Source organism: Malus domestica, chromosome 15 (assembly GCF_042453785.1).
Source record: "Malus domestica chromosome 15, GDT2T_hap1".
In the NCBI taxonomy this organism is placed as follows: Eukaryota; Viridiplantae; Streptophyta; class Magnoliopsida; order Rosales; family Rosaceae; genus Malus; species Malus domestica.
In genome coordinates, this window is record NC_091675.1 from 35,854,455 (window position 1) to 35,910,676 (window position 56,222).

Sequence of the window (56,222 nt, forward strand, 5' to 3'; positions counted from 1 at the left end):
AATATTTTTGGAGATCAGAAAAATAGAACATGGTGCAAAGGAGGCGTGCAAGAAACAAGGGAACAAGTGGAGAGGATCCTAGCTACACAGATCCTAGCAACATAGATCCTAGCACCACATATCCTAGCACCACAAATTGGTGTAGTGACTACATAATTTCTTATTTATTTTTAGTACTTTTGTAATTTCTTATTTACTTTCAGTACTTTATGTAATTTTGTATTTATTTTTAGTACTTTATGTAATTTCGTATTAATTAAATCTGGTACTTTATTTAAACTAAGAGTATGTTTATTCAAACAAAATAAAATTACAAAAGCACACCAAGCAAACTTAAAAAAAAAACACCAAATAAACGTAAAAATACACCAAATAAAATTACAAAAACACACTAAATAAACTTAAAAAAAAAACAAAAACCAAATAAATTAAGAACTTTATTCTTCCACCACAAGCTTGTTTTAAGTTTCTTCACCTTGTTTCAATCCCCATAAGTGCTCAATCAAGTCACTGTGATGGCTTAATTGCATGTATGGAGCTTGCTTTGAAGTATACCGTTCAATGACCCTTTGATTGTAATGTCCATCCCCTTCCAATGGCTCGTGTTGCATGGGGTCTTTGGTGCCATCATGAGTAGAATATACGTGTTCTGGAATTGTTGAGCTTGTCCGGTTCAAAATCATCGATGACATCATAATCATACTCATCTTCCACAACCATGTTTTGGAAAATGTGATGAGCACAAATTGTATACTTATTTAATCCGAAAATTACATTTACTTGTGATATATTGAATTTAAATGTAAAGAATTACATGTCATTTGTATTTTTATGGCTAAAATAACATGGAGAAATATATCATAACTCTTTGATCCTTAAAGCTAGTCAAGTGAATCTGGTACTTATTTTAAAGGTAAAACTAATGAAAAGCGCTTGAAAACTTTGAGTTTTAACGATAAGGACAAAATAAAGGGTAAAGTGAATAGTAACAAGATTGACTTTTTAGCGTAAAACTGTGGTTTTTCATTCAAATAAATAGTATCGAGAGTTTTTCATTAAGGTTCCCTATTTTAAACGACCATTTATCTAGTGCTATAACTATTTAACCATTTGTGTATTTGAAATATTAAAAGCCAAGACCACCATGTGCTAATTGATTTCAATGTGAATTGGATGCATGATGAGAAATATAGAAGAACATGTGGCTACAATGCTTACGAAGGGTTGCTCTTATCGTTTCATCTGCTTAGAAGAGAGAGAAAAAATGCTGCTATCTTATTAATTTCTAAGGAGCAATCAACATCAAGTAAACCCAAAAGACACAAGAGTATGTATATCTTCATTGAGAAATAAATGAAGGTGTGTAAATGCACAAAGTGGCTATCAAGGAAGGCATTTTATATTAGCACCCCACATTAAAATTTAGTATTAAATAACTTATTTACCCTACTATGCAATGACAATTTTAACCTTATTAGGTTAAAAAAAATATTATATGCACTCCAAATCATTTTTAACGTATTATTTATCTTCTTCAACTATCAAAACCCCTCCAACCCTCCATTGTTGAACAACACCCTAACCAATGAAACTATAAACATGTTGATTGAAAAAAATTATTTTTGATGAATGAAACACAAAATTGATGTTTCGGAAGTTTTACATGAGGTAAAACTTCATATTTTTTATTGTTTTAATGATTTTGATGACATCGATAATTATGTAATCTTACTTTTGATGCGTTATTCAAACTCCTATGTTCATATTCATCAGGGATTACATGATGAATTAAACACCTAAAATTACCTCCAAATATTAAAAATTGATGACATGGGTTTTAATGGTGGAATTGAAAACAACCCACATATGCTTTAAATCTCAGGCAGCATCTTTTGTCAAAATTCCAGTCAGCATTTTTTGTCCAAATTAAAAGCTTTATAAGATTTGAGAAATGTGGGGTGTATAGAAAATATGGGGTGCATGTAGAAAATGTAAGGTGTATATTAAGAATGTGGGGTGTGAGGGTATTATGGGGAAGTATGTGGGGTGTATTAAGATCATTTTTATTTGAAAAAGCAAATGTGAGCTGTATTAAGTATGTGGGGTTTATTCAATAATTTGTGGGGTGTTAATATAATAAGCCATCAAGGAATTCAATTGTCATCTCTTCCTTTTTTTTTTGGACAAACAAAGTAAATTTCATTTAAAGAGAAAGCTAATACAAGGTAAGGACAACTCCAAAAGAAAGTCTTAAATAGCCAAGCAAAAGCCCAACTCCATAATTGAAAACTACAATGAGAAGGGCCCAAAGTGAGCAGCCCATAGTAGCAACCAAACCGAAAGACCTAGACAACCACCTCCACCAAAACAACCGCACCACCACTGCAAATCCGTCACCACCACCGGGAAGAAAGGCCAAAGAACCAAATGGATGAATGGAAAATGGGGGTAGGCAAGCTACCTGCGCTGGGAGTGCTCCCATAATCCTACCAAATAGTGCAAAATGTTCTTTAAAAGGGTAGGTGGTAGAAGATTCATGATGAGGAGGGATGTTTGGAGAGGAACAATGCAAAGAAAACAGATCTGAGATAAACTCAGGGAGGACTGAGACCAAGCTCAAAGCAACTTGAGACACAAAATGCTCAGACAAAAAAAAAAAAACTAAATACAAATACAGATAATCTAAATCTCCAACCATGGTGGATTGGAGAGGGAAAAACTATGATGGAGTTGTAGGAAAAGGGAGAGATGGGGACATCGGGAGGAAATAGAAGGAGAGAATGGGAGAAAGTTAGGGAATAAGTGTGGGAAAAGGAGAAGAGGAAGAAGGGCAAAAAACAGGGAGATAGTGATGAAATAGAGGGTGGACAAATGAGTAAAAGAGAGGAGGGTGAGGAGGGAAGGGCTAGGTTACCGCCGACCTCAAGCCGGAGCAAGAGGCCGATGGTAGAGAAGGTTTTAGAGGTTTAGGCACTTTACTTTGGGGGAGGGAGATGGCACAGAGTCATAGGCAAAAAGACAGGCAAAAAGACTATCATCTCTTCCTTTACTATCAGCAATAAATTGATGTTAAGTATTTGTTGGTTATGGAGAAGGAAAGAAAGGTAAAGAAGGGGAAAAACAAAGAACAAAAAGACACGGTTGGTTTTGGTTTAATATATCAATAATGAGGTTAATCGTTAATGATGATTCAAGAGGGAGAAAAGGGGGAAGCAATCAGATCATTAAGGAGAATAAAAAAAAAAAAAGTGGTACGGCAACAGAAAAGCTAGGAGTTTTAGAGGGTTTTTTTTTTTTTTTTTTTTTTTTGGAAAACTTAGTTTTTTATAATATTTCGAAACTAATTTCTTTGCACTAGGGCTACAATGTAGCATACTATGAATTATTAATTTCTCAGTTTAATTATTTATGAATTTTCATTCACTTTGAGTATCATTTTGTTGTGCTTACGAGCTTGATTTTAATCTTGGTGATTGGCCACCACTTTAGGTTGAGTTGAGTGTATGTAATGCGAGTTAACGCAAATGTCATGTTGTTAATTTGGTTTTAGCGTCTTGCAAATGGTACCATGAATTCTTTGATGTAGATGTCATCGACTAGGTTTCATGCTGTCTTTTAGTTATTTCCAAAATCGTTAATGAATTCGTATATATTTAGTAATCTAGATGTCATAGATTGTTTGCACATATGAGTATATATAGTAATCTAAATGCTATAGATACTATATGAATTAGAGGAACTAGATCGTCAATTTGGATGATTACTCTTTAATAATTAACTGTTGAAATTGAGTTGGATTGGTTATGGTAAATCAGATGCTTTAGTGTCTTTCGCAATTGATTGATAATTTGATTTCTTTGTTGTTCTCGTCACTTATTTAATCTCATTTTATTTTTATTTACATTCACAATTTCGAAGTTCTTTCTCAAATTGTCAATCTTACAATTCCAATTCAAGTGCAATTTAAATTTAAGTTAGATAATTAGAATTATATCATTCTTAGTTGGAACGATCTTGTGCTTGCCTACTATACTACTTTACGATTTGTACACTTGCAAGCATTAAAATTTGAACTTAATTGGGTTGATTTTGGTTAATTTTGGCAACAGAATGATACACGTCATCATGATGAATCGAAGCACCTCTACATTAAACAATTTGACAGCACCTCTTACAATCGCCCAACGAGCTTGGAGGATACCAAAACAATGCTCCACACCCTTCCTACACCCCTCTTGACATCTTGCAAAGTGTTTTTTTTTTTTTTTTTTGTGTGGATGTGGTACTGTTTTGACAAACGATGTCCACCTTGGGTAAATGTCATCTGCTAGGTAATATGCTCCCTCGTACTTAGTTCCATTGATCCAATATGCGGCTTTCAGTGCTTTTCCTTGCCGCACCTCGTTGAACATTGGAGATTGGGTAAGGACATTGGGGTCATTTTGAGCTCCTAGAACACTGAAAAAAAAACATGTCAAATCCACGTGTCAAATGATGTCATTGCTTCCAAAAAGATACTTTTGGTTCTTTTTTCTGTCGCCATAAGCTCCTTGCCAAGAAAGCCTCGCATCTCAATCTTCTTCAAAAGCGTTCACAGGTCTGTTGGCGTGGGTTTCTGGAGGTACTCATTGATGTATATAGCTTCGATTGCAGAGCAAAGCCTCATCAGGGGCTCTAGAACAGTTGATTTTCCCATTCTCATGATCTCATCCACTTGGTCTGTAGATGCTCCATATGCAAGCATACACAAAGGCATAAGTAATTTTGTGCTCAAGAATGAGACCTATAACATGAAAATCATCCTCTTTTTTTTTTTTTTTGTTTTGCACAAAGTATAGATTATAGTTGCATAAAGCAATCACAAGTTTTTTAAACAAACTTCGTTGTATTTTAAAATGACGTCTAAAAACATCAACAGAGAATACACTATTGGGATAAAATAATATTCCAAGAGATCCTTACCTCGTTTTTCCATCTTTCTATCCAAGTTTGCGGAATGCATGGGTTTGGAGATCTCATCCACATCTTTCATAACACGACGGGAATGTGAGGCTCTCTCCCTTCTAAGTTCATCATCCTCTTCCTCTTCTATTATAAACACCTCATCTGCACCATCCTCGAGATTGAACAATTCTTCATCTTCCTCAAACAATTTTTTCTTTTACTCATCGATTTCTAAAGATGTCCTTGAAGAAGGCATTGTAAGAACTCAAGATTTATGAACTATGGAGAAGGATTATGAGCTAGTTTGAGTTTGGTGTATGACTTATGATGGATGTAGGGTTTATATGAACAAAAAAGAAAGGATGATGTTGTAGATAATGTCATGTGGCACCACGTGATTGGTTAAAAATCTTGTCAATATCTATTCCAAAGGATTCTAAACAGATAGTGACACGTGGTGCAACATGATTGACTAAAAAACTTATCGGAAATCTATCTATAAAATTCTTACAGAATCATGACATGTGGCACTACAAAATTGGTTGAAATTCTACTTAAAATCTATCCACAAAAATTGTACTTTTGGATAATGACACGTGACGTGACAAAATTGGTTAAAAATCCTATCAGAAATTAAAAATAAAATTATTATTTTTATTTTATAAAAAAATAGTAATAATATTTTAATACGAATTGACTATGTTATTCAATTTAGGAGTGGAGATGCACTTGGGCAGTTACTATTCATTGTAGTCAATTACTATTCATTTGGGTTGATTGAATTGACTATTGCCTAGGGGGTTTTTAGGGGTGGACTTGCTCTAAGTGCTATCAGTGTTCACTTCTATACCAAAGAAAAGAATCGAGTTGTTCACCTAACTCAAGTATTGCGATTGTATACTTAAGAAGGTAATATGTTGTTGTATCCTAGAGAGTATGACACCATAATCTACTACACTAAGACATTATCTCTGAGGGATGAAATCTACTCCTAAGGACAATGAACTTACACGCTTCAACCTAAAATCTTGTTCTAATCGATACATAAGATAATTATTTTGTTGTTGTTTTATTACTTTATATGATTTACCAAGTTAGCGTAAACTATGTTTACTAATATTCATCTTGTGAATTTTTGTAAGAGAACTACTTCTCTTACAAAAATTCAACAATTCATATATATATGTCATGAGCAGAAGCCAACGAACAACAACAATCAACTCTTGCTTTCCACTAAATTGTAAATCCACAGATACAACTATTAAACTTGAAGCCCATTAGTATGTTTGTGGTTAATTTGTTTCTTTAACTTTTTTCTTGTTGTTGATCGTGTACTTCCTCTAATTTTGTTCACTAAACTTTTGCTTTCTATTTTCATGCAGGACAAAGATCATTCTACAAATACCTGTTCGAAAATACTCTGGTATTCGCTTCCCACTTCACAATTTTATTCGCAATTTCTCAACCCCCTTTCGGTTTTTAGATTCTTCGGTCATTCATGTATTGTGTTCGATTCCAATTCCAACAACCTAAAGTATTTATGTGGATGGTCACAATATGTTCAAGAAAGAATACGAAAATACTAAATATTGAATAAAGTTTTTGTTAAATTTCAGGTAGACAGGCCATGAGCATACTCCAATAACACTGATATTGTTCCCATTTGGCCACCTGGTGTGAGGTTTTAATACAAAAGGTCTCGGCATTAGTTAAAGTGGGGTAATTCTATTTAAAGAGCTTGTTCTCAAGTCTTTTGGCCGATGTGGGACAGATGAATTCTAACAGTTTCGACCTACATAAAACATTTTTAAGAATGCGTAGCGTCCCTGAAGACCAAAATAAAAAAGTTAAACATAAAGAAAAGGAGAAAAAAAGAAGTTAAAAACATAAAAACTGTGTATGACCGAAATAAATTTGACTTTAAAAAAAGTAACAAATTTTAATTTCAGAAATTACAATACTTACATATACATTTAATAAAATAAAATCACTATTTGTCGGTTATAATATATATTAATTAAGAGTCAATTTCTATCTATTGAGATGATAAATAGATTAGGGTGGTGGTATATGTTGAAAAATACAGGGTCTAATTGCTATCACATAGAAAATTAAGAAATAATTCATGCAATTATATATCAAAACAATGCATCCACATGAGTAGTGTTTAAAATCACGGAATCGGTGGAAATATCAATTGGCAAACTTGTGGAAATATCGATGGATATATCGAATATCGATATCGATATCCATTGCCTTCGGGGGAAATGATGGAAATTTGCTCAAAAACATGGAAATTTAAAATTATTTTTTAGGGAATGTCATATAAAGTTACAACACACGTATGAATCAATAACTAATAATTAGATATTGTGTAAACAGTAAGTATGTGATATGTGAGAAGAAAAACTTCTTTCTAATGACATGTAATAAAATAAAGCATTTCACTAGAATGAATAAATTATACATAACTTAATTGAAATTTTCGTCATGAAAGCAGCAAAAGTTTTATTTAAGTACATTAATACCATAATGAAAGAAATTAAATAATAAAGAATGCATAGGCTCATGGATATTTCCTACAAATTGTCTACAAACATTGGATATTTCTTAAAAATATCAAGGAAATTGACTGAGTTTCGGAAATATTTCAGGAAATTGACTAATTTCCGGAAATATCGCAGATATGGGTAAAGTTGAATTTTTGGACATTTCCATAGAAATATCGAGACATATCCATGATATTTAAATTGCTGCACATGAGTAACCAATACTAAATGAACATAACATAATGGATTATAAAAACCTGGAAAATACAGTCGAGGCAAGTGTTGGACACTATGTCCTTAAGACAAGTTTACACCCCACTAAGGTACTTACGATTGATCATCGCTTGTCTCCCAAGATATAAAGACCATATCCTTGTAATAGTAGCACTCCAAATCACAAGATTCCATGAACCACGATTGTGTTGAAAACTCTCTCATATGTACTCAATGAGATTATCTAATATTTATTCCACTCTATGTATAAATATATGCATGATTAAAAGTTGTTTTATGTTTATAGGGACTTCCCTATTTATAGATTTTGAGATACATCTTTGGAAAGCATGCGTGACACATCCCGACCCGGAATGTCCACTAGGGCCCCACCACATCCCAGGCAGGGATGTGACAATGCGACTATTCATGAAAAGTCAAAAGTTGCAACTATTCATTTGAATAGACACGTATTTTTACCAAAAGGTTTCACTTCTAATTTTCATTCAATTAATACATTTAATAATATAAAAATATTATTATTAATTTTCCAACAGTATCCACACACTTATTTTTACCTTTAAAATACCTTATCAATTTTTGACAATCGAATCAAATGAAGTAAACAAGATAAATTGATAAAAATTAATAGAAGTTTGAATACACACTTATTTTTACCTCTAAAATACCCTATCAATTCCCATCTACCAATTCGCACTGATACAATCGCAACTTGCAAATCCGCACACGTAACACATTTTTACCTAAAAACCCAACCTAACTTGCAGACTCAACACTCAATCCCCAATTCCGTCAGTTTTCCCACCAACCCCCGCTCATCGGTCTCCTTCGCTCTTCCTTTCCATATTTTAAAAAAAAAATGCAATTTTCCAATTCACCAAACCCAATTGGAGGAGGAATCCAATTCCAACAACACCACCTCCTCCCCCAGCCCCCATGGCCGCCTTTTCCCTCCAAACCTCCTCCTCCTCCTCCGGTATTGCCCGTCTCAGTTTCGAAACCCGCATCCCCGGATCCGATTTGGGTGCAGACCCGAAATCCGTTTATTTTCCTTGTCAGCCTCGTGTGCTTCCTCTTAAGCATCGCTGCAACGGTAAGAGTAAATCAAGAGGAGGAGTGGTGTTGGCAGTGGCAGTGAGTGGGAATGACCAAACCCATGTGGAAGTTGACGTTTCTCTTAGCCCACGAGTCAACTCCGTCAAGCCTTCCAAGACTGTTGCCATTACTGACCAGGCCACGGCTCTCGTGCAAGCCGGAGTGCCCGTCATTCGATTGGCTGCCGGCGAACCTGATTTCGATACCCCTTCCGTCATAGCTGAGGTACCTTCTTCTTCCACCTTTTCATTCCATATCTTTCTTTGTGTCAATTCCCAGTTGCGAATGATGGGTTGTTTTCAATATATTTACTTATATTTTTGTTTTCAAAGGCCGGTATTAATGCGATTCGTGAAGGATTCACGAGGTACACACCAAATGCAGGCACTTTGGAGCTGCGCCAAGCAATTTGTCATAAGCTCAAAGGTTCGGCTTTTTCGGTTTTTCTTTCTTGTTCTCGTTCTTGAATGTTGAGATATATGTTATATGTTATATGGTTTGAGAACCGGAGTTGTAAGTAATGATTTATATTTTCTTAGAGGAGAATGGGATCACTTACACACCGGATCAGATTGTAGTTAGCAATGGAGCCAAGCAGAGCATTGTTCAAGCTGTGCTTGCAGTTTGTTCCCCAGGAGACGAGGTTACTTTCTCTATATCTATTACTCATGAAATCAACATTAGGCTAGGTATCTTAATATGAATTCATTATATCATTTTCTATGATGTCCTTGAATTTCGATTTGGAAGTATGTTAGTGCAGAGAAACCAAGTTGGCCCGATGATTAAGGAATGGTCTTTATCTTCGTTTTTCATTTTTGGTGTATATGCTAGTGGTTATGGTTTCATTCCAGTGAATACTTGTGAAGCTGACACACATTTACGGATAAACATGTATCTCACAGGTTATAATTCCGGCTCCATTTTGGGTGAGTTACCCTGAAATGGCAAGGATGGCCGATGCAACTCCTGTGATTCTTCCAACGAGCATCTCCAATGATTTTCTCTTGGATCCAAAACTTCTCGAATCCAAACTCACGGAGAAGTCAAGACTGTTGATTCTTTGTTCTCCATCCAACCCCACAGGGTCTGTTTACCCTAAGAGTTTGCTTCAAGAGATTGCTAAGATTGTAGCAAAGCATCCCAGGCTTCTGGTACCCTCACTCTACCTGAACTGAAAGACCTGTACTTTATTACCTGCACCTTAACATTTGAAACCTGAAGTTTCCACTACTGTTTCATTCAGGTTATTTCTGATGAAATATATGAACACATAATTTACGCACCGGCAACTCACACAAGCTTTGCATCCTTGCCAGGCATGTGGGAGAGGACTCTGACAATCAATGGGTTTTCCAAGGTAACCATATTGTTAACACCGCGTTGATTTTATGCTCCTTTTCTGCAAAGGTGGTGTTTCCATGCTAAATCTAGATAACTGGTGAAAAACAAAACCCTGAGTGGTAGGTTTGATGCTGAAGGTTGACATTCATAAGGTGGTACTTTTGTAGGCTTTTGCAATGACTGGTTGGCGACTTGGATATATTGCCGGGCCTAAACACTTTGTTACGGCATGTGGAAAGCTCCAGAGTCAGGTATTTTGTACCATATTCATCTTCCAAATAAATCTTCGTGTCATTTAACATGTGATGATGGCACGTTTCTTACTAGCTGTGTTATTCAAAATTTCTTCTTTTCTTGTTAGATTTTTGCATTCGTTATCAGTCATGGGGTTGGATAAATCGTAAAACACTTTGAATACACACTGAAAGGGGGAAAAAAATCTATGATCCTTTTCACACACAGAAAAATTGATCATATCTGAGCTATACATTCAGAAAAAATATTGAGGGTAATGATAATTTTTCGAACTGATTTCATGTTTGATGTGGTTGACATTGTGGGTGCTCATCGCTGCTATGGTAATAATTCTTGTCATCGGGACTTTCTTTTCAAACTGATTTCATAGTCAACCACATCAAAGTAACTAAACGCCACTATAGTTGAGAGACAGTTCTTAAGAAGCAAAGAACAACATGGATATGTGGGTGCTCATCGCTGCTATGGTAATAATTCTTGTCATCGGGACTTTCTTGTCAACTTCCTGCCCAACAATTTGTTTTTCTCTGTTTCAGTGGTGGTATAGTCAATAAAAGTTCTTTTATCTGAAAAAACCACTGATCATTATGGGCATTGTGCTGAAAAATGTCCAAAGTCTTTACAATTCGAATGTTGCCGCTCAGTTCTAGTTTCAGAACAAGAGCCACCACTAGCTCGTGCACTCTTCGAAATAGGACTCACCAAATGGTTGGCAGAAGTGGATCTACCATAGGATTTTTTGAATTCACTTTCCTTTCTATGCATTTACAACTGATTTATTTATTTTCATATTCAAATATTCTTTAACAGAACTCTGTTAGGTGTTCCCTTTTGTACTCTCAGCCATTTGACTAGTTCATTTCTTCTCAAGTTCCTACTGCAAATGAGTTTTTGGTTTCTCTTCCATTTAGATTACCACCTAAATAATAAATCCAAGCCCTCAGCAAATTGAGATATACTTTAAATTGTTGTCTGTTTGGTAATCATCAATATCTAATATCAAATCTGTTTTTGCCCCCAATAATCTAGGTTCTTGCAAAGCGGCTGAAGATGAGAAATCAGCGTTCCTTTTTCCTACCTTCATTGTTGCTTTCTCAACATAGTAGAATTTGAAAGCTATTTTCCATCTCATTTTTCAATCAACTGATTTCCTTCTTGTTGCCTGCATGGGCTTGGTCAAAACCTAACTCTTGACAAAAGTTATGCATTTGTAACCATTCTGCTTGAAGAAATACGAGGACTTATGAGAAAAGAAAGAATGTATAATTGCGAGTGAGTTCTAATTCGTCCTAACGCCTCCTTTGCCACCCCTAATTTTAACTATGGCATAGTTAATTTGTATTTACAGTTTATTACTCGTGGGACAGGGTTCTTGTTTCCAAGTTCCAACCCAAGTTAAGGTGATGGACGAGTAATTTTATCATTGTTGTAGGAAAGAGGTCGTTGGAAGAAATCAGGGATAATATGATTTCACCTACTTTGGAGGTTTATATTTGGACATCCCTAGTACTTGAATAAGCTTTTAGAGGTCAATATATATGTACATATGCATATATGTTTTTGTTTTTGCAGTTTGCCACACAGCTAATCCCAGTGTAATATGGCATATAGTTCACCTCAGGTGCCAGTAGTATATCACAGAAAGCAGGAGTTGCTGCCTTAGGTCTCGGTTATGCTGGTGGAGAGGCAGTTGCTACTATGGTTAAAGCGTTCAGGGAGCGACGGGATTTCTTGGTCAAAAGCTTTGGCAAACTTTCAGGTGTCAGGATTTCAGAACCCAGGGTACCAACTTAATGATCTGTTTCTTTCCCCAATGTTTTTCTCTGTTTCTTTTTACCCCCTTGTCTTGGAATGTACAAGTCCCTTGACGGATAAATTTTGTGCATCTGTTAATTTCTCTTTTTATTTTACTTGCTATCCTTATTTCTTCATTGTCTCGCTTCTCACTTTCAGGGAGCTTTCTATCTCTTCATAGATTTCAGCGCTTACTATGGAACGGAGGCTGAAGGATTTGGTAAAATTGAGAATTCAGAGTCCTTATGCCGTTACCTACTTGACAAGGGCCAGGTATGCATCACTTCTGCTTGTCGATTGCTATTTTGGAAAATCCATATTCTAATAGCTACGCTAGTTTGAAATGTCGGTGGTGTAATAAAATGCTGACATGGGTTGTTCATTTACAGGTTGCACTAGTACCAGGAGATGCGTTTGGAGATGATACGTGCATACGAATCTCCTATGCAGCATCCCTTCCCACCCTACAGGCAGCTGTGGAGAGAATTAAGAAAGCACTTGTTGAACTAAAGCCCTCAGTTGGTGTTTAACGAAAACTAAAATGTTTCCGGTATTGCCACTGTTCCTACTTGTCGTAACTCTGTATTCTAGTATCTGTTTCGAAGTTATGCATAAGTTGGTCACGTCGGGGACGCCTAAAATAATTCTTCCGGAGTTGTGTTTGATAGTAATGTAAACACAGGCGTGTTTGTTTCGTTGAATCGAATTTCAAGAATTTGAAACTCATTTTTTGACTGGGTTTTTCTTACTGGAAAAACTAATGAAATCCGACATTTTCAGCGGAATATCTCGAAATATTGGAAATAAAATGGCCACGGTTTGAGAACTTTATCAACTTGTATTCTATATGCTTAAGTTATGCGTTTTCTTTCTTCTTTTTTTTCCTTCTCCACATGTTGGTCGTATGCAATAGTAAAAAAGGAAAAACAAAGCTTTTATTGTTATCAAATTTGAGGATATGCGTGCAGTAAAATATAAAGTAAATAAAATACTATTTTTGAGGGTCGGCAAGTGTGCCTATGTCCCAGGGCAGCAGTAGGACATTCTTTCATTATTGGAAATAATAGGATTAAAATATAACTCTCACTATTTTCTCTTATCTCTAGCTTGATTCACTGGTATTTTCTTCTGCATCTCTTCTTTCTTTTCTCTCTTTGTTTCCTTTCTTCCATATATTTTTCTCTTCTTTTGAGTTGTTTTCTTCAACGCAAATACCTCTTTATACAGAGGTTTTCATTCTTCCTTGGTCATATTTAGTTGACTATGTTATCAACTTAACAATCTTACCAATACTTTATTTTTGACAACATTGTAAAGCTACGATCATATTTGTTTGCCTATTACCATGGGCATACAAACCTTCATTTACAACATTTGTTTATTCTTTCATCCTAACGTTCGCACAACTTGATGACCTATTCCTAGCATTAGGATGAAGGAACCATTCTTCCTTTAATGTTGACGTGGCATCAATTTACTATACAAATCTCATGGCGGAACTATTCCCTTATTTATTTATTTATTTTTAATCACAATCTAAAGATCATTACTAAAAAAGTTTAATCAATTTGAAGACTGTTTAGACATATATCAATTTGAAGATTGTTTAGACATCTATATGAGTTAAACAAATTGACTTTCCTTCTTGAGGATGATACTTGTTATTATTAGCTATAGTCTCCAAATTGCATGAATTTTTTTAAAGGCAATCTTTATATGATAAATACTTTGAATATGACGTTTGTAAAATGAAATGATGTCATGCCGTCATGGAATGAGAAGTGGCTCCAAGCATTGTTCACTATTATAAACTATTTTTGTTTACTAGAGGTGGATTATAACTTGAGTGCAAAGAACAGACAATGCTTTGATCACCTCACCTAATCACGTTTGCGTAAACTAGAACTTTTCTTATTCACATTCACAGCATGCAACTTGTAGAAAAGTTAAGTACAATGTGAATCTAATAAAAAAAAAAGGTGCAATGTGAATATGTGGAGAGAGAGAGAGAGAGAGAGAGAGAGAGAGAGAGAGAGAGAGAGAGAGAGAGAGAGGGAAGAGAGCCTATTATGCAGGGAATAAACATATTCCTGTCCTCCTAGTAGACTTTGCTTCAAATACTCCAACATAATCAGCAAGGCCTTCAATTGTAATGGGTTAAGATTACTTGTCCAAAGGAAGGCTCCCCCAAAAGGTTTCCGTTTCAAAAGCAATACAATAACAGGAGGAAAAGCAATTCCCCGGAAGTGCTTTTGTGCATGACATCTTCAGGAAGCTAAGGACTAAAGGACCCCCTCATCCAAAGCCAAAGCCAAAGCCAAAGCCTAAGCTCTTGACTTACACCACAAGTAAATCAATCTCAAATAGGAGGAATACCCTTTCTTCAACTCTGTCCTTTCTCATTTCTTTTCGTTATATATAACCTGCACATACGATGACAAAAATTACCAAAATCCGGAAACCCGAAAGACAGAAAAAACTAGCTATACCCTGATCAAAATGGATGCTTCTACGTCATCATCCAAACAAGGCACAACAGAGATTGTGTTCTTTGACATAGAAACAAATGTACCCAATAGAGCCGGACAAAGGTTCTGGGTTTTAGAGTTTGGTGCAATTGTAGTTTGCCCTCAGAAGCTTGTTGAGCTGGAAAGCTATAGCACGCTCATTAGGCCGGGAGACTTGTCTGCTGTGGCATTGAGGTCTGGCCGGTCCGAGGGGATCACACAGGAAACTGTTGTAGATGCACCCTTGTTTGAGGAAGTTGCCGATAAGATATTCAGCATTTTGAATGGCAGGGTGTGGGCAGGCCACAACATTCGAAGATTCGATTGTGTTAGGATTAAGGAGGCCTTTACAGAGATCGGTAGGCCTGCACCTCAGCCAGTTGGGATGATTGACTCCTTAAGTGTGTTAACTGGTAAGTTTGGAAGAAGAGCTGGAAATATGAAGGTAAACGTAAATGTTAATTACAAATTGGGACCGTGAAAATTACTTACTTTTAATTTTTATAACGTTTGGCTGCAAAGCCAATCTTACTAGATCTATGTATATATGTTTAGATGGCAACATTGGCATCATACTTCAATCTTGGGCAGCAAAAGCACAGGTTGGCATGCAATACATTTTAATTTGTCGGGTGCTAAATTTTATTAATATTAAGTCAATAATGTTATGTCAGAAATTCATGTTTAATTTTATGTTTATGTAATTCTTCAAACATATATAGGAGCCTTGAAGACGTAAGGATGAACCTGGAGGTCCTCAAGAACTGTGCAACCGTGCTCTTTTTGGTACTACCACAAGAACATACACATATATGTATCCTTTTAATTTCATCTAATTTTCAGTTAATGGAATGAAAATTAACCTTTAACTTGATTAGTAGCCTTGTGATTGATGTTTCTGTATGTTTGTATGGTGTTGTGGAAATAGGAAGCGAGCCTCCCCGGTGTATTAAATGGAAACTGGCCGGGCTCTTCAACGATCACAACGCGGAGTAGAAGTAGCGGGAAATTGCCATGCAGAGAAGAAACTAGCCGCAAGTCTCCAACAACTACTGCTTCTATTGGTTCTCATAGAGCTGTTCCATATGCCTCAAGGGGGAGCTTGGCAAAGGTTTTAATTACTATAATCTAATATCTTTAACTAATATTCTTAATAAAAGTGAGATTAATTGATCATTAATTATTGAATTTTGAAAGCAGATGACAGAAAGGGTAAAGAATCTGTTGTGTAGAGCCCAAGGAAATCAGCCTCTTAATAACATCCTCAAGCATTCTCATTCCCTACTACGGTGAGACCAAGGACGTCCATTTCAACAAGTTGCAGACGACCTCTTGGTAAACTGCCTGCCATCAAAATCACAGAAAGGAGAATTAAAAAGCTTTTGTTAAAGATGTTTGCCTTTCAGAACTTAGGGAGGAAAATAAATTAGCAAACAAAAGCAACAGCTTACCTTCGATTAATTGATTCAACCTTTATTTTATTTTATTTTATTTTTATTTTTTTTAAATAAAGACCATAGTCACCCTATTCTGCCCTTTTAAGGCTGTTCTTCTTTTTGCCTCTTTCCGTCTTATTTCTTTGTACAAAACTTGATTCGACTTAGTGGGTTGTAGTTTACATTAGTTAAAACAAACACGAATATTGAAGGAAGTTAATGTTGCACCATAAAAGTAATTGGTAATAAAAGAGAGTAACCCAAATTTTCGATATGATGAGATAATTCTTCACATCACATCATCGACTAGCTCACACAAATTATAAATGAGCAATGAGTTTTCATCATGTAACTCGGTTCTAGCACATACTATACATAAAACCAGTTTAAGAAGTATTATGTGAAGAAAACTAGACCCGGCAGTTTCTGATACGACACGGTGACACGATACGAAAATAACAGGTTTTGAATCAACATGATAACTTATCGGATCATTATCGGTGACCCGTTAAGAACCCATTAATAACAGGTTCTTAACGGGTAAGTAATCCGTTTCGACCCGTTAAGAAAAAATTTATTTTGATAATTTTAAAGTTTAATTACTAAAAGATTTATTATAAAATACAATAGCGATATTAATATATACAATATATTCTATATTAAATATATAGTTTTGTATTATTATTCTATATAAGTTTTTAAAAAAAAAGTTGTAGTCATTATTTATTTTTATTATGAGAGTTCCTTATTATCATTACTAGGATAAGTTTTACTTAACATGTTGTTGTCCACAATTAAAATAAACTAATATAGTATTTGTATAGGCAAGAACTAAGAAGACATACATACAAGTATGAAAAATATGAAAGAATATATAAACACTCGTGATTCATCATTATTCCTCCACAAGTAAATAATGGTTGCACTTACATTATCGTTTAGATTTTTAAAATCCTCCAAACCTTCACGAATAATGTTTTTTATTTGAGGGAAAAATTAATAAAATTTATAATAATTATTGTAGAAGTGTAAAAAAAGTAAAAAAAAATATACAATCACTCATAGTGACAAATATTACAACTTTCATGAAGGGGTCAGCTTCGAAATCCAACACTATAATTCATAAACCTTAAATTTATATTTAACCATTGATTCCCATTTACGCTTTATTCTTCTTATTGAATTTCATTTTTAAAATTTTCTTTTTTGAAAACATGATCATCTGGCGGATGTAAGAAGATGAACAATTTAGATCTTTGATATCACGTTTTGATATTTACAGTTAATTGAAATATGAGTTGATGTAATATAGTTTGTAGAAACTTTATAAACATCAAGCAATATTTTCACTAACCGTAAAACTCTGAATATAATATCAATGATCCAAACTGTTCATCTTCCTGCATTCTCTAATAGATAAAGTTTTCAAAAAACAAAATCTGAAAAAACAAAATTTGATGAGAACAATGAAGCGTAAATGTAAACAACAATCAACAGTTAAATTTCGATCTATGATTTATATGAGTATAGTTGCGAATTTCAAAGTTAAGCTCTTCATGAAAGTTGTAAAGCTTGTCATTACGAGCGTTTATATATTTTTTTACAACTTCTACATTAATTAAAAAACTATTAAAGACTTTAGGTAAGTGAAATATACTTAAAAGAAAAATGTGTTTTTATGTTTTGGATGTGACAATATGATATGTATATACTGATTTAGTATTATGTTTTTCATTTGATTATTTATTGGTTTAAAATATATTTTTCTTAACGGGTAACGGGTCGGGTCATATTACCTGCTAATATTATCGGGTCGATTTTGGATCGGGTCATTTTCCCCGTTTATTTTAACGGGTATTACACGACACGACCCGTTAAGATATCGGGTATGACATGAACACGGAAAACACGACACGAATGACAAGTCTAAAGAAAACAATGAAGTTCATTTGTGTTTGATCCATTTTGACACAGATGGTTAACTAGTATTTATATATAGAAGCACAAATTGATACAAAGGGGGACACAACGTGTTAACTACGTACCATATGTAGGAGCCTCCCAATTATATTATCCCTTGAGTTGGGCACTTGTACGGTTGCAGTAGTTTCAATGATTGACGATATTTCGATGGTGGTTTGAGCCAACCAATCATAGTGGCAGGGACACAAATAATATATGGAAATTAACTTTACCCAGTCTTCACTGGTGGTCCTCTCAATATAACTACCCATCATTACATCCACAGATTTAGCGCAATACATATGATTCGAAACACAGATCACTGCATTACAAGTACGAAACATTACTTAGAACAAAGTTTTTATTGCATTAATATATTACACCCATCCCTTACAATTGTATCACAAACCCACAACAATATAACCTAGCGCCAGTGGCAGATCAAGTTGCAACAATAAAGCCAAACATTTTATTGTCTAGCTATTTGTGAACGAGGAGAGAGCGAGAAGATTGAAACCATCTTCTAATTATTCATACGTGTCCCATCTACACATCTATGTACATAAGTGGGATGGGAGCTAGCAAACATGACAAGCGACAAACAAGAGACCTAAATGAGAAAGTTGCGATCGAGCGTTTTATCCAAGAGCTATAGGTATAGCTACTTGCATTAGCAAGTGGTGGCCATTTTTTCACTGGATCTCGCGTCCACTGCTTCTCCGACCGTCACGAAGACCCTTCCTCCAATTTTTTCCACAAAGTTGGACAGCTTTAATTTGTGAATGACTTGCCACCTAGGGTTTGCAACGGCTAACTGAGATACAGAGCGACAGGTCACAAGTTTAAAAACACAAAGGACACTGTAAACTCAAAGAATATAAACATGTAGGGCGTGTGCGCGCGCTTATACCAGAAGGGGGAAAAATCGATGTCTTACCTCAATTCCTTCGGAGATCAAATTCTCATGCAGCTCCTCTGGAGTAGCTATTCCCGATGTATCAATGTTAATCATATAAGTCATATAGAAAGGGGGAAAATCAAAGGAGAGGAGGTTATAAATCTCTTGAACTGCACAATTATGTGCATGTTTATATATGTGTGTGCGTGTATACACACACACATATATACATATATGCATATACACTGTATACGTACAGTCAGTGGCTCATATATGCTAAATGGAATAGCTGTCCTTATACTGAAATTTGTAATGACTAATGATAGTGCATTAAAGAAAATAATGTCATAGGCCTACATACAAATTTTAAATAATTGTGTTTTCAAAATTGAAATTTGTACTTTCCTAATAGAAATCCATTCGTCCGAATGAGGATCCTCTCTGGATCCTCCAATCACGTCCGTTCATTGTATATCGTGTGACCAGTTTTCGTCAGGTACTATTTATATTCAATTTTAAATAAAAAAATTTACAATAATTTTTTACCGTACGATATACAATGAACGAACGTAATTGGAGGATTCCTGGATCCTCCGGAGAGGATCCTCTTGGCATTCGTCCATTCTTATGTCAGCCAAATACTTTGTATTCATGCTCTTTGACCATTGGACACAACTATATATGGGACCGAGCACTTATGTACGGATGTCTATGAGCAAATAGTATAAACATTTGTGTCCATACTAATCCATACATTTTAGGATGAGTAATGTTAGGTAGACTAAATTTGCAAACTAAATTATGTGTCACCAATAAGAAATAAACATGTTAATCAACACGTAAATAACAATCCAATCATCAACTTTCATGTAATTTAGCTTAGCAAATTTAGTCTTTTGAGATATGTATAAGGGTTAATCATTTTGGTGAATTGGAAAATGCTATTTATACACTCATTTTTATCTTTCATACACCGTTGTTAATTTTTTACCATTGATCCTTTATAATTCATTCAATCTGACGACCGAAAATTAAGAGCGAATGAGTGTGTGAATAACACTACTCTTAGAATTTAGTAAGATTAGAGTTTTTTTTTCCTTCTAAAAGAATAAATATAATTAAATGGACATCGAGAATGACTATAGTTTTAGTATCCAAGATTCTAAAGACATTGTCTCTAATTTTTTCGTTTAGCCACTTACTAGACATATGTCAAGAATTACGAGTTGAATGGGCTCTTTCGTATGTCCTTTGGTGTCCTCCCCTTTCTTTGCAGTTATCCACCTTACAATCCTTGCGTTTACAATACAATACAAACACATATTAATCTTCAGATATATGTTTTTAAGATTTATTAAATCTTATTGACAAAAAAAAAAAAAAAAAAAAGAGAAAGAGAGAAGATTCATATATTATATATATATATATATATATATATTTCTACAATTAAATAAATACCTTTCTCTAACCAAATTGGCATTTGCAAAACAAAACATGGCAGACTTGACACATATTATTATGACTCCAGGAATTTTAACAGCCATGGGATACCGTGCAGTGTCGCAAAACATTTTAGTTCCAGGAAGTTTTCCAAGAGTTTCTGTGCCTGGTCGAATTGAGATGATAATAATCTTTGTGAATGATATGGTCACCTGATCAAAACATACAATTAACTGTTAGAGACATCTTTTGTGCATAAACATCGTTAAAGATATGCCTACCAAACATATATAGATGCATATATATTTGTCAGTGGTAAAAAGTATCAGAATCAGATAGCAAGAGTATGTTTAGCATTACTTCTATGAGATTAAATAGCTTAAAATGATTCTCATGATGTTTAACATAAAAAATGTTTTAAAATATTAAAAGTTATATACAATTTTTCGAAGAAATTAAGGTCACCATAAAACCAATTGGCAATATGGAGAGTAGCCTGATACTTATAAGCACATGCAATGCCTCTTCTTTCCTGGATGTAGGATTTATACTCTCAACACTTTAGTGCTATTCCAAGAAACATGTCATTTTTTTTTGATAAAATTTTCAATGTTCTCCCGAGTAATGAAAATGTTTATAAAAAAAAGTGCTTTTGGAGATTGTTGTAATTGAATAAAAGAGATTATCAATTGAAATATTCTTTTGGTCACCTGGACCTATGAATGTTCCCTATTAGGAATTGATTATATTGAGAATAAGAATAATGAATCTACTTTTAAATGTTTTAATCTCAATTTTTGATATTAAATTTAGCGATAAGTGACTATATATGTATCCTTGATTAGTAGGTGACAAAAAAAGGATGAAATTCTAGAATTGATATGTAAAACACGGTTCATGGAAGAGATGCCTAGAAATATTTACCAAAATAAGAGATGCCTTCAATTCAATTAATTTAATCATATGCTTCTATCTCCTAGGAACAAGATAAATTATTCTGTGTATGGCAATATGAAATCATATCGTACCAAACTGGCTACGTGATAAAAGAATTTATAGTTTGCGTTCCACCTCAAAATTATTTGCTCGTTCCTCGTATCCCACTCATCTACTTTTTAGTTATTTTTGGGCATTGTTATTATTATTTTTTACTTATTTTACACAAGTAATGTTGCACAAAATGATACATTTGACACTATTATTTGGTGTGAGATTCACTTACGTAGATATCTATCTTATGTGTTTTTTTTTTTTTTTGGTCGAAAATGAAGCTTCATTACTGAAAGGAAGATACAATTTGTGATAGAAATGTCTAAACCTAAACAGAGCACAAAGCCCTACACAAAAAAGCAAACATAAGATAGAGGACAAGTCCAAACAAGGAGAGTTACAACTCCAGCTACAAAGAGAGGTCCACACTAATTTAGGCCCGTAGGCTACAAAAGAAACAATAAACAGTAAAACCCTCAAATCCTGAAGCCAAAAACCGGTCACCACCACCACAACCGCCGTTACCTCCGTGAAGAAAGACATTACACCAAACAGAAAAATGCACCTGAACCAAAACCTAGATTTGAGAGTATTGCACAGAATCAATCCACCAAGAGCCAAAGCCACCATAGCCACACTTGCAAGAAAAGTCACCAAACAAAACAGGGGGAGGGGGAGGGCAAAGGGGTGTGTAAAACACCCTTGTTCCAACGTGAATCGTTCCACACTTTGCCCAATTTTTCCGGTAAGCCGGATCGACAGTGGGCTGTGTAGGTTGGGTCTTGATTCAAGATAGAGCTCAATACTCGTACATCTAAATCATGGTTCAAAGTTGGGAAAGATGAAGGGCAGCAGGAGGGAGGTAGGAGAACAATGTGATGGGGAGGGATGGGGGAGGTGATGGTGAGCGACCGATGATTGAGGAGAGGGAACAAAACGATACTTTGTGAGATGGAGAGAAAGTCATCAAGCGCTATACAAGCCAGGAAAGTCTACCCTATCAACCTTCCAAAGTAGTGGTGCTTTTTTTTTTTTCTTTTTTTCTGGAAAGTTGGTAAACATATGGTTAAGGGTTGTGATTAATTAAAATGTGTTCTATTTGCTGACCCAAAAAATAATAATTAAAAATAACTGGGTCCTGTTTATACATGGATTATATATGCAAACATATGCATCGATCTACTGTTGCACACATAAACTAATTAAGAGCTATATGTTACCGCAACTAGAAGGCCAATCTCCACGGACGCAAATAGGACCCCAAAGAAGGCTCCAATGCAAGCCAAGAAGTCTAGCTGATCAACCTTCCAAATTTTGTAGACTTCACTGAGGTTAATAAGTCCGGGCAGTGAAGAGAGAATAATTGAAGCAAGGATTGCTGTTGGTGTGTAATACAAGAGCTTTGTCAAAAACTGCAGTGATATGATCACAATAATGGCCATGACCACGTTTGACACTGGAGTTTCACAACCGGCACTGAAGTTTACGGCAGTACACGAGAATGAACCTGTTCATGATCATGATATACACGAAAAGGAACTGAATTATTATTGATGAAGTATCATTCTTATTGATGAAGCTATTTGTACCATCATGTGGGACTGTCTGACAGTGCAATTAAAAATCGTTTTAAGATAAGCAAAAATGCTTTTTGCAGTTTTGCGAAAAAATTGTTTTACTAAGAATAAAAGTGCTTCTAGCAAAAACACTGATAATTAAGTTAAGTGTGTCCTGGTGAAGCATTGTCAAATGAGCTGTAAATAGAAGCAATTTGTGTTAGAAGGATGGTACAACTGTTAGTTCGGTGAGAATATTGCACATAGTCGGTACTCTTCTATCCATGCTTACCGGCTGCAACATAGCAAGAAGTACAGGATCCCACTATGTTCATGAATCCCATTGCCATCATTTCTTTGTTACCATCTATGTGGTACCCTTTCATGGATGAGAAAGATCTTCCAACTGCAATTGCTTCCTGTATTTTGACAAAATATAAAAATTAGTAAACCATTCATTAATTTGTTGTTCAGTAAGATATATGATACAAACCGTGAGTGCAATATGGGCGACTATGAGCCCAACTTTAGCCACATCCCCAACATGGGGGCGGTTCAGCTGTATCAGATTCATCGAGCTAGGGTTCAAGCCATCTTTGATGTGTTTAACAATTTTAATTCCATGTTTATCTCCTCGTGTTAGATAAACAATCAGAGTCGATAGTATAACGGATAGGAGAGGAGCAACGGCTGGCAACCAGAAAAGTGTCTTCTTCCTTTTACCCTGCAAGTGTACGTTCATTGAAATTTGGTGCGTAAAATGAATAAATAGTTACCCCATTAATTAATTAGAGCAACAGCTTGCAAAACAATAATAACTAACACGTTCGAAGTGTTACTCACCAGAAATCTAGAGATTAGGATGAAACACAGGAATGAGCAGCCAATGATAAAATCATGAGGACTCCACTGCAATTGAAGTTAAAAGAAAATGAATGATTGGATAACTTTTATATGATTATCATTTTAATATATGAGGAATCATTTCTTTTCCTTGGAGAAAAGTAAAAGATACGGGGTGATGGAAAGATGCCCAAACAGCTTCCATAACAGATATAATATCAGTAGTGGTTGGAAAGTGAGTGATCCCAAGTAATCCTTTTAGTTGTTGAAGACCGATTATGATGGCTGCTCCGGCCACGAACCCTACTATTGCAGCGTGAGAAAGAAAATCCACAAGAAACCCCAATCTGACAAAAGAGGGGTAAGTTTAAGTTTAAGAAATATCCGAAAAAATATTTGGACAACTTCGCGCATATGTACAATATACGATGCTTAAGTCATTGCTAAAGAGCCCTAATACTCCGCATAGTCTAATCCAATATGGTCGAATATCTCAGAAATTGTAATAAACTTCATTGTTATTTGTTTACAAGAGGGAAGTCCTCTCTTATAGAGGGCGAAAAACTACACAAGTAGTCCTAACAAGTGGACAAGCCAAATGATGATAACATGAGGAAAACACCGAAGAGGAAAATAAGGAGAAAATGAAAGCAAAGCAAAGTAATGATGGCTAGCTATAAAGTAAAGTAATGATGGCTAGCTAGATGAATAATTACAAGTCTATTATCTATACCAATAATGTCTAGCAGCTATTGTTGACACTCCCCCTCAAGTTGGTGCATAGATGTCATGAATGCCCAACTTGCTTAGTAAGTTGTGAAATACTAAACTAGTAACTGCTTTGGTAAGCATGTCTGCTAATTGATCTTCAGATTTAATGAATGGAACTTCAATAAGTCTTGCCTCAATTTTTTCTTTAATAAAATGTCTATCCACCTCCACATGTTTGGTTCGATCATGTTGAACCGGATTGTGAGCAATGTCAATTGCAGCCTTATTGTCACAATGTAGATGCATAGCATGCTTGGGCCTAAATCCCAAATCTCTCAGTAAATTCTTCACCCAAAGCAGTTCACATACTCCATGTGCCATGCTCCGATATTCTGCTTCATCACTTGATCTAGCAACAACCTTTTGCTTTTTACTACGCCAAGAGACTAGATTTCCTCCAACAATAACAAAGTATCCTGATGTTGATCGTCTGTTAGTTACATCACCATCCCAATCAGCATCAGTGTAGCCTTTAACGTCTAGATGATCATGTTTTGAAAACATTAATCCTTTCCCACGAGCTAACTTTAAATACCTCAAGATACGGTTTACAGCATCCATGTGTGTTTCACTTGGTGCATGCATAAACTGGCTTATCATGCTGACTGCATATGCTATATCTGGTCTAGTATGTGCAAGATTTATTAGCTTACCAACAATTCATTGATATCTCTCTTTGTTGGTAGGTATCTGATCAGGATATTCACCAAGTTTGTAATTCAGCTCAATTGGGGTATCTACTGGTTTGCATGCTAGCATCCCAGTTTCCGTCAAAATATCAAGAACATATTTTCGTTGTGATAAAAATATTCCTTGTTGTGAGCGGGCCACCTCAATGCCCAAGAAATACTTTAAAGCACCGAGATCTTTCATCTCAAATTCACTTGTTAGATATTTTTCCAGTGCTGCCTTCTCTTCTGGATCATTTCCTGTAACCACCATGTCATCCACATATACAATAAGAGCAGTGATTTTACCTTTCTTATGCTTTAAGAAAAGAGTATGATCCAAGTTGCTTTGCTTGTATCCGAAAAATTTCATCGATTTGGTAAATCTCTCAAATCAAGCTCTCGGTGATTGCTTTAAACCATACAACGACTTTTTTAGTTTACAAACGTTGTTGGTCTGATTGGGATCCAGCTTGCATCCTGGGGGAAGCTTCATATAAACTTCTTCTTCTAAATCTCCATGCAGGAAAGCATTTTTGACATCGAATTGTTGCAAAGGCTAGTCAAGGTTTGCTGCTAGGGATAAGAGTACACGAATATTGCTTATCTTAGCTACAGGGGAAAAAGTCTCTCCGTAGTCAATGCCATATGTCTGCGTGTAGCCTTTTGCCACTAATCTAGCTTTGTATCGCTCAATAGTGCCATCTGCATTGAATTTTATTGTGTATATCCACCGACAACCAACTGATTTCTTCTCCTTGGGTAGGTTAGTTAACTCCCAAGTGGAATTTTTCTGGAGTGCCTCCATTTTTTCATTCATTGCACGAGTCCTAGGATCTTTCATAGCATCCTTTACACTACAAGGAATAGATACAGTGGATAATTGATTTACAAATACTGATGTAGATAGCCAATGGAAGGACACATGGATAGCAATTGGGTATTTAACCTTGGCTCTAGGATCAGGATCATATAATAGTTTAGGAATCCCTCGAGATTTTCGAGGGGGAAGTTGATAATTAGTGGACTCAATTTGACTTGACTCAGGTACGATCTCAATAGAATTAGATTGATCAGTTACCTGTTGATTGTGTTCAGGGGCTAATTGATCATGTGGTACTGTCGAAGAAGGTAATCCCAAGCCATCTGGACTTAACGTTGCTGGATGTACTTCTGTGTCTGATGTTGGAGTCGATGATTCTGTTTCTGCATGCAATGTTTGATTACAGTTGTCTGCCGACTTATCAACATTTATCTCAGTTTCCAAAATTTCTGCAACAATTTTAATGTTGCTAATGTCTTGGGTATCCTCTTCAAACATACTATTCTCCTCTTGAAGGGGATACTCAATGTCTCCCTTTGAAAAATATGTTTCTCCTTCTTGAAACTGGACATCTGCAGTGATGTATAGAGTTTGGGTAGGAGGATGAAAACATTTGTATCCCTTTTTTGTATCAGAATAACCCAAGAATACACACCGGAGGGCACATGGATCAAACTTCCCCCGTTGATGTGAATAAACCTGTACATAAGCCACACACCCAAAGACACGTGGTTCTAAATTTGGGATAGATGGAATGGTGAGAGGTGGTTAAGTGTTTGGAATGGTGTTTGATATTGGAGAGTACTGGATGGTGTTCGATTTATAAGATATGTTGCAGAACACAGTGCCTCCCCCCAAAACTTATGATGCATGTTGACACCATATAAAGATGCACGAACCACTTCTAAGAGATGTCGATTCTTCCTCTCTGCTACACCATTTTGTTGAGGTGTATAGGCACATATGGTTTGATGAACAATACCATGCTCTTGCAAATAGTTATGTAGAGCATGATTGACATATTCTCCTCCATTATCAGACCTGAGTGTCTGAATTTTCTTGTCAAACTGAGTTGCAACATATTGATGAAAAATATTGAACTTGGTAGGAACTTCACTCATGTGCTTCATTGGAAACACCCAGGTCATTCTAGTACAGTCATCTATAAATGTCACAAACCATCTAAATCCAGAAGTGGTAAGAATTCTGGCAGGACCCCAAACGTCAGAATGAACGACCATGAATGGCACAAAACTTTTATTTAATCTTAATGGATAGGAAACACGATAACTTTTGGCCAAAATACTCACAATGGAAATCGGATTCTTTGAATTGGGGAAAAAGTTCAGGGAATAAAGTTTAAGATAACCAAATGATGGATGTCCTAATCGCCTGTGCCATAACCAAATCTTCTTCATTCAGGTTGATTCATCTCTGCTTACATGATGCACTTGACCCAATCTATTGCTGCATTCTTCCGTTAAGTCCAAATAATATAGTTTGTCCCTTCTAGTACCACAACCAATCACGGCCCTGGTGAGCAGATCCTGGAAAAGACAATATAGTGGCAAAAAAGAAACAGAACAATTAAGGGAGTCAATTATTTGAGAAACAGATAAAAGATCGTAATCTAGGGATGGTACAACTAGGACACGATCAAGATTGAGTGAGAAAGTTAGTCTAAGAGAGCCTTTTCCGGTAACCGAAGAGATTGAACCATTGGCATTGGTAATGAATGTCTAGTTGGCTGTTTTTAGTGAGTGAAGAATGTTAACATCAGATGTCATGTGATCTGTGGCACCTGTATCAATAATCCACGATCTATTACAAGTATTAGCAGATGTAGAATTAGATATACCTGAGGTGTTCAAGGCTTTTGGGACCTGGTCAGATGAGCTAACATCTTGAGAAGACTCAGAGGTGGTGAATGATGCTCTGCTGGATTCCTTCTTTCGTTCGTTGTGAACCCATCCTTCTGGATACCCAATAATCTCATAACAGCCTTGAATAGTATGATTTTTCAATCCGCATTTAGTGCACTGCATAGGTGGTTGATTACGAAATCGATCAGCTGTTGAGGAGTTTATGTTTTGAAGTTGAGGTCCTTGTGGAGATCGAGATTTTGTGGTAAAGAGCATAGTAGCTTCAGGCATGGTGGCACTTTCTGACATGGTTCCTTGTCGATTGCTTTCATGTTTGACATGAGAGTATGCTCCTTCAAGACTAGGTTTGGGCTCCATCCTCAAAATCTCACCACGAATTTGATCAAACTTGTTGTCTAATCTTGCAAGAAAAATATAAACTCGAAGTCGCTCAATTTCTTGCTACCTTGATAAGATATCATCTGGGTCCTTCATGTTAGTATGACTAAGTTGATCAAGTTCTTGAAAAATCTCGGTGAGATTGCTGTAATAGTTAGCAATAGGAGCTCCATTTTGCTTCATGGTAAATGACCTTTTATGAAGATCATAAATTTTGGCTTCATCAGAGCCATCTGAGTAAGTCTTTTTAATGGCATCCCATACTTGCATGGTTGTGTCGTAACGGATGAACCGCTTCATCTGATTGGGTGTCATAGCATCAAATAACCAACTTTTGACTTGGCAATTTTCAGCTCGCCACTTGTTATACAGTGGGTCTGTGACTGCGGGCTGCTTGGTATCACCAGAAAGATGCCCATGTTTTTCTCGACCAACAATTTTCATCTCTATGACTTGATGCCACAGAGAATAGTTGTTCTCATTAAGTTTAATTCCTGCAGAGAAATTGGAATTATCATTTTGAATGGTGACCACTTGTGTGGTGGAGTTTGATTCACTTGGTGTGAAGGACTGAATTGGTGGGTCTGATACTTCATCATCACTAGCCATTGTATAGGCTTAAGATCAATGAAGTTGAAATAAAAATAAAATTGATATGATGATTGAGAGATGATATGGCAGAAGCTTTTTTTTTGTTTTTGAGGTTCAAGAGTCAGTCATGATCGATTGCTCTGATACCATCTCAGAAATTGTAATAAACTTCATTGTTATTTGTTTACAAGAGGGAAGTCCTCTCTTATAGAGGCCCAAAAACTACACAACAAGTCCTAACAAGTGGACAAACCAAATGATGATTACATGAGGAAAACACCGAAGAGGAAAATAAGGAGAAAATGAAAGCAAAGTAAAGTAATGATGACTAGCTATAAAGTAAAGTAATGATGACTAGTTAGAGGAATAATTACAAGTCTATTATCTATACCAATAATGTCTAGCAGCTATTGTTGACAAAATACTACCTGATGAGTCCGAACGCAGCTTGAAAAACACCGGTGAAGAAAGTTGCAGTGAGGACGAGCTTGGTGTAAGCAATAGGATCACCCCCGGGGTCTTGTAACTTCTGAATCATTGAGGGCAAAAGAAGTGAAACAACAGCCACAGGTCCAATTGCTATCTCTCTTGAAGTCCCCATTACAGCATAAATAAGAGGTGGCACAACACTTAATTAATTAATGTATATATCGAACCAGAAAATTAATTACAGGCTAGAACATAATTAATTCCATTGCCATCTATATAAATCCATGCAACTAAATGCTACAGAAACATTATATTCCCAAATATTGGGAAAAAAGAAAATAAGAAATACTAGAACACCAGTATATAAGTTAACTAGTTGACTTACAAAGGCCGAACTGAGGGTTAAGCTTTGCTAAGGTTGCATATCCAATACTCTGCATTAAACTCATATTAAGCTCGTAACATGGCAAAATAAATATTAAGTTTATAGTAATTATGCTGTACTAATTATAATAGTAATTAGGGTTGTTTCATGAATGCATGTTCGATAACTTTTTTCGTTACCTGAGGAACGCAGAGACTTGCTATAGTTAGACCTGCCATTAAATCATTCTTGAATTTTGAAATGTTGTAGCTTCTACCCCATACAAGAGTAGGAAATATCTCCTGCAGGACAGAGACTACACTTTTGAGTGTTGGCTGATTCTTGAGAGATGCGTACTTTTTTCGACAAAACGAAACGGTTTCCCTCACAGAATCCATGAGCTCATGCCATAGACCTGGGGGTTCAGGACCATTCAGCACCCACTGAGACCTCTCAACTGGGCCGCTGGTTTTCTCAAGGTCAAGGTCGACGTCAAGCCTTTCCTCAACAATATCTGAGGCAGTGCTTGAATTTTGAAGTGTTTGGGGGAACCTGGAACTGGATGGGTATCTTTGGGACTAATTTCTTCACCTGAAACCTCTCTTAACTCGCGCCATGGCCCCGACGGCCGAGGCTCATGAGCATCCAATTAGCCTCTTCAGAATGCTCTGAAGAGCCCATTGTTGGGTGACCTAGTTTTCAGAGGAGGCTACTTATCAGAAGATGGAAGATTTAGGCACCGAAGTATACAAAGTTTTACGCTTAAGTGCATGTCCAATCTTGATTGAAGGATCCTATAAACCCATCAAAAAGGTGAATTTAATGGTTGAGAGAACTTTTTTAGGCAAAAAACTATTACAGGTTTGTGGAGCCAAAAATAATCACAAGGCAACACGTGGATTTTTAGGTAAAGATGACAAATTTACTCTCGAGGCACACCGGGTCTCCTACACGCGAACAGTGGAGAATCATCTATCAACCAAATCAGGAGTACCCAAAATAGGTAACAATTCAAAACCTATTTCATTCCATATATTTTTTACCTCATTTTTTCCTTATTCAATTAGCCATTTATTTCAAACATTCCAAAACCTTCAAAAACATTCCATAACATCCCTTTTTATTATGATTAATCAGCCAATTAATATATTTATACCTAATCAATATATTAAAGGCTAATTACATCACCAAATTAAGCCCAAAAATTACCCTAAAGGCCGGTTATCCCTTCTCCAAAGGGAGCCGGCCATTTCTTTCTTTTTTCCACCATAATTTTCCTTTTTTGTGACATTGATTAGCCAATTATACATAAACTCCCAAAAACATTTCTTTAATTAGTCAATTAATATATTTATTCCTAATTAATATATTAATGGACTAATTAAATCCACAAATGGCACCCAAATTTGATCCATAGGCCGGCCAACTTTTCTCCAAAGGGGACCGGCCATATCCTATATATACCACCCATTTTTTCTCACAAAGGAGGATTCCAAGACACTTGCAAATTTCAAAAAACTTTCTAAACACTTTTTCTCTCTAAATTCTAACTTTGGCATCGGAGGTTCTTCGCCCAAAGCTCCCCCCATTCATCGTGGGCACATGAGGCTCTTGGCCATGACCTAAGATGTTAATTGTTTGTAGGTACAATTTTGTCCAAGATCAAAGAGGAAGAAATTTGCATCCACAAGGTCCACATATATTAGATATAGTGCGGAGACTAGAGAAAAGACTTAGTGGAATGCATACTTTTTCAAAACAACATATTAGGTATCTTTAACGTGGCCATGGTGGCAATTGTTTAATTGTTTATACTTCCAACTACGTTTCGTATTTGTTCTATATGAAAAAAGTTTCCTATGCTCATTTTGTTTATATATACTGATCAGTCAATTTAGAACTTTCTTGTGGCATATATAGACATCCCATGCTTGTTTGAATATAAGATTTGATGAAATCTTAACATGGCATCTTTTGGACTTGGATTAGTCCTAACTCCTAAGGTAATAATTAATAATACAGGTTTGGATGGGGACTGGCACTCCTTGTGAATAAAAATTATGAAGCAGTTGGTATTGCAGCTGGCATTAAAACTCTTCCAAAGAAATGTATATATGTGTACAGTGTACATGCATTCTATAATAATTAAAGATGCCCGTAACTTTCTTAGTACCGTACCCTACCCCAAGCCACCAGGCTTCGTGCGTAGCAAGACCTCCTTTGTCCCTTTCCTTTCTCCATTCCACCTCCCTCCTTTCTAAGTTACGTCTATTCTAATGTTGGGGCATCGATTTAACGATCAAATCCCAGTTCAGTTTTTGAGCTCTCAAATAAGGATTACTCAACAAGGTCTTGGCGTCGAGAAAATCCTTGGAGATGTAGTATACCAGAGACTACCACGTAGATGTATAGGTCTTCCCTATATACTGCTTAGACAGTAATGGTGGTGAAGGGAGGTAATCCTTCAAATTTTGAAAAGCTTGCTCACACTTGTCGTTCTACTTGACTTGTTACCCCCTTCAGGGATGAAGCCAGAAATTTAATTAAGAGGGGGCACCTTAAAAAAGTTGAGCTCCTTTTTTGGACAAATAAAGCTAGTTCTTTTACAAATGTTGAAAAAAAATTAGTTACAAAATGCCTAATTTTATTACTCTATTGTTTAATTTTGTCTTTAATTGTTGCATTGACAATTCAATGTTCATTTGTACTAACTAACCAAATACATGCAACTCAATAAGGTTTAGACATTAGTGCATGAGAATAATATACAGGAAGGAAGGAGGGGCATTTAAAAACTAAAAGAGGATTTTCATTATTTTAATATGATTAATTGAATAATTTGTAAAGCAAAAAAAATGGGAATGATTAATTGAATAATTTGTAATGCAAACAAAATAGGATAAGAGGGGCATGTGCCCCTACTGGGCTTTACCTTCCTTTGTCCATGACCCCCTTCCTTTTTAAAGCCTTGAAAGAGCTTACATTTGTTTGTTGACCGTGATAGGAAATGGTTGAGGGCCACAACTTTGTTGGTAAGGCTCTGTATTTCCTTGGTAATTGATGGAGACTTCATGTCTGGTATGGCCTTTTTTTCCCTTGGATGGGCTTCGATTCCTCGCTGGCTCACAAAGTACCCTAAGAATTGACCTGAGGAGATGCTGAATGTGTACTCGGTTTGATTCAACTTCATCCTATACTTTTGCAGAATGTCAAAAGCTTTAGCCAAGTTGGTGATATAATCTTCACGCTTTGGGCCCTTGACCATGATGTCATCCACGTAGACTTTTATAGATTTGATGATGTCTTTGAACATCTTGTTGACCAGCTGTTGATAAGTCGTGCCACCATTTTTCTGGCTGAGTAGTAAGTCCCTTGCTCGATGATGAAGAGGTCTTGATTTTGTCCGACTCAAGCATCATGATTTGATTGTAACCGTAATAGGTGTCGAGAAAGTTGAGTAGTTGGTTGCTGAAAGTTGAGTTCACTGGGATGTCAATGCTTGGGATAGGGAATGGGTGTTCCAGACCAGCCTTATTGAGGTCTATGTAGTCGACACAGACTTGCTTCTTGTCAGGACATTCCTTGAGGACCAGGACGACATTGGCTAACCACTATGAGTATGGTACCTCATTGACAAAGCTGGCCACAAGGAGCTTGTCGATCTCGGCTTTGATGATGGTAGTTTGTTTTAGGGTAAAAGTGTCATCGTCTTTATGCAACTGGCTTAGCCAAGGGGTTTACGTGGAGCTTGTGGCAAGCTATCTTGGGGTCGATCCTTGGTAGGTCCAAAGGTAACCAGGCAAAAACATATTGGTTAAGGTGGAGGAAAGGTTGTGAGTTCTTATTTTTTGCGGTACTAAGTTGGGAACTTATGTGCCAAGTCTACTCTGGGATTTCAGGATCGAGATAAATGATGTCTACCTAACCTTGTGGGAGGCGTCGAGATGAGGCCGTCTGCTGACCTTCGGGCTATGATTGATATGCGAAATTGGTTGAGGCCTGTCACTTATCTACTATAGACACCAGGGCGAAGATAAGGGTGAATTCCTTGTGCGTGGTCTCTTTCAAACTTTGTACAACGCATTTCTGGATCATGACTCAATTGCCACAGATTTTCCCGACTATGCTCCCTGAGTTGTGAAAACGAACTTTGAGGTAGTTGTTGTTAGAAGACGCGTCGATCTTGTTCTTTCAAGGCATATATTTCCTTTACTTAGCCCCTGGTAGAGAGATGGCTTATCAATGACCATGAAGGTCTTAGCATTGACAATATGCAAGGGTTAGAGATCCAGGATAATGGTGCCAGTAATGGTCAATGTGGATCCATTAAAAGTCGAAAGTATTTTCACCTATTTGTTAATGTCATTCACTAGCCCTATCTTTTACACTGCAGAGAGCTATAACATGTTGGCCACGCTTCTTTCATCGATACAGATATGGTCAACCTCAGCATAACTGATTTGGTTGGTGACGATTATGGCATGGTCATGGAGCATATAGATTTTGCAGGTCTAGCTACCCTACTATTATCCACAAGGGTAAAGGAACGGCACCACTGCTTGATAACTAGAAAGTCCCAATGTGTGTCAACCTCCATGCTCCGTGGCAAGGCAGACTGGCAAAAATGCCCAACATTTACTCACATTCGAGAAAACACTCCCAACAAGATTGCTTGCTCAAAAATCGAAGAGGAACCACTCTCTGAATCTCGAGAGCCAGACTCTCAACAGGATTACTTTCTCAAAAATCGAAGAGACACTGCTTTCCGAATCTCAAGAGTCAGACTCCCAACAGGATTGCTTTCTCAAAAATCGAAGAGGCACCGCTCTCCGAATCTCGAGAGCCAAATCCCCGACAGGATTGCTTGTTTGAAAACCGAAGAGGCATCGCTCTCCGAACTTCGAGAGCCAGATTTCCTTGGATAAAGCTTGTTTGCAATCTTCACAGGTAACATCAGCTTTCCAGATACCACATACCACTTTTTCAAAGCGCTCTGACAAAGTTAAAACATGTGAAGCTTGCTGCTCCCACTACATTCCTATGACCAATAAGGGTAAAGGAATAGCATTATTACTTGCTCAAAAATCGAAGAGGCACTGCCCTCCGAATCTTGAGAGCCAGACTCCCAACAGGATTACTTTCTCAAAAATCGAAGAGGCACCGCTCTCCGAATCTCAAGAGCCAGACTCCTAACAGGATTGCTTTCTAAAAAATCAAAGATGCACCGCTCTCCGAATCTCGAGAGCCAGATCCCAGACAGGATTGCTTGTTCGAAAACCAAAGAGGCATCGCTCTCCGAACTTCGAGAGCCAGATTTCCTTGGATAAAGCTTGTCTGCAATCTTCACACGCAACATCAGCTTTCCAGATACCACATACCACTTTTTCAAAGTGCTCTAACAAAGTTAAAACACATGAAGCTTGCAGCTCCCACTACATTGCTACGACCAAGAAGGGTAAAGGAATAAAGGAATATCATTACTACTTGTTGTTAGGGAGACTCCTATATATGTCGACCTTCATCCTCCACGGACATGCAGACCTGCAAAAATGCTCAACCCTTCCTCATATCTGAGAGGGCACTCCCAACGAAGCCTCTCAAAATACTCAGTTTTCTTCCCCCCCCCCCAAATAATACCTATGCAAACCAACCACACCAGAGCAAGAGTATCTCATATCATTAGGGTCAAAAGCAAGAGTATCCCATATCATGCTTTTCCCTTGTCTTTTCCTTTGCCCTTGTTCTTACCTGCAAGACAAGGAGAAAGAGAGCAATCAATCAGCACTCCCAACGAAGCCTCTTTTTCCCTATTTTTTCCTCATATCTGAAAGGGCACTCCCAACGAAGCCTCTCAAAATACTCAGTTTTCTTCCCCCCCCCAATAATACTTATGCAAACCAGCCACACCAGAGCAAGAGTATCTCATATCATCAAGGTCAAAAGCAAGAGTATCCCATATCATGCTTTTTCCCTGTCTTTTCCTTTGCCCTTGTTCTTACCTGCAAGACAATGAGAAAGAGAGCAATCAGTCAGCACTCCCAACGAAGCCTCTTTTTCCCTTCTTTTCCTCATATCTGAAAGGGCACTCCCAACGAAGCCTCTCAAAATACTCAGTTTTCTTCCCCCCTCCCCCAATAATACTTATGCAAACCAGCCACACCAGAGCAAGAGTATCTCATATCATCAAGGTCAAAAGCAAGAGTATCTTATATCATGCTTTTTCCCTATCTTTTCCTTTGCCCTTGTTCCTACTTGCAAGACAAGGAGAAAGAGAGCAATCAGTCAGCACTTGGAATCAAGCTTCCAGTTAGGAACTGATTGCCTGGAACCCTTTGCCTGATTACTTACTTGGCATTGCTCTCGAGTACTCATCTTCAACATCTTATGCTTGCAGAAAAGATACCACATCTGCCTGAGGAACAGATAGGGCAAGTGAGAAGGATACAAGGAAGCATGTGGAGACAAGCGCAACAGAACACATGTCGATTCATTTATTACTTCGTCAACAGCAAAAGTATCCCATATCATCAAGGTCGAACGCATTCTTGATTAGATGGACTTTTTTTAACCCTCAAATTCTTGAGTCGGCCTTATACTCTGGAGGAAACCAGAAAACCCTCCAGCCCAGTTCAAGAATAAGCCTGTGGAAAGTTACTTCTTAAAAAACAAAAGTATCTCATATCATCTCTTATCCATTTGCTTCTCCTTATTCTTGTTGCTGTTTATGACACAAGGAGAAGGAGAACAATCAACCGGAAGCCGAAGTCGAACCTCCGATCCAGGTTGCTTGCTTGGAAGTCTGATTGCTTACCTTGTCTGTTACCTCTTTCGGCAAATCTCCTAGCTCGGCGACTTGGGGGACTCCTACTATAGGGTTTTGTATCGCACTTGACCAAGCCCGAAACTACAAGTAAGCTTCAAGTGAAATTGATACATTACCTTGTGCATCTTCATTGGTTAAAGATACCACCCTTGGATGGAGGAAAAGTACTTCCAGAGAAGATGCCACATCTACGTATGAGATAGATAAGGCAAGTGAAAATGATACCACACTTCGGTACTTAGAAGTTTCGTGATTACTTAATGGCTTGGATCTTACAAGACCCCAACCGAGGAGCTTCCTTCACTCGGGAACTTAAGGGAGCACTATTTGTACCATACTTGACCAATCCTGAAACTACTGAGCACCGGTCAACGTTATACCGTCAAGGACCCAGAAGAGTTTCCCTACAACCAGGAGGCCAATCACAGCGTGACACGTGTCGACATCAGAAGCCAATAATAGCGCGACACGTGTCAACATCAGAAGTCAATCACAACATGGCACATGTCAATGTCAGAATGAAACTAGAAATTCTCTTCTAGAAATAGAGATCATTCTTTCACAATATTTCCTAATGTCATTTGTACTAAATCATTCACTAGTACTCACAAAAGGAGAGCTTGAACCTATGTACTTGTGTAAACCCTTCACAATTAATGAGAACTCCTCTATTCCGTGGACGTAGCCAATCTAGGTGAACCATGTACATCTTGTGTTTGCTTCCCTGTCCCTATCCATTTACATACTTATCTACACTAGTAATTGGAGCAATCTAGCGAAGGTCATAAACTTAACATTTTCTGTTGTACCAAAGTCCTCACTGATTTTGTGCATCAATATTTGGCGCCGTCTGTGGGAATCGACACAAAAAGCTATGTCAGTTCTCTCTCAAATTTTCATCTCACCACTGTGACAACCTCACCACCGTCCACCATGAATCTGCAGAAACCCAGAACCTCCCTCCTTGGGCTTTTTCCAGAAAACCCCCCATAAACACTAAGCCACCATGGCCACACTCCTCTCTCTCTCCCCTCAGGAAACGAAGCTCTGTAAGGCCCTAATAAGGGCTGCTGATGTGAGCTCTCTGTTTCGGGTTCTTAGTGGGTACAGCGACGACCCACATCTGAGCGTTGTGAGTGATTCTAGTGGTAAGAAATCAACGACTCTGATTACAAGAGACTTGCTTAATGGTAGTGGGTCATCTTCTTCCAAGCTTCCCAACAACTCCCAAGAATTGGAGCTCGACTTACAGGTCCCCAATGGCTGGGAAAAGCTGGGGCTACGCCAGAGCAATTAATAAGGCAGCCAGGGCTGCCCAGACGGCTGTCGTCTTTGTCCTTCAAGCTCCAGCCTATCTTCTCCCTTTTACATGATTTATGGAGGATCCAACAAGACTTCTTGGAAATTTTCTGGAGGATCCAACAACAATGAGATTTGATTTAAAGCCCTTAAAGTCCACTATCATGCTGAGGACGGGTAATTTTTATTTTAGGCTGCAGAAAACAGCAGCAAAATCCCATCATCATGATGGTCCCCTCCCCTCCATTATTGTTCATGGTCCAAATCGTCACCCTCCAATGTATCATTTGGGGCACTCTCATGCTCTTCCTTTTTTAGAATAAAAGTGCCCGCCTCCTCATTGGTGAACAGTTCTCGGATGCCGCCGACTCCATCATTTCCTTCAGGATCGATTTTGATATCTCTCAGCTGGCCCGTGACCACCTCTTCGATCGAGAGCTCCACCTGTTTGTTCCCTCCTACTCCGACACATTGGCCGTCGTCGTTTTGATCGACAACCTCTGCCCGGGGTGCGTACTTTCCCTCTTCCTCGACATTCAGAAATTGTGGGTTTTCGGGATACTCAATGCTTGCCGTCTCGATGCTCAGTACTCCGACGTCATTTTGGTGCTGTGCGAGGCTCTGCGGGTAATTCAGAGGACTGTGGGGCGGGTTGGTGAGTTCTTCTTACGGGTGGTGCAGGTTTCGATGCTGTGGGGGAGACGTTGAATCAGATATGCTGTGTTCACCATCACCATGATAGTGATTTGGAGTCGAACAGTCCGGCAAGTTTGACAAGCAATGTCTTGGGCATCAACTATTCCGAGACCACTAGCAGCAACAGCAAATGATCTTGTTTCTTGCGCTGAGGAGAGAGAAAGTGAGGAGAGAGAGAGACTTCCATCTTCTTCCTTTCGTTCTGTTAGTTTCTGTCAATACATGCTCATACAATCTGAGGATGAGGAAGTCGCCGAAAGAGGTAACAGTGTTACGACGGTGTTTTGTCTGTTGGGTCAGTGTTACAAGTGGAAAAGGATGAGAATACGAGATCAGGGCAAAGAAAAAGATCATGATGTTGTTAGGGGAATATTTCAGAAACAAGAAAAGAGAAAAGGAAAAGTAAAAGGTAATTGGCTGGCGACAGTAGTGCAACTTTGTGGCTTTCCTATCATGCTTCCCTACTTTTTCATCCCAGCAAGCAGAAAGAATCCAACCCCTGCAGTTTTGAAAAGCAGAAAAGCAGTGGGAAAAAAAGCAGAAAAACAGAAACAAAAGCAAAAAAGAAAGGAGAAAACGAAAGCAGAAAAGAAAAGAAAAAGCAAAAGTGAGGAATAAACACCCCACCATAATGATGTGATTTACTTTTCTTGTTTCTAAATGATGTAAATTATTTTTCATATCTTTCAGAGATATTTGTATAAACCCCATTAGAGGGTAATATGTATAAACCCCATCAGAGGGTAAAAAAAAAAAAAAAAAAGGCAAGCCCAAAATAATAGGCTGCAATGTCATGTGGAGGGCGAAGGCCGATATGCCCAAAAGAGCCAGGCCCTTTATTATCACCAACCAGGTGACCAAAAGTACGCCCAGTACTCCACAATTATTTGGCAACTTGCCTCTATTATCACCAACCAAGTGATCAAAAGTACGCCTAGTACTCCACAATTATTCGGCAACCTGCCGCTATTACCACCAACCAGGTGATCAAAAGTACGCCCAGTACTCCCAAATTATTTGGCAACCTACCGCTATTACCACCAACCAGGTGATGAAATGTATATCCCGTACTCTAATATCATATGGCAACTAGCCATTCATGTCACCAACCAGGTGATGAAATGTACAACCTGTACTCTCCTTCATGCCACCAACTAGATGATCAAAAGTACACCCAGTACTCTAAATTATACATGAGCATTACTCATGTCATTCATACATAAACACTCATGAGCATCACTCACGACAATCAAACATAAACATTCATGACCATCATTCATGTCAACATTCAACATTCATGAGCATCATTCATGTCAACATTCATGAGCATCACTCATGACAACATTTATGAGCATTACTCATGACAACATCCATGAGCATCACTCATGTCAATTGATGCGAAAATTATCATAACACACAAATTTAACCCTCTTTTGACAATTGTAGTACAAGTACAAGTAGGGATCGTTCTGGACCGAGGATTATGAGGGCTTGCTAATAACCTCTAAACTAACTCAAAAACATAAAACTAAACTTAAAAACACTTAACAAGACTCAAAAGACCCAAAGCAAACTTAAAATACTTAAAACAGCTTAAAACAACCAAATAAACTTAAACTAGACACTAGGAATGACTTTGGACGAAAATTGACTTTTACTTGAATCAAAACACTTAAAAACACAAACTAAAACAGATTTGAAACACTTTGAAACAAGAAACTAAAAGGGGGGTTTTGATTTGGATGAAGTTGAAACAAACAAACAAGTATGAAAAACTAGACAGATTGTAAAACAAATGTGAGAAATAAGATGATGGATGGGATAGCTAGAGGCTTTTTCTCCACACATGACATGTATGCAAATAACTCGATTTCCAGTTACTACTTCATTGAATTATGAATGACAATGCCCCAAATTAATCGTGACATCACTAGTTAACTCTTAGATTTTCCTTGTTTTATTGGATTGGATGACATCATTCGACAACCCAAAACATTCTTCAAAAGTTCCCTACATGATATCATAATACAGATACAATCAAAGATCATTACGTCTAATGAAAATCATAAGCATTGACAAAGCACTTGCAACTATGATATCATGTCACTCATGCTAGGAATTGAACTTAACGCGACGTTTATAAGCGACCTTCACTACATATGAATATAAGTTTGTAATGATTATATGAAACTTCCTTATATTTTAGCAACGGATTTATGCATGCCAATAAAGTGTCGACCTTTAATTAACAAGTACAAATAAGTTATCAATCAAATAGTTAAGCCAATTGCATTCACGATTCAAGAGTTCATAACTGGAATTTATCAAATTATATTGCAAACATAGTCATGGCTTTGAAATCGCCCCTAGCCAAGAGGGGTTTAGCCACTCATATTTACAACAAAACGAAAGGAAATGAATTTAAACATTAGAAACAAAAGAAAGAAAACACCTAAACGCTCCAACGATCCAAGTTGGACAGCAAGCACGTCCAAGCACTTTCCTTCCCTTCCTTTGCTCGACACAAGGTGTTGGTGAGTGTTTGAAGGTTTGTTTGTATGGAGGAATGGATGTGAAGAAGAATGGATGTGTTTGGATAAAGGTTGTGTTGAAATGGGAGTGAATGATCTAACAAAGTATGAACTCAATTTATGTTACACACACTTCTTTTTATAGAGGAAGTGCATGGCAATGGAGGGGAACATGGAGTGGTGTAGCAATTGAGTGCAATGATGCATGAAATATGAAATGATGGAGGGAACAAGGAATGGTGTAGCAACTGAGTGCAATGATTCAATGTAATGATGCATGAAATCTGAAATGATGGAGGGAACAAGGAATGGTGTAGCAATTGAGTGCAATGAGTGGTGTTTGAAATGATTCAAAGGTGAAAGTGAAGTGATGATACAAAGCATGGGGGTAAAATGGAGTGGTGTTGCAGCTAGGGAACATGAATGATTGTGCACATGGTAAAGAAAGGAAATGGAGGTGGAATGATGCAACAAATGAGTCAATGGAGGAAACATGGATGATGATGCACGGCATAGGAATCCAAAGGGAGTGCAATAGTGGTGCACGACAATGATGGAAAGGTGAATGGTAGAGTGACACCCCTTTGTGGCTGAGCTCTTTGTCCTTTTTACATTAATTCTTCTTTCTCTTTAACACATTCCTAGCCTCTTTAGTCTTCAATTTCGTCCATCCACCTTGCTCCATGCATATGCTATTCATTCCAAACCCAAAACTGCTCCAAAATGCACCAAAATGCATCTTATTGCTTCATAAGGCCTATGGACCTACAAACACACGAAAATAGCTTAAAATACACAATTAACTAAGAAATAAAAACATAAATGCATGAGAACAAGCTAACTCAGTCGCAGAAATATGCTCCTATCAAATTCCCCCGCACTTAGCTTTTGCTAGTCCTCGAGCAAAACAAAACAAACTGAACAAACAAAACACAACCTAGACCTTCCAACATTTGTCTCAGGGATTTTTAATGAAACATGACATGTTAAAAATCACCATTCCCACATATTTTGGTCATCTTTACACTTGAGCACATACTTAATTATAGTCACCACTAACTAGTTCACAATTAACCAATTAAAACGATGTTTTGAATGTAGTAACATGCCTTAGAGAATTTGCTCAATTTCTTACAAGATACTCTCTATTTTCACACACATTTTCTGACTACACACCCTACACTACTATATGTGAGAAGATTAATGTAAACACGAAAGACTAGGACTCACATATGTTATAACAAAGAAAGCAATTTTCTGGAGTTATTAAGCATGTTTAGATATGATCTCATGAATGGAATGCTACTACTTAGATGCGAGACCAATGACACCATATGCTCATACCAATTTCGAACTCCGCAAATTGAAACACACAACACTCAAGATTGAAGTCAAGGGTTGTAACAGGGCTTGGGGGTAATGGCTAATAAAGAAATGATAGGACATTCTTAAAGCGATAGCAAGCAAAGCAATGAAATAGACACTTGGAATTCACTTTAGAATGCAGAATCAACTTTTGAATACAAAGGGAAGATTCATGCAACACTTAGGGCCGAATTTAATGTTTTGGACCCTTTTTTAACAAACTTTTTTCTTTTCACTCTTTTTTTTTTCTTTTCTACCCGTGCCCTATTAAGGACTTTGGCACACACACAAGAATCACTTCCCCCACACTTGCTTTCTGCAATACATTGATAAAAAAGGAGTTCATTTTAAGTCATGCTTTACTATGCTTCAAGAACAAGGTTACGGATGGTCCTAAACTAGGCTAGGTAAGGATAGTGGGGATTAACAAAGAACATAGGCTTAACAAAGCTCAACGGGGTTAAACTTAAACACATAATGAAATAGGGGCACGGCAATTTGGCTTTGGTGGTCACTACACAAGTTCATCTTCAATATGTGTTATGCAAATCAATAGCATGCTTTGAATGAAATAGGCATGAGTTCTAGCATTTGGAACTAAATGATGAAACGCCTTCTAAGTAGCAACCAAGCAAAGAATAATGAGATCATGCAACGACTTTAGAAAACAATGATGCACATATTATTAACTCTCCAAATAAACGTTTAGGCTCAAGTCTCACAATGTTGTAGCGTTCATTTGAGTTCGTTCCTTCAAGCATGTTACAAAAACTGATTTTTCCTTTATGATTGCATGTGAATTCATAAATTATAACCACAATCAAGCATACACCAAACAGTAAATCAAATTTTCATCCATGTTTATAACTCGCTTTAACAGTCATGTAATTAAAAACCAAATCCTCATCGTTGTGTTGAAAGGTACCCTAAGACACAAATAAACACACAAAAACAACTCTTTTTGGGTTTGTCAAAATAAATTTTCAATTTTTTATGAGATTTTCGGATTTTTATGTCAAAACACACTAAAAGACTCCAAAACAGCTTAAAAGTACTTACAAACAGCAAGGAACAACACTAGAAGTAATGGGTGATAAACTCCTACGAATTTTATGCAAAACAACTTGGTTACCCCCCCCCCCCCCCCACACTTAAATCAAACATTGTCCTCAATGTTTCAAGCATAAACTCACACAAAAACAAGCAAACAAAAAAATAACGAATAAACATGACAAGTATAGCAAAGTAAAAACCAGACAGAGTAGAGTTTAAGAACGCAAATCTGGTTTTGGAGATAGATGATCTTGTTGACTTTCCACAGCTTTGATCTCGAACTGGTTTGGAATTCTAAGTGAGGAATATTAGAGTTCCTTGGTTGTGCAATATGCATTCTTCTCTGCTTGTTTCTTCTGCACGGCAGGTAGGCACGAGGTAGAGGTGATGGTCTGTTTCTTTCTTCAATCTTTCCAAGTGCCGACCATTTGCTTTCTTTCTCCTTGTCCCTAGCTGAGGATGAATTAGCACATTGTCTCCACATACTTCGAGGTATCATTTTCACTTCCCTTATCTGTTCCCCAGGCAGATGTGGTAGCTTGAGGAAGCATAAGATGTTGAAAATGAGTACTCGAGAGCAAGGCTAGGTAAGCAATTCGGAAGGGTTCCAGGCAGTCAGTTCCAGATCGGAATATTGATACCAAGTGCTGGCTGATTGCTCTCTTTCTCCTTGTCTCGCAGGTGAAAAACAACGACAAGGAGAAGGGCAGGGAGAAAGTATGATATGAGATACTCTTGCTTTCAACCTTCATGATATGAAATACTTTTGCTTTTGATGGGTTGTTTGTAGAGGTATCCCAGGGAATAAGGAACACTGAGTGACTCAAGAGGCTTTGTTGGGAAGGCATTCTCGGAGATGAAGAAGGGTTATGTATGTCTACCTTGCAATGGAGGGTGAAGGTCGACATTTATATGAATTAATAACCGGTACTATTCTTTCACTCTTGTCGGCAACCGTTGGATGATTGAATAGTAATCTTCACATGCTTTCTACGTCACCAGAAATCTTCAACAGATTGCCCGTAATTTTCGTAAGGCTGAGTGTGCATGTGACAGATGCTGACACGTCTGGAAAAGCCTCTTCAATTTCTGAGCTCGCCTCTTCGATCTCTGAAATCCCGTCGAGTGCTGATTTTTATAGAGGATAAGCAGTTCGTTTCTAAGCACACTTGAATTTCTACCCGTAGAAACTCCCTTCATTGCACTTCTAAGATCTCGATTTGTCTGACCTCTTCTTTCTTCAACACCTTTGAAAATGTCTGGTCCCTCCGACCGTCGTTTTGACTTGAACCTTGGTGAAGAGGCATCCATGTCTTTTCCAGACAACATATGGCGCCCATCCTTCATATCCCCTACTGGTCCTCTTACCGTTAGGGATTCGGTGATGAAGAATGATATGACCGCTGCGGTGGTGGCCTAGAACCTTGTCATTCCCAAAGATAACAAACTACTTTCCAACCGGTCTGATGAGTTGGCTGTTAAGGATTCTCTGGCTCTCAGTGTGCAGTGTGCTGGTTCTGTGTCTAATATGGCCCAACGTCTATTTGCTCGAACCCGTCAAGTTGAATCATTGGCGGCTGAAGTGATGAGTCTCAAACAGGAGATTAGAGGGCTCAAGCATGAGAATAAACAGTTGCACAAGCTTGCACATAACTATGATACAAACATGAAGAGGAAGATTGACCAGATGCAGGAATCTGATGGTCAGATTTTACTTGATCATCAGAGGTTTGTGGGTTTGTTCCAACAGCATTTGCCTTCGTCTTCTGGGGCTGTATCGCATAATGAAGCTCCAAATGATCAACCTCCGATACCTCCTCTTTCTGTGGCTCCGTCGACTACTGATGCTCCGCCGACTACTAAGACTTCTCCTAAGCAGCCTTTGTGAAGGCTCCCTCTTGTATTTTTCTGCCTCCTGTTCATTTTCAAAGAATTTTAATGTAAAATACCTTGCATATCTGTCAATGTTTCAAAAATAAACCCACACCAAAAACAATTAAACAAGCAACAAATAAAAATGGCAATCATGGCAAAATAAAATTGCAGAAAAGGGAAGGTTTTTAGGAATGCAAAACATGGGTTGCCTCCCAAGAAGCACTTGCTTTAACGTCTTGCAACCGGACGAAACTTCCTTCTAAGCTTGGATAGTGCCCATGGCACTGAGTGGGATTTCTTCCATAATTTGCCCCAGATCACTCTCACAGTATAGCTTCAGGCGATGCCCGTTTACTTTGAATTCGTTGTCATTCCTTAAGCTTTTAACTTGGACTGCACCATGGGGAAAAACATTAGTGACAACAAATGGCCCAATCCACTTAGACCATAACTTACCAGGGAACAATCATAGATGAGAATTGAATAGTAGCACTTTCTGTCCAATTGAGAATGTTTTTCCCCGAATCATTTTGTCATGAAATGCCTTTGTTTTCTCCTTGTAAATTTATGCAATCTTATAGGCTTCGTTTCGTATCTCCTCAAGTTCATTCAGTTGGAGCTTTCTATTCATTCCAGTAGCATCTAAGTCCAAATTGAATGTTTTCATAGCCCAGTGCGCTTTGTGCTCCAGTTCCACAGGTAGGTGACACGACTTGCCGTAGATTAGTCGTAATGGAGCCCTAGAGCTGTTTTGTAGGCAGTGTGATATGCCCACAGTGCATCATCTAAACGCAAGCTCCAATCCTTCCAGTTTGGCTCAACAGTCTTCTCCAAGATTTGCTTGATTTCTCTATTCGAGACTTCGACTTGGCCACTTGTTTAAGGGTGGTATGGCGTGGAAACCCGATGCTTCACATTGTACTTTTTAAACAGCGCCTCAATGGTGCGATTGTAAAAGTGGGAGCCTCCATCGCTTATGAACACCCTCGGCATGCCAAATCTGGAAAAGATGTTAGCCTTGATAAAATCTGCCACCACTCTAGAATCGTTAGTATGGGTGGCCTTGGCTTCCACCCATTTCGACACATAATCAACGGCTAGCAAAATATAAGTAAAACCATATGAGGGCGAAAAGGGTCCCATGAAATCCATAACCCATACATCAAAGATCTCCACATTAAAGATGGGGGTTTGCGGCATTTGGTCTTTGGCACCGATTGTACCTATTCTTTGGCATCTATCACAAGTTATACAAAATGTTCTAGCATCCTTAAACAATGTAGGCCAATAGAAACCACTCTCTAAAACCTTAAGGGTTGTCCTTTGGGTGCCAAAATGACCCTCATATGCATAACTATGGCAAAATGCAAGAATTGAATTAAACTCAGAATTGTGCACACATCTACGAATAATCTGGTCAGGACAATACTTCCACAAATATGGATCATCCCACACATAAAATCGTGCATCATTTCTGAGTTTATCACCCTTGTATTTATTTAGAGTGCTAGGAACTTGTTTTGTGACCAAATAATTGACCAAATCAGCATACCAGGGCTCACTTACCTCTAGGGACAGCAATTGCTCGTCAGGGAAGGTCTCTAGAATGGGTAAGGAGTCCTCCTCATGCACCAAATGGCTGAGGTGGTCAGCCACCACGGTTTCACTCCCCTGTTTGTCTCTTATTTCAATGTTGAACTCTTGAAGTAGGAGCATCCAATGAATCAGCCTTGGTTTGGCCTCCTTCTTGGTGAGGAGGTACTTCAACACTGCATGGTCAGAATATACAATCACTTTAGTGCCAAGTAAGTATGAACAAAATTTATCTAAAGTAAATACAACTGCAAGAAGTTCTTTCTCAGTGGTACAATAATTCAATTGAGCATCATTAGTGTCCGGGAAGCGTAGTGGATGACGTGGGGCTGTTTGTTCCTCCTTTGGCCTAAAACAGCACCAATGGCATAATCGAATGCATCATACATTAGCTCAAATGGAAGGCTCCAATCTGGTGGCATGATGATGGAGGCCGAAGTCAACATGTCCTTAAGGGTTTTGAAAGCAGTCTCACACTCCTTGTTGAACTCGAAGGCTACTTCTTTTTTGAGTAAACGGCAATGGGGTTGGGCTATTTTTGAGAAATCCTTGATGAATCTCCTATAAAATCCTGCATAGCCAAGAAAAGAACGAACCTCCCTTACCGAAGTGGGAAAGGGTAAGTGACGTACAAGATCTATTTTAGATTTATCAACCTCAATCCCTTTTTCTGATATGATATGCCCTAAAACTATACCTTGTTTTACCATAAAATGGCACTTTTCCCAATTCAAGACAAGATTAGTTTCGATGCATCGTTGTAAGATCAGAGTAAGATTATTCAAGCATGCATCAAATGAGTCACCAAAAACACTAAAGTCATCCATAAACACTTCAATGATCTTTTCCACAAATTCTGAGAAAATACTTACCATACACCTTTGGAATGTGGCTGGTGCGTTGCATAGCCCAAATGGCATGCGTCGATAAGCAAAGGTACCAAAGGGACATGTGAAGGTTGTCTTTTCTTGGTCATCGGGAGCTATCACAATCCGATTATAACCCGAATAGCCATCAAGAAAATAATAAAATGAATGACCAGCTAACCTTTCCAGCATTTGATCAATAAAGGGCAGCGGGAAGTGATCTTTTCTTGTCGTAGCGTTGAGCTTCTGATAGTCAATACAAACTCTCCATCCGGTTTGGATTTGGGTGGGCACAAGCTCATTATCTTCATTTTTTACCACAGTGACTCCGGACTTCTTAGGAACAACTTAAACCAGCGAAACCCAATGGCTATCAGAAATTGGGTAAATCACTCCACAATCTAGTAGCTTGATGATTTCCTTCTTCACAACGTCCATTATGGGTGGATTGAGCCGGCGTTGTGCTTCTCTAGATGGTTTGGCTTCTTCTTCCAAGAGTATTCGATGCATGCAAGTGGTAGGGCTAATTCCCTTGATATGGGCCAATGTCCACCCAATGGCAGTTTTGTATTCCCGAAGCACCCTCACCAACCTGTCCTCCTCTTGTGTAGTGAGTGAAGAAGAGATGATGACGGGCAACGTCTATTGTTCTCCCAAAAACACATATTTCAAATGGCTCGGCAATGGTTTAAGCTCTAGGGAAGGGGGCTGGATTACATAAGGAAGCAACTTGTTAGTCGAATTAGGAATTGAAATTAGGTTAGGAGACTTACCAATATGCCTTGGATTTGACTCTAGGGTAGCAACCATCTCCACCAATTCTTCTTGAATAGGCACGGCAAGATGTTCCTTGTTGTTGCTGTGTGCATGCCTAAGTGCTAACCCTTCGTTTTTTAGTCCAATGCTTTGCGTGAGAGTCTTTTCAAGTGCATCCTCACTCAAATCATCAAGGAATTCCTGTGCCTAAGAGTCAATCACATCAATAGAGAAACAAGAGTGACCATTATGAGGATATCTCATAGCATCAGAAATATTGAAATCAATAACTTCCCCATCAAATTCCATGGTCAATGTTCCCTTGAATACATCTATCTTTGAACGGGTAGTCTTCATGAATGGTCGGCCAAGTAATATTGGTAATTGAGGGGAATGGTTCGAGTCTTCCATTTCAAGCACATAGAAGTCCGCCAGAAAGACTAGGTGATTCACCTGCACTAAAACATCTTCCAAAACACCTTTTGGATACGCATTAGATCTATCGCCCAGTTGAATGATCACTCTATCATTTTTTAATTCTCCCAAGTTCATAGATGCATATATTGAATAAGGCTTGACATTTATTGATGCACCTAGATCTAACATTGCAGATTCAAAGTGAGTATTTCCAATAACACAAGGAATTGTAAAACTGCCTGGATCTTTGCACTTAGGAGGTAATTTTTGTTGCAACACATCTGAGATATTCTCACTTACCCTTACCATCTCTTTGTTCGAAGCTCTCTTCCTTGTAGTGCACAGCTCCTTCAGGAACTTAGCATACTTGGGGACTTAATTGCATCTAGAAGTGGAATGTTGACTTGCACCTAGGATGTCTTTGTCACTCTCATCCTTCTTTGATTGCATAAACCTGCGAGGAAATGGTGCATTGGTTGGAATGGAATTAGAAGTCATGAAATTTGAACCCAACTTACCTTTGGTGGTCGAATTAGGGTATGTAGGTGGTTGCGGCAAAGATTGCTCAATCCTTGCTGAGAGCAGGCCTTGTTCCTTCTCCTCAGATTGCATCTTTTCGTCCTCCTTTTGATTGGATTTAGATAGGCTGGGATTAGATCCAGCTTTTTTTCCACTTCGCAAGGTGATGGCTTTGGCAGATTTGAAGCCTCCCTTTGGATTTACATCCGTCGAACTAGGTAACTTACCTGGTTCTCTACTAAATTACCCCATGAACTCTGCCATTTGTCCCATTTGTCTTTTCAATTCAGTCACCTCTCGAGCTTGATTTTGCACTTCCTTGGCGTAATTGTGCATATCTTTGGCTTGATTTTCCTGACCCTTCGCCAATGTAATTAGTAACTGAATAACTTGAGCATTATCAAAAGAAGAACCTGAGTTATTTTGGGCAGGTTGTGTTTGGGGTTGTGCGGGTGCATACAGCCTTTGATAGAATCCCGGAGGTTGCTGTCTGAATGCACTTTGTTGTTAGGTTTGTTGGGGCTCCCTCCATTTGAAATTTGGATGATCTCTCCAACCTGGATTGTATGTATTTAAGAACGGATCAATTATTGGTTGGTTTTGACTCCCAAAACCCACGGCGTTGGCAGATTCCCACCCTCCGTTCTCGATCAATTGAGGGCACTTATCCGTGAGATGTCCATTCATTGAGCACACACTACAAGCAGCTACACTTTGTTCTTTTGGTTTTTCAACCACCTGTGAAAGAAGAGTAGTAAGATTAGCCATTTGATTTTGAAGTTCGGAAATAGCACTTACCTCATTAACTTGTTGCTGCCGTGGGTTGTCTCTTTGACCAATGCCTTCATATTGTTGGGCATTCAATGCTCGGTTAGCAATTAAGGTCTTGGCAGCCATGGGTGTTTTGTCCACTAAAGCTCCTCTCGCTGAGGCGTCTAACATTTGGCGTTCAATTGGTAGAAGCCCTTCGTAGAATTATTGAAGAAGAAGCTCATCCTTCATCTGGTGCTGTGGACATGAGGCAACAATGGTTTTAAAGCGCTCATAGTAAGTGGGAAAGGATTCAACTTGGTTTTGTTGAATGCCACTAATCCTTTTGAGTAGTAGAATGACTCGAGAAGTTAGGAAAAACTTCTCCAAAAATGCCCGTTTCATACTCTCCCATGATCACATTTACCTGGCGTTGGTTACGGTTACCCCTTGGAGGGTGAAGGAGGAATTAATCAATTTTTCCTTCACGTGCCAAAGCTTCAATATGATCACGAAAGGTGATACACTTCTCGCCGTCATGGCCGTTATGCTCGTGGTAGCAGCAAAACGTGCCCGTGTTCTTCGTGGGCTTGTAATTCGGGTGCCTCGGCTTTGGGTTCGGTATCAAGTATGCTATGTTGGGGTAAATGGCTACGCATATGGCGTTCAAATGTGTGTATGCCTCATACCTCGGGGTAGGGACTGTCCTGACACATGTTTGACCCACTATGTTGACAGCCTGGGGTCGGGGATTATCATGGTGATACCCTTGGTTATCGCGGTAGTGTCCCTTGCTCCTTTTACTAAAATGAGACTGGTGAAGATGGAACTCTTTCCTTTTGCCTTGAGATTGATATGTCTGTTGACTTGGCAAAGTATTAAGTAAGGCAGGGGGAGGCACCGCTGACGTTTGGAAGGTCAGGGTCTTCTCATTTGGTTGGATCTGGCTTCCACTCCCTACTTGCTGATAAGGGGTGGTTGTGGGGGGGCTTCCCTTGATATGTCCTTGCATCGGTGAAGGCATAGTTGTAAGCATGTGCCATCACCTCAGAGTAAGTCTTCCAAGTGTTGGCATTGATCATGTACTTGAAGAAACAATCACGTAGGCCTGCCGTGAAGGCCTTGAGGGCGGTCTTGTCATCTGCCTCGGCGCAGTGAGAATACTCATGGCTAAAACGACCAGCATACTCTTGTAGTGACTCGTCCGGCTTCTGGCGAATAGTGTACAAGTCATCTGCAGAATGCAAGCGATCGGTCTGGAAGATGTGTTGAGAGACAAACAATTTCCTCAGTTTCTCAAATGAGTCTACTGTCTTAGGTGGAAGACGGCAATACCAGTTTAGAGCTCTGCCAGAGAGGGTGGAGGGGAAGAGAAGACATCACTCTTCGTCAGTGTGCATCCAAAATGCCATGGTGGACTCAAAGAGGTTAAGATGTTCAATTGGGTCCTCCATTCCATTATAGAGTTATAAACCAAGCTTTTGTTTTATCTTCGCTTGAAGGGGGTGTCAAGGATCCTTCTTGTGAGAGGGCTAGGCCTGGGTTGGTTCTAGTCAGGTATCTCGACCTGATGTTCGGCCTTCAACTTGTTTACTTCCTCAATGAGCTGTAGGATAAGGGAGTCTTGAGTGAAGTCATGTAACACTGGGATTTTCTTTCATAAGTCTCTATCGCCTCTTGGAAGTAGGAAAGTTTGAGCAAGGGCATGTGATTTTTCCTTGGACTCACCGTACTGACTTCTAGGGCAAGTCTGTCGGAATACCTCAGAGTCCTCTGTACCTTCATGTTCCTCTAGGACATGTCGTTCCTTCCCTAGATTGGTAGCTAGCCTGGGTCGTAGGAGGGGACCGAGTCTTTCAGAAACCCTTGGGTCATTGATCTTCGAGCATATGTGGAGGGGATTCTCTCGACGTTGCTTTAAGAAGTCTCAGCAATCACAATAAACGGCTTTCAATCCTTCCAACCCTTCTGCAATGAGGTGTCTTCCTCCACTTCTCCTGTTTCGGGTCGAATCAGCTAGGTTGAGAGAAGTCTCATGTTGATCAATGTTTTTATGATTAGCTCGCTCCTCATCAAGGATACCCATGTCAAAGGAATGTGACCCTCCGTGTTGGGGGGCACCCAGATGATGGTTGATGTCCACAGGGGCAACAAGCTCGCGTGTTTGAGTACGCATAGTTTCGTGGAGCGTCTCAAAGAGCTTCTCATACTGCTCCTGGAGGACCTCATTCTTCATTGTTATCTTGTTGTTTTGAGCTTCTAGCTCATCGACTTTAGCTTGAAGAGCAACCCTCTTTCCTTCCTTCTTTAGTTGTTTCGCACTAGGTGCAAAAGGGGTGTCATTCTGTGTGTTGTGGCTTCCTTCGCTCCCCATGTTGGAGAGGGATGCCTGGTCAAAAAAGAGTGTACGAATGGTGGAAACCAACTTGACAAAGTTGAAGAGAGTAGGAATAAGTGTCGTTCCCACAGATGGCGCCAAATGTTGATGCACAAAATCAGTGAGGACTTTGGTACAACAGAAAATGTTAAGTTTGTGACCTTTGCTAGATTGCTCCGGTCACTAGTGTGGATAAGTATGTAAATGGATAGGGACAGGGAAGCAAACACAAGATGTACGTGGTTCACCCAGATTAGCTACGTCCACGCAGTAGAGGAGTTCTCATTAATTGTGAAGGGTTTACATAAGTACATAGGTTCAAGCTCGCCTTTAGTGAGTACTAGTGAATGATTTAGTACAAATGACATTCAGAAATATTGTGAGAGAATGATCTCTATTTATAGAAGAGAGTTTCTAGTTTCATTCTGACATTGACACGTGTCGTGTTGTGATTGGCTTCTGATGTTGACACGTGTCGCGCTATGATTGGCTTCTGATGTCGACACGTGTCGCGTTGTGATTGGCCTCCTGGTTGTAGGGAAACTCTTCTGGGTCCTTGACGGTATAACGTTGACCGGTGCTCAGTAGTTTTTTATTGGTCAAGTATGGTACAAACAGACTGGAAGAAAATCTTTCTCGTCATTCTATATCTAAATTGCTTCTGAAGTAGCAGTATAGAGAGCAGAAGTCACCAAATTCTCGGATATGATTACTACCACACTTGTGAGAGAATGGTACCCCTAGCAATTCGGTTAAAAACCACCAAACAGTATAGACCCAGTTTCGACTAGAGTCTACCAAATGGTGGTGTCTTGCTTCTGTAGGGATACACTGACATGCATGCTCTTCTTCGGCAGAGGTGTACCAAACATTAGTGCTTTGCTTCGGCAGAGGCTACTGAGCAGACCTCTCCAGTTTCGGTTGGAACCTACCAAACCCAAGTCTAGGTCTGTCTCTCTCTCTCACAATCTCATTTCGAGTTTGTTTTACAATATATGGTAGAATCAAGTCTACCAAGAGGTAGTATCATGCCCGAAGTATGATCCCTGACACCTAAAAAACTTCAAGAATAAAGGATAGTATTCCTAAACGTCAACCCTGCAGAATCTAATTCAGTTTTGATGAAATAGATCGTTGGTTATGCATTTTTCTATGCTTTTGCTAATGTTGTTAAGGAGTACCATTCCCGTAGTCAATCTGTGAGACTAATTTTGCTCCACTTAACATATTTAGAAGAGCGACATTTGACATGGAATGCCGTATTGGCCGAACCCCCTTGTATATTTGGTTTAATTTATGAATAATTTATTTTGTTCTAGGATTTAAGATTGGTGTTTGGATGTCATTATTATTCTTGAATAAAGAGTTAATTAATGAATTACCACATGTGACTACAATTAATTCATGCTTAGGTATGTTTTGTGGGGAAGTTAGTTGTCTGGTTCTATGCTAACTTTATACCTAATCATCCCCTGACAACCTTTCAGGCTTATCCAACCTGATTGTGGGGCATGACACTATCCTATATTGTCAAATGGTACTAATTTTACCATAAAGGGAAGCCTTATACTCATTTGTTCCGGAAGAACGCCCTTTTTGAGCTTTAAGGATATTCGAGAGTATTATTACCATATTGAAACCAACTTAGAAACATGGAGTAAAATTCCTTAGCATGTTACCATAGTGCACTTCTTACGAATATAATCAAATGCATATTCTAGAGAAGATGGAATGCTTAACGAGTGGATTACACCTATTCAAGCCCACTATGTGGCCGACCAGAAGCTTGCGATTCCAAAGGAATTTTCGCTATAGATGAACGTTTGGGATATCTAGGATGATCCATGATGCGTCATTTTGGGCATCTTCTTACCAGAAGTAAAGACATCATACCTAGAAATGTACTATACCTTAGCACCTTCTATCTTTTCTACAACAAATTCAAAGGGGATATTTGTGGACTAATTCAACCACTTTGTGGACTATTTAGATACTTTATAGTATCGGTTGATGCTTCTACACGTTTGTCACACATGTGGCTGTTGTCTACAAGCTGCATTCTCCACACTGGTGGCTCAGATTAACAAGCTCAGGGCTCACCATCCTGATTATCTGATCAAATTTATTTTATTTGATAAGTTGGAGAATTTACATCGAAAACTTTAACTTTTGAAGTTGAACATCCAGTCCCATGTTCATACCCGGAACGACCCAGCAGAAGCATTCATTAAACTCCTTCAAATGATTGTGCGATCGATTAGTCATACGTACCAAAGTTCCTGATCTTTGCTTGGGGCCATGCAATATTGCAAGCAACCATGTTGGTCCACCTGAGGCCCGTCACGACCCAACCTTATAAAGCACGTGTCAGTTGGTTACCAGATCTGAACCCGACATATTGCATATGCGCATCTTTGGTTGTGCGGTCTATGTGCCATTTTGTGCCGCCCTTAGGTACAAAAGAACAAAGGGGTCCTCAGGGAAGGATGAAAATCTATGTCGGTTATAATTCTCCTTCTAATATTCGTTACTAAAAACCTTTGCCAGGTGATCTCCTTACCGCTCGTTTTATGGATTGTCAATTTTATCAGACAATCTTCCCGTCGTTAGAGGGAGATAAAAACACCAACGTTCCTAAAGAACGACGTTAATTATCGTGGACATCCCCACTATGTCTCATCTCAATCTCAATCTAGATCATCAAAGTATAACCAGACACTTCCTTTGATCTCGCAAAAGTGACAAGATCACATATACCAGCTGCAAATGTGTCTGCAAAGATATGTACCGAATGTACGACGGATCTTCGTCCCAAAAGCAGGAATGCCACAAATGTGGCCAACCCTCGTACATTGGCGGCTAGCCATTCAATCTCCTAGGAATGCTCGAAATCGAACTCTCTTAACTTCATAGTTCTAATATAATCTAAAGCCAGTGAGTTCCCAAAATGCATCGTGCTATATGGAGGTGGGCATGTACATATAAGGCACATCACCCCCTCTCCGTTGGTCGATGTGGGATGTCACATGTATCATTTTGATACTCAGCACTTGACTCATTTTTACTGAAGCAATCATCCTATATATTAGCTATTAGGGTAATGGTTTTTTTACATCATCTGTTAAGTAGTCTAAGAGCTTGTTTGGATGTCCTTTCAAAATGACTGAAAGCGCTTTTGGTGAAAATATTTTTGGAACCAATCCTTAGTAAAAATGTAAGCAAATCCTAAAAAAAAAACATTTAAAGTGCTTCTTGGAAGAAGTACATAACTGGTGCTTCTTGTGTTGTCCAAAAAACAAAAAATAAAATAAAAAAAAACTGGTGCTTCTTATAGAAAGCACTTCAAGTGCTTTTAGAACTCAAAAACATTTTCTCTAAAAACGCTTTCAGTCATTTTGAAAGTACATCTAAACGAGCTCTAAATGGTAAAACTCTCCACTATCACTTCATCATGTTTAGCATGTGGTTTTCTGTTGTTTGCACAAACTGACGCCCAATGTCCAAATCCACCAGAAGAGTGGCACTTTTTGTCATCAAATGTTAAGGTG

The 56,222-nt window shown here is 38.3% G+C and overlaps 3 protein-coding genes across 3 annotated transcripts; 2 read left to right on the plus strand and 1 right to left on the minus strand.

Annotated features, from left to right (window-relative positions):
* The first annotated feature begins 8,427 nt into the window (after positions 1–8,427).
* On the plus strand, positions 8,428–13,046 carry LOC103422257 (bifunctional aspartate aminotransferase and glutamate/aspartate-prephenate aminotransferase-like). The gene is made up of 9 exons (XM_008360294.4): positions 8,428–9,047; positions 9,155–9,248; positions 9,362–9,465; positions 9,728–9,976; positions 10,069–10,182; positions 10,334–10,417; positions 12,033–12,203; positions 12,375–12,488; positions 12,605–13,046. The coding sequence occupies exons 1-9, from the start codon at positions 8,664–8,666 to the stop codon at positions 12,743–12,745; spliced, it is 1,455 nt and encodes a 484-aa protein (XP_008358516.3). The 5' UTR covers positions 8,428–8,663; the 3' UTR covers positions 12,746–13,046.
* Positions 13,047–14,653: 1,607 nt separating this feature from the next.
* On the plus strand, positions 14,654–16,265 carry LOC103422255 (protein NEN4-like). Its single transcript, XM_008360293.4, has 5 exons — positions 14,654–15,167; positions 15,278–15,324; positions 15,445–15,508; positions 15,651–15,833; positions 15,923–16,265. The coding sequence occupies exons 1-5, from the start codon at positions 14,715–14,717 to the stop codon at positions 16,013–16,015; spliced, it is 840 nt and encodes a 279-aa protein (XP_008358515.1). The 5' UTR covers positions 14,654–14,714; the 3' UTR covers positions 16,016–16,265.
* Positions 16,266–18,790: 2,525 nt separating this feature from the next.
* Positions 18,791–30,508, minus strand: LOC103412257 (low affinity sulfate transporter 3-like). Its single transcript, XM_070812914.1, has 10 exons — positions 29,955–30,508; positions 29,390–29,824; positions 23,848–24,194; positions 23,498–23,728; positions 23,297–23,423; positions 22,669–22,955; positions 20,477–20,670; positions 19,263–19,318; positions 19,058–19,188; positions 18,791–18,934 (listed from the first exon to the last, which is right to left on the minus strand). Exons 4-10 carry the CDS (start codon positions 23,576–23,578, stop codon positions 18,791–18,793), a joined length of 1,020 nt encoding a protein of 339 aa, XP_070669015.1. The 5' UTR covers positions 23,579–23,728; positions 23,848–24,194; positions 29,390–29,824; positions 29,955–30,508.
* Between the last annotated feature and the right edge of the window lie 25,714 nt (positions 30,509–56,222).

Excerpts from the sequence above, each read along its gene's own strand:
- LOC103422255 (XM_008360293.4), top strand. The coding sequence starts at position 14,715 with ATGGATGCTTCTACGTCATCATCCAAACAAGGCACAACAGAGATTGTG. Across the intron at positions 15,325-15,444 it reads CTTGGGCAGCAAAAGCACAG|GAGCCTTGAAGACGTAAGGA; the intron begins GTTGGCATGCAA and ends AAACATATATAG. Across the intron at positions 15,834-15,922 it reads CAAGGGGGAGCTTGGCAAAG|ATGACAGAAAGGGTAAAGAA; the intron begins GTTTTAATTACT and ends TTTTGAAAGCAG.
- LOC103412257 (XM_070812914.1), bottom strand. The coding sequence starts at position 23,578 with ATGAATCTGATACAGCTGAACCGCCCCCATGTTGGGGATGTGGCTAAA. Across the intron at positions 19,189-19,262 it reads ACTGACTGTACGTATACAGT|TTCAAGAGATTTATAACCTC; the intron begins GTATATGCATAT and ends ATAATTGTGCAG. Across the intron at positions 18,935-19,057 it reads TGATCTCCGAAGGAATTGAG|TTAGCCGTTGCAAACCCTAG; the intron begins GTAAGACATCGA and ends TCTGTATCTCAG.
- LOC103422257 (XM_008360294.4), top strand. The coding sequence starts at position 8,664 with ATGGCCGCCTTTTCCCTCCAAACCTCCTCCTCCTCCTCCGGTATTGCC. Across the intron at positions 9,048-9,154 it reads CCCCTTCCGTCATAGCTGAG|GCCGGTATTAATGCGATTCG; the intron begins GTACCTTCTTCT and ends TTGTTTTCAAAG. Across the intron at positions 12,204-12,374 it reads TCAGGATTTCAGAACCCAGG|GGAGCTTTCTATCTCTTCAT; the intron begins GTACCAACTTAA and ends TCTCACTTTCAG.